The 72,089-nt window shown below is 37.6% G+C and overlaps 1 pseudogene; it reads right to left on the bottom strand.

The window, feature by feature from the left end:
* Positions 1-19,304: 19,304 nt before the first annotated feature.
* LOC128215980 (interference hedgehog-like) lies at positions 19,305-52,625 on the bottom strand (annotated as a pseudogene).
* Positions 52,626-72,089: the final 19,464 nt, after the last annotated feature.

Here is a 72,089-nt window from a genome sequence, read left to right as displayed (position 1 = left end):
AAACATCAGAGGAAGGCTCCTAAAGAGATAACTCGGCTGTGCAGATAACTGCATCCACAAGCTCTCAAAGGAGTCCTCCAAGATGAGGATTAACCAAAAGATCAGCAGCCCCTTAAATAATCAAAGTGATATTCCATCAGTGGCTCTAGCAATTAATATGTGCAATACCCTTTGGGCTCATGGAAATGAGCTGGTCCTGTCAATTATTGCAAACAAAATAATTGCCCTGTAGAAAGATAATTATGTTTCAAACATCAGAGGAAGGCTCCTAAAGAGATTACTCGGCTGTGCAGATAACTGCATCCACAAGCTCTCAAAGGAGTCCTCCAAGATGAGGATTACCCAAAAGATCAGCAGCCCCTTAAATAAACAAAGTGATATTCCATTAGTGGCTCTAGCAATTAATATGTGCAATACCCTTTGGGTTCATGGAAATGAGCTGGTACTGTCAATTATTGCAAACAAAATAATTGCCCTGTACAAAGATAATTATGTTTCAAACATCAGAGGAAGGCTCCTAAAGAGATAACTCGGCTGTGCAGATAACTGCATCCACAAGCTCTCAAAGGAGTCCTCCAAGATGAGGATTAACCAAAAGATCAGCAGCCCCTTAAATAAACAAAGTGATATTCCATCAGTGGCTCTAGCAATTAATATGTGCAATACCCTTTGGGTTCATGGAAATGAGCTGGTCCTGTCAATTATTGCAAACAAAATAATTGCCCTGTAGAAAGATAATTATGTTTCAAACATCAGAGGAAGGCTCCTAAAGAGATAACTTGGCTGTGCAGATAACTGCATCCACAAGCTTTTTATTTCTTTTGCCTTGAGTGTAGATGTTAAAATGTCAAAACAATATAAGAAAATAATGTATTATTAATTTATATTATGTATTATAAGATTTACAATTTCATACTCAAACATCAATATTCTTCGGTTAAGCACTGTCAACTGGCCAATTTTCAACCAGATAGCTGTAGAATTCCAAATTCCAAATGTCACTGGTATACGTTACATTCCCAAAATAAGAAAAAAAACGCTATGTATAGAATGATAATTATGTTTCAAACATCAGAGGAAGGCTCCTAAAGAGATAACTCGGCTGTGCAGATAACTGCATCCACAAGCTCTCAAAGGAGTCCTCCAAGATGAGGATTACCCAAAAGATCAGCAGCCCCTTAAATAATCAAAGTGATATTCCATCAGTGACTCTAGCAATTAATATGTGCAATACCCTTTGGGCTCATGGAAATGAGCTAGTCCTGTCAATTATTGCAAACAAAATAATTGCCCTGTAGAAAGATAATTATGTTTCAAACATCAGAGGAAGGCTCCTAAAGAGATAACTCGGCTGTGCAGATAACTGCATCCACAAGCTCTCAAAGGAGTCCTCCAAGATGAGGATTAACCAAAAGATCAGCAGCCCCTTAAATAATCAAAGTGATATTCCATCAGTGGCTCTAGCAATTAATATGTGCAATACCCTTTGGGCTCATGGAAATGAGCTGGTCCTGTCAATTATTGCAAACAAAATAATTGCCCTGTAGAAAGATAATTATGTTTCAAACATCAGAGGAAGGCTCCTAAAGAGATAACTCGGCTGTGCAGATAACTGCATCCACAAGCTCTCAAAGGAGTCCTCCAAGATGAGGATTAACCAAAAGATCAGCAGTCCCTTAAATAAACAAAGTAATATTCCATCAGTGGCTCTAGCAATTAATATGTGCAATACCCTTTGGGTTCATAGAAATGAGCTGGTCCTGTCAATTATTGCAAACAAAATAATTGCCCTGACATTCGTTGCAGAAGAAAACTTCTTTAGTGCCAATCTGGTGTACCGTCCCTTTAATGAAACCGACTCACTTTTTATTTCTTTTGCCTCGAGTGTAGATGTTAAAATGTCAAAACTATATAAGAAAATAATGTATTATTAATTTATATTATGTATTATTAGATTTACAATTTCATACCCAAACATCAATATTCTTCGGTTAAGCACTGTCAACTGGCCAAATTTCAACCAGATAGCTGTAGAATTCCAAAATCCAAATGTCACTGGTATACTTAACATTCCCGAAATAAGAAAAAAAAAACGCTATCTTTAGAAAGATAATAATGTTTCAAACATCAGAGGAAGGCTCCTAAAGAGATTACTCGGCTGTGCAGATAACTGCATCCACAAGCTCTCAAAGGAGTCCTCCAAGATGAGGATTAACCAAAAGATCAGCAGCCCCTTAAATAAACAAAGTGATATTCCATCAGTGGCTCTAGCAATTAATATGTGCAATACCCTTTGGGTTCATGGAAATGAGCTGGTACTGTCAATTATTGCAAACAAAATAATTGCCCTGTACAAAGATAATTATGTTTCAAACATCAGAGGAAGGCTCCTAAAGAGATAACTCGGCTGTGCAGATAACTGCATCCACAAGCTCTCAAAGGAGTCCTCCAAGATGAGGATTACCCAAAAGATCAGCAGCCCCTTAAATAATCAAAGTGATATTCCATCAGTGGCTCTAGCAATTAATATGTGCAATACCCTTTGGGTTCATGGAAATGAGCTGGTCCTGTCAATTATTGCAAACAAAATAATTGCCCTGTAGAAAGATAATTATGTTTCAAACATCAGAGGAAGGCTCCTAAAGAGATAACTTGGCTGTGCAGATAACTGCATCCACAAGCTTTTTATTTCTTTTGCCTTGAGTGTAGATGTTAAAATGTCAAAACAATATAAGAAAATAATGTATTATTAATTTATATTATGTATTATAAGATTTACAATTTCATACTCAAACATCAATATTCTTCGGTTAAGCACTGTCAACTGGCCAAATTTCAACCAGATAGCTGTAGAATTCCAAAATCCAAATGTCACTGGTATACGTTACATTCCCAAAATAAGAAAAAAAAACGCTATGTATAGAATGATAATTATGTTTCAATCATCAGAGGAAGGCTCCTAAAGAGATAACTCGGCTGTGCAGATAACTGCATCCACAAGCTCTCAAAGGAGTCCTCCAAGATGAGGATTACCCAAAAGATCAGCAGCCCCTTAAATAATCAAAGTGATATTCCATCAGTGGCTCTAGCAATTAATATGTGCAATACCCTTTCGGTTCATGGAAATGAGCTGGTCCTGTCAATTATTGCAAACAAAATAATTGCCCTGTACAAAGATAATTATGTTTCAAACATCAGAGGAAGGCTCCTAAAGAGATAACTCGGCTGTGCAGATAACTGCATCCACAAGCTCTCAAAGGAGTCCTGCAAGATGAGGATTAACCAAAAGATCAGCAGTCCCTTAAATAAACAAAGTAATATTCCATCAGTGGCTCTAGCAATTAATATGTGCAATACCCTTTGGGTTCATAGAAATGAGCTGGTCCTGTCAATTATTGCAAACAAAATAATTGCCCTGAGATTCGTTGCAGAAGAAAACTTCTTTAGTGCCAATCTGGTGTACAGTCCCTTTAATGAAACCGACTCACTTTTTATTTCTTTTGCCTTGAGTGTAGATGTTAAAATGTGAAAACAATATAAGAAAATAATGTATTATTAATTTATATTATGTATTATTAGATTTACAATTTCATACCCAAACATCAATATTCTTCGGTTAAGCACGGTCAACTGGCCAAATTTCAACCAGATAGCTGTAGAATTTCAAAATCCAAATGTCACTGGTATACGTTACATTCCCGAAATAAGAAAAAAACGCTATCTATAGAAAGATAGTTATGTTTCAAACATCAGAGGAAGGCTCCTAAAGAGATAACTCGTCTGTGCAGACAACTGCATCCACAAGCTCTCAAAGGAGTCCTCCAAGATGAGGATTAACCAAAAGATCAGCAGCCCCTTAAATAAACAAAGTAATATTCCATCAGTGGCTCTAGCAATTACATGTGCAATACCCTTTGGGTTCATGGAAATGAGCTGGTCCTGTCAATTATTGCAAACAAAATAATTGCCCTGAGATTCGTTGCAGAAGAAAACTTCTTTAGTGCCAATCTGGTGTACAGTCCCTTTAAAGAAAACGACACACTTTTTATTTCTTCTGCCTTGAGTGTAGATGTTAAAATGTCAAAACAATATAAGAAAATAATGTATTATTAATTTATATTATGTATTATTAGATTTACAATTTCATTCTCAAACATCAATATTCTTCGTTAAAGCACTGTCAACTGGGCAAATTTCAACCAGATAGCTGTAGAATTCCAAAATCCAAATGTCACTGGTATACTTAAAATTCCCGAAACAAGAAAAAAAAACGCTATCTATAGACAGATAATTATGTTTCAAACATCAGAGGAAGGCTCCTAAAGAGATAACTCGGCTGTGCAGATAACTGCATCCACAAGCTCTCAAAGGAGTCCTCCAAGATGAGGATTATCCAAAAGATCAGCAGCCCCTTAATAAACAATGTGATATTCCTTCAGTGGCTCTAGCAATTAATATGTGCAATACCCTTTGGGTTCATGGAAATGAGCTGTTCCTGTCAATTATTGCAAACAAAATAATTGCCCTGAGATTCGTTGCAGAAGAAAACTTCTTTAGTGCCAATCTGGTGTACAGTCCCTTTAATGAAACTGACACACTTTTTATTTATTTTGCCTTGAGTGTAGATGTTAAAATGTCAAAACAATAAAAGAAAATAATGTATTATTAATTTATATTATGTATTATTAGATTTACAATTTCATACTCAAACATCAATATTCTTCGGTTAAGCACGGTCAACTGGCCAAATTTCAACCAGATAGCTGTAGAATTTCAAAATCCAAATGTCACTGGTATACGTTACATTCCCGAAATAAGAAAAAAAACACTATCTATAGAAAGATAGTTATGTTTCAAACATCAGAGGAAGGCTCCTAAAGAGATAACTCGGCTGTGCAGATAACTGCATCCACAAGCTCTCAAAGGAGTCCTCCAAGATGAGGATTAACCAAAAGATCAGCAGCCCCTTAAATAAACAAAGCTCTAGCAATTAATATGTACAATACCCTTTGGGTTCATGGAAATGAGCTGGTCGTGTCAATTATTACAAACAAAATAATTGCCCTGTAGAAAGATAATTATGTTTCAAACATCAGAGGAAGGCTCCTAAAGAGATAACTCGGCTGTGCAGATAACTGCATCCACAAGCTCTCAAAGGAGTCCTCCAAGATGAGGATTAACCAAAAGATCAGCAGCCCCTTAAATAAACAAAGTGATATTCCATCAGTGGCTCTAGCAATTAATATGTGCAATACCCTTTGGGTTCATGGAAATGAGCTGGTCCTGTCAATTATTGCAAACAAAATAATTGCCCTGTTGAAAGAATTATGTTTCAAACATCAGAGGAAGGCTCCTAAAGAGATAACTCGGCTGTGCAGATAACTGCATCCACAAGCTCTCAAAGGAGTCCTCCAAGATGAGGATTAACCAAAAGATCAGTAGTCATAAAATAAATAAAGACATGAGGATTAAACAAAAGATCAGTAGCCTCTCAAATAAAGTGATATTCCATGAGTGGCTCCAGCAATTAATATGCGCAATACCCTTTGGGTTCATTCAAATGAGCTGGTCCTATCAATTATTGCAAACACCAGAGTTCGACCCCTCGAAAACCAACAAACACTGTTATCTTATTAAATGTGATACATGACTATTGATTGTTATACTCGCCAAGCCCTCAGTCACCCAACAGTCCTCTCAAATTCAGTCGGAACAGCAGCTGTAGATCAATTAGATATGGAGTCTCACTTTTTGTCACAGCCTCAGCAGAACAAGTCCTAGAAATGTAGATAAAAGTAAATTGAATAATAAATAGCTATATTTTCTAGGAATGGCAACAAGTACCCGAGTACTCGATTGATCGTCCGAGTACTCGAGTACCAAATCACTACTCGAGTACTCGAAAAAAAGTCTATAAAAATCACCAAATACATGATTTACAGACGAAGCAACGGATTTAGTTAGTTGCCAAGAGGACAATTTACCCTGAGATTGGTTACAGAAAAAAACTTCTTTAGTGTCAATCTGGTGTGTTGCAACACACATCACAACACAACTCGACGCCGTCATTTCTAAAGAAATGATCTCCTGCCTTAAAGTCGCAAGCAATCGCATCAGATGGACCCCCGAATGCAGCTATCGACCTCCCATATTTATTCGCGTCCGTTTGTGTTCGATCACTTTTTGCGTCGCTAGCAACCTACTTGAGGCGTTATTCATTATGTTTTTGAGTCTAAAAATTGACTCAAGACATATTTCTGACACAAGGTTTACCAATTAAGAGTTCTGACATGTATTCCTGACACAAGGTTTACCACATTAAGAGTTCTAACACATATTCCTGACATAAGGTTTACTACATTAAGAGTTCTGACACATATTCCTGACACAAGGTTTACTACATTAAGAGTTCTAAGACATATTCCTGACACAAGGTTTACTACATTAAGAGTTCTAAGACATATTCCTGACACAAGGTTTACAACATTAAGAGTTCTAAGACATATTCCTGACACAAGGTTTACAACATTAAGAGTTCTAAGACATATTCCTGACACAAGGTTTACTACATTAAGAGTTCTAAGACATATTCCTGACACAAGGTTTACAACATTAAGAGTTCTGACACATATTCCTGACAGAAGGTTTACAACATTAAGAGTTCTAACACATATTCCTGACACAAGGTTTACTACATTAAGAGTTCTAACACATATTCCTGACACAAGGTTTACTACATTAAGAGTTCTAACACATATTCCTGACAGAAGGTTTACTACATTAAGAGTTCTGACACATATTCCTGACATAAGGTTTACTACATTTAGAGTTCTGACACATATTCCTGACACAAGGTTTACTACATTAAGAGTTCTGACACATATTCCTGACACAAGGTTTACAACATTAAGAGTTCTGACACATATTCCTGACACAAGGTTTACAACATTAAGAGTTCTGACACATATTCCTGACACAAGGTTTACTACATTTAGAGTTCTGACACATATTCCTGACACAAGGTTTACTACATTAAGAGTTCTGACACGTATTCCTGACATAAGGTTTACTACATTAAGAGTTCTAAGACATATTCCTGACATAAGGTTTACAACATTAAGAGTTCTAAGACGTATTCCTGACATAAGGTTTACAACATTAAGAGTTCTAAGACGTATTCCTGACATAAGGTTTACAACATTAAGAGTTCTGGCACAAATTCCTGACACAAGGTTTACAACATTAAGAGTTCTGACACATATTCCTGACACAAGGTTTACAACATTAAGAGTACTGACACATATTCCTGACACAAGGTTTACAACATTAAGAGTACTGACACATATTCCTGACAGAATGTTTACAACATTAAGAGTTCTGACACATATTCCTGACATAAGGTTTACAACATTAAGAGTTCTGACACATATTCCTGACATAAGGTTTACTACATTAAGAGTTCTGACACAAATTCCTGACATAAGGTTTACTACATTAAGAGTTCTAAGACATATTCCTGACATAAGGTTTACTACATTAAGAGTTCTAAGACATATTCCTGACACAAGGTTTACAACATTAAGAGTTCTAACACATATTCCTGACATAAGGTTTACTACATTAAGAGTTCTAAGACATATTCCTGACACAAGGTTTACTACATTAAGAGTTCTAACACATTCCTGACACAAGGTTTACTACATTAAGAGTTCTGACACATATTCCTGACACAAGGTTTACTACATTAAGAGTTCTAACACATATTCCTGACAGAAGGTTTACAACATTAAGAGTTCTGACACATATTCCTGACATAAGGTTTACAACATTAAGAGTTCTGACACATATTCCTGACATAAGGTTTACAACATTAAGAGTTCTGACACATATTCCTGACATAAGGTTTACAACATTAAGAGTTCTGACACATATTCCTGACATAAGGTTTACAACATTAAGAGTTCTGACACATATTCCTGACATCAGGTTTACAACATTAAGAGTTCTGACACATATTCCTGACATGAGGTTTACTACATTAAGAGTTCTAAGACATATTCCTGACATGAGGTTTACTACATTAAGAGTTCTAAGACATATTCCTGACATAAGGTTTACTACATTAAGAGTTCTAAGACATATTCCTGACACAAGGTTTACTACATTAAGAGTTCTAAGACATATTCCTGACATAAGGTTTACTACATTAAGAGTTCTAAGACATATTCCTGACACAAGGTTTACTACATTAAGAGTTCTAAGACATATTCCTGACATAAGGTTTACTACATTAAGAGTTCTAAGACATATTCCTGACACAAGGTTTACTACATTAAGAGTTCTAACACATTCCTGACACAAGGTTTACTACATTAAGAGTTCTGACACATATTCCTGACAGAAGGTTTACAACATTAAGAGTTCTGACACATATTCCTGACATAAGGTTTACAACATTAAGAGTTCTGACACATATTCCTGACATAAGGTTTACAACATTAAGAGTTCTAACACATATTCCTGACATAAGGTTTACAACATTAAGAGTTCTGACACATATTCCTGACATAAGGTTTACTACATTAAGAGTTCTGACACATATTCCTGACATCAGGTTTACTTCATTAAGAGTTCTAAGACATATTCCTGACATGAGGTTTACTATATTAAGAGTTCTAAGACATATTCCTGACATAAGGTTTACTACATTAAGAGTTCTAAGACATATTCCTGACACAAGGTTTACTACATTAAGAGTTCTAAGACATATTCCTGACACAAGGTTTACAACATTAAGAGTTCTAACACATATTCCTGACACAAGGTTTACAACATTAAGAGTTCTAACACATATTCCTGACACAAGGTTTACAACATTAACAGTTCTAACACATATTCCTGACGCAAGGTTTACAACATTCGAGTTCTAAGACGTATTCCTGACGCAAGGTTTACCACATTAAGAGTTCTGACACGTATTCCTGACACAAGGTTTACCACATTAAGAGTTCTGACACGTATTCCTGACACAAGGTTTACCACATTAAGAGTTCTGACACGTATTCCTGACGCAAGGTTTACCACATTAAGAGTGCTGACACGTATTCCTGACGCAAGGTTTACCACATTAAGAGTGCTGACACGTATTCCTGACGCAAGGTTTACCACATTTAGAGTTCTGACACGTATTCCTGACGCAAGGTTTACCACATTAAGAGTTCTGACACGTATTCCTGACACAAGGTTTACCACATTTAAAGTTCTGACACGTATTCCTGACACAAGGTTTACCACATTAAGAGTTCTGACACGTATTCCTGACACAAGATTTACCACATTAAGAGTTCTAACAAGTATTCCTGACACAAGGTTAACTACATTTAGAGTTTCTGTGTGCAGCGCCACCACAGATCTGTGTTTATATGGGCCCAAGATGATGGATTAATTGCCTGGTGTAGCCGAAACTGTTCGTCATAAGCCCGCCATACTCTCTGAAGTTAAACATATAGTGTAGTAATTCATTGGCCTTACTTGGAAATCTTGTGAGCCTACACTGCCGAAAAAATAATAAAGGTGTCAGTCTATTTTTCGATGTAACTGATTTTTCCCTACACACATGGCTTTGACTCAATTTGCCCGGCGTCATTTAGTCAAGAAATGTTACTTCTAGTCTAATAGTCTTGCAATTCAATGAAACCCTTTAACAGAAGAGCCAAATTAATAAAACTTCCTTTTTGAATTTGTTCCCTCAATGGCTGTGGGACATGTGCAGCCAACTCGTCATCACTAAGACGAACAACTGAAATTGGCAAAGTGGTCTCTGGACCTTGACTTTGACTTGGTGAATCTGTGCCCTCACCAATAATGTGAAGAAAACAATGAAAATACTTCGATTTAATACGATTTTATGAAGCTGTAAATTTTTGTATGCTATCCTACAGACGACAAAAACTCAAAGGAAGAGTTATAAAAATCAATATCCTGCAGGAAAAAACTGTAATTTTTGCTAATTTCTTATTATACTTTAATGTGACTGAAGATATCCTGGAGAATTTTTTTTCGTAAAAGTCATGAAAATTTGAGATTTAATGAATTTTTATGGCCGTGGAATTCTTTCTCTTAAGATTTGGCCTTGTGACCTAGAATTTAACCCGGGATGACCCATATTCATATATATATTCAAAATAACATGCCGAAAAAATAGTCTGACCAAGTTTGATTACCATTGAATAAACACTCTTGATTTTATTACATAAAATGTAAACTTTAACGCAGAATTGTTTACGCCCGCCCAACCGGTTTTCGCCATTCTATAACCCGTAATTTTTCAATGAAAAATCCGGCTAATAAGCAATAGTATAAGCTTCAAATAGGTAACTTAAGAAAAGCAAAAACTCTATAAAACAGTATTAACATTCATATCTCTTCACCCCCCCCCCCCCCCCCCCACCCACTAGAGTTGGTATACATGATCAAGTGGACCAATCTCTGAGTCAAGAATTTGTTGATCAAACAAATGATTTCAGTGGAACCTGTTGGCCTAAGGCCACAGTTATTTTTACTATGTTTCATCTGGACACTAACCTGGCTTTTCACTTTCTTCTGTATTTACATCCGGATCTTGGTCAATGGGGGACGTGGGGCAAGCGTCGTGGGGGGTCTGGCTGAAAACTGTAGTCTTGAGCCTATTTAAATAAAAAATAAATAAAAAAACTCCTCTTGTTTAACTTCAGGCTATATGCAACACATACTTAAAGTTTGGCAACGACACTTAAGGAATGAGACCTGTATTAGAGAAGTATTGGCACCTGTGGTATTTTCATAAAAAGCAGAAAACCAACAAATGGTAAGACACAAACCTTTGAAGAGCCATTATTTTCTTATGCATTGGAATAATCTGACCAAGTAAAGATTTCCTTGTAGCTTTCAATGGTGTTTATAAAAAACAAAAAATGCCCTGCCTACTCTTTTTAAGATTTTTTCTAAGCAAAATAAGATTTTTCAACTTTATCAGCTTAGCATTTTATATAAACAAGAGCTGTCACAGAGTCAGCGCGCTCGACTATTCCACCGCTTTTCAGTGTAAGGATTGAAAAGTTTTGGCCAAACATGCATGGATCACTGTTAGATTAGATTTCAATGCAATTCATGATGTGCTGAGATAGTGACATAAATGTGGTTACATGGAAAATTCCAACCAGATTTTTTAAGACTAATAATAAAGGGCAATTATTTGCAAAATACAGTTATATATCTTGGTTATTCAATTACGTTGAGTGGTTGGATACCATTCTATAAAGTCTCAATTCAATACATCGAGTAGTTACTTAGAAATTAACCTATGTGTGCTTACATGCAAAACCTTAACCAGAATTTCTAAGTCGAATAGTAAAGGCCTATTATTGGCTTTAAATGCAAAGTAGAGTTATCTAACTTGGTTAATTAAGAAGGTTGGATGGTTGAGTACCATTGTATCAAGTCTAAATGCAATACCACAAGTTACATAGTTGCAGAGATATAAACCTAAGTGTGCTTGTACGCAAAACCTTAACCAGAATTTCTAAGTCGAATAATAAAGGCCTATTATTTGCATTAAATGCAAACTAGAGTTATCTAACATGGTTAATTAAGTAGGTTGGATGGTTGAGTACCATTGTATCAAGTCTCTATGCAATACCTCAACTAGTTGCTGAGATATTAACCTATGTGTGCTTGCAATCAAAACCTTCACCAGAATTTCTAAGTCAAATAATAAAGGCCTATTATTTGCATTAAATGCAAACTAGAGTTATCTACCTTGGTTAATTGAGTAGGTTGGATGGTTGAGTACCATTGTATCAAGTCTCAATGCAATACCTCAAGTAGTTGCTGAGATATAAACCTATGTGTGCTTGCACGCATAACCTTAACCAGAATTTCTAAGTCAAATAATAAAGGCCTATTATTGGCATTAAATGCAAAGTAGAGTTATCAAACTTGGTTAATTAAGTAGGTTGGATGGTTGAGTACCATTGTATCAAGTCTCAATGCAATACCTCAAGTAGTTGCTGAGATATAAACCTATGTGTGCTTGCACGCATAACCTTAACCAGAATTTCTAAGTCAAATAATAAAGGCCTATTATTGGCATTAAATGCAAAGTAGAGTTATCAAACTTGGTTAATTAAGTACGTTGGATGGTTGAGTACCAATGTATAAAGTCTCAATGCAATACCTCAAGTAGTTGCTGAGATATTAACCTATGTGCGCTTGCACGCAAAACCTTAACCAAGGGGTGACGCCGACGCTTGGGTGAGTAGTATAGCTCTCCATATTCTTCGAATAGTCAAGCTAAAAATTACATAGAGCCAAACTGAAATGCTTCAACTTGTCAAATTTATGCTTTTCTGGTCCACTTATATACAAAGATAACAGAACTGTTCAATTTAACAAAAGAAATTTAGTGATCATGTGTTTATAGACAGTCTAAACACCACTATATGCCAAATTGTTTGCTTCTGGGGAAAATGGTGCAACAAAGGAAATGGCAAAAACACCAACACTTAAAGATTCATGACAACTGCTAGTGTTTTCATTTATGATGTGGCCATATGATGTAGAAGATGCAGAGATAGACACCTGATATATTTTTTTGCTACAAATCACTCTCTTAATCCTTTACACACAAACAAGTACTACAGAGTTGACTTACATCTTTCTTCTGAAATATTGGAATCAGAGCTGTATCTCCTGGATTCAGATTGCAGGACTATTACTGCCAGGGGAAAAAGCTGCAGCTAACTGGAGCTTATTGGCACATCATAATCTGCAAGCAAGACATAAAGCAGTTACATTATAAAACTATCTGCTTCTACTGTTAAAGTATGAAAAATGCCTGTAAACACTCATTTGAGGCATACACAATCTTTTATACAAGCAATACACAGAAATATTATAGTGATTTTATGATTCTGTGTACAGATAATCTAATTTCATTCCCTAATATCACAAAATGACTAACATCACAGTTTAAGAAAAAACCTTCAGTATTCAAATTAAATCCACTTTAAAATTTCGTTTGAGCGGCCATTTTCCTGACAAGCACTCAGATGATTCTGACCAGCCTCCAAAAAAGAGTATTTGACCCAGCCTCGGTTATGCGGCTCCCATTCAAGCCGGTACAAAGATCTTAAATTGTACATGTCAAGGCCATCATCTGAGCGCTTCAGAAAAATGGCCGGCTGTCTACGAAGAGGATTTAATTTAAAGACTGATAAAGTTGTTTCTAACATTGTGATGTTAGTCTTTTTGTAATATAACGGAATGAAATTAATTTATCTGTACAAAGAAGCATAAAATCACTCCAATATTTATGTGTTTTAAGCTGTTTACAGGGGAACATTGAACATTGGAATTTGCTGTACAGTTTCAGACTAAAGAAGAATACGGACATTGAATTATGCTTGTTTGTCTAAAGAAAACATAGTTATACCAACATATCACATACCATTTTAAAGGAAATTGACTCTTCATTCCATGTCACATATATTAAAAATGGATTGTTTATATGTTGGTTAAGAAATTTTAATAAAACTGGACTCTACCGTGAAATCGGGTAAGTTTCGAGTTACATACCTCGTTTCTTATTTGTATATCAAAAACACTAAATATCTTCAGATATGTTGTTTATCTTATTGAATGTACCCAAAATGGTATTAATCAACATTTTAGTGACAAATAATGATTCAGACGCCTGTTATCTTACCTAGTCTAAAATAATGGACATGTTATACGGGATTCTTCCAATCCCTAATGTCTAAACGAGAATGTGCAAAAAATGGGAGTGTTTCAAAAATATTGAAATTGTTTTAAGTGAACTATTTTATGGTTGAAATTGATCATAAAGAGTTATATTCATATTTTACCATGAGAGTGAAATGTTATTTTGCACTAAACAAGCATTTAATGCATTAAAACAAGTTGTTTACCTTTCCAATAAAACGAAAGTTGACTGACACAGAAAACAATTATGCGAAGGGGAACAACTCGATACAATCGATGGCCGAAATGTTCCGAGCGATTTAAAACTGTGCCCTGAAGCCTTGCAGGTGCCCTTCATGTATTATATATCATTGTTTTGACAGAATGAAATGAAAAAAAGCCGTCAAACTCATAATTATAAGTTGGAAATTTATTTTTTTGTACAGAACTAATATAAAATAACATTATCTGGCAATATTTCTTGTTTTTATGATATTTTATAGACTCTATATGCTTTAACCCGGAATCCTGATGGGAACAACTACCCACTTTTGATACTAACCAATTTGTACGTGAAGGATTTGCCATATCAAAAATCTAAAAAATATCCGCCAACGTACAATTATTTGGACTATGATCATACCATGCAAAATGCGCCATTTTAAAATTGTCAAAAAATGTTCATGGTTAGACTGAAACAAACAAGAACCTATTCATACAAAAACATATTGTAAACGGACATACTTTATTCCATTTCACTCAGCGGTGACACATTGACAATGGATATTTCGGTAAAAAAAAAGACGAAGAAAAGTGAAGATCACGATGTTTACTGTTTTCTCTTCGCGCGCAATTTCATAAGGCAAAACGTATAGTCACAAACGGATAAATCCGGTACACGGCGAAACAGAAATTCGGTTTATTCACGTATTACAACAGGAATACAATCGGATTACAGAAATCCAATAATAATAATTCATTTATTATTGACAAATGATGTTTTTATTTTATGCATATTAGAATATACTTCATAAGGGGTTTAAAATTCAACTTAAGATAAAATTGACACCAAATCGACGTAGTAAAAGGAAAATAACCATTTATTATACAACAGGAATCCAATTGGATTACTCGAATCCAGTATGTCGATGCGAAGTCCAATTTAAAATGCAAATAAAGTTGTGTTTTTTTTTTCATAAACTTGTAAAAAAGGATTATGTAAATGATAATTAAATATATGCACTAAATACTCTTGATCTTTATATTTTCAAAAATAACAGATTCCATTGAATATTCCATGTATCACTTGTGATCGAATATTGGGACTTTGAGGCATGATTTTCTACATAACAAGTAATACCAAAAACAAGATTGTAAATGTAATGTCTTTACTCTTTTTCTTCGTTGTGAGTTGTTATATAGTTCACTTACTTCTCTGTCCAGTTGAATTGATCATTTCTCAAAAGGGTAAAACACCCGACTAAAGAAAACACAAAGTCAATATCAAGACGAAGACAATGATTTAGACAAAACAGCCAATGAACTAGACATCTCAACTGGCACCAACTGGTAAAGTTCCAAGTCTATCTTTTTCACTTATTTCAAGAAGACTGATTTATTTTCTAAGAGTTTCATTTTAGCCGCTCACACGCCGTGTATTACTGCCCATTCGCGTCATGGGTGACAGCTAGCTAGTGCACGGCAATTTCTTAGGTGTCTAGTGTTTGAAGTACACAAGCCAATAATTATTCAAGCCAAGCACGGGTGGCATTGCACATCCGCACTCAATACCACTCCAAAATGAATTTTCTTGTTATTTTTTCTTTGCACGGCAACTTCTTAGATGTCCGGTGTTGGCTGCACATAAGCCAAAACTATTACTATCTTAGCCCAACAGGGGTGACTGTGCACATTCTCACAAAATACCATTACAGTTTACTTCCAAATCCATATATACAAAAATTACAATGAGTACATGTATACATAACATAATTACAAAAAATGTTTCTAAACAGTCAAGTTATAATTTAAAACAGCAACTGATTAAAATTATAAACACCGCAAATCATGCGACCAAACAATATAGTATCAATATAGTTATATTTAAGGGTGAAGCCGTTAATGTTGACAATATTACCCCGAATTCAATAAATATCACTCTCTTATTTCCATTTTATTATCATAAAGATAAATGACAACCTTTATGTTTACAGTAGCATTTTGCAATTTAAATAATACAATAGAAATAGGTATGTTCGGTGCGGTATAATAATATGTTTTCAAGTATTTCTTTCTTAGTTCTTTATACAGTTGACATTCAACTGGGAGTAGGATATTGGTCCCAGCATTCAAGAATACAATTAAAATTATCTTCAAGTAAGTAGCATGCAAGCCATGTTCTATCACAATGCGCGGTATTGCTACATGTTTGTGCTATCTACCGGTTTTTATATATCTCTAATCTGTGTGTAGCCTATATTTTAACATATTTTAGCATTTTACAAACAAGACTAAAGTTTAAAATTTTCAAACAGTATATGTGATCTTGCTCTAGTAGAATCATTGAAATCGGATACCCACGGTTATATAAATATATCAGTTATTCGTTGTTTGAATACAGACATCAATAAGTTAACCTCTCCAACACGTTCGTACATACACACATGATTAAAGCCCATTGAATATGTTCGTGTTGGTGTCATTTGCTTTGAATGGCAGCTTATAGATTGTCCAGTGTTGATTGTGCACACGCCGAAACTGTACCATTGTAAACTTTCTTGTTGGTATTATCTTTCGCCGTCAACGTTATTTCATTTTGTATAAATGCTGTTTTTCGTTTTTGTAAACCAACATGTAAAATTGTCTGACAGTACAAGTTATACCTTTTCCTGGTATCCGGAAACTTACTGAATTTATTCTCTCTTTTTTGTATACATTTTTTATAGTTAACATGGTTAAATTTTCTGTCCGTCTGTATGTACTGTTTGTGTGTTTTGTTAAATAAACTGTATTATTATGCATGATCATAATTAAGTGTACAATGTAAATATAGCCAAGAACCAAAGTTAATAGAAATACAGACAAAGCAAACTTCATTGCAAAAAAACAAAACATTATGCATGTATATCGATGATATAACACTTTTCATGTTTTTGCCTTCTAAATTGTAATGCTATATAAAAAGGGCCATGAATGAGGGTGCCTCATCGTACTATGGCCTTGGTGTGTAGGGAAGTTATGGATTTCTGAAGTTAAGTGTTGTACCTTTTCTGCACACACAAAAACAAAAACAACTGTGTATACACAGAACGCCTAAATATTAATAAAATTCATCGTAAATACGAAACATATACATGTGCGTTATGCACCAGTCAATTGTAACCACGCCCCCTCCCCCAGGTCCAAAGGTATACCGGGGCCCTGCGGTGCCGGGTAAATGCGGTGGTTTTGCTTCGCTTTAAATATAGCGGGGAATGGTCCTCACCTAGAGTCCCTGGGGTGCGGGGGCATTTGGCGGGGATTTTACCATCTGTTTGTCTCCGAAGGGCGGGGATTTAAGCCGGGGTTGGTTTGACTAAAAGTCAATGTCCCCGCTTTTACTGGACCTGGGGGGGGGGCGTGGTTGCTATTGACTTTTGCCATATAAGTGGATTCATGTAATCCAAAACCTGATTTCCCTTGAATTTCCGTACATTTTATGTTCAAGTTTCTATAGCTTCGGCATTTTTGGATCAATTTTATCAGAGTTAAAATATAAACACCTTATCCTGTATATTCCAATATGCATACAATAAATATATGGTAGTAATAAGTGGGTTCCTAAATTCGATTGTATTTCGGTTTCGATACGTACCCGGATTACAACAATAAATAGATAAAACGTCTCATTCTACAAACGTTCTAGAGTTTTATAAATTTACTGTATCATTCAATACTTACATGTTACAATATTAACTTGAAAGATACGTTTTATTTTATTGTCTTGCTATATATATATAGTTCACCACCATTCAGGGCCAAGCAAGTTTGGTCTTGCTGTGGAGTGCGAACGATGCCACAAAGACGGGCTTGGAGTGTGCCCGCCCCACGGCACTGCCAAGGGCACAATGGACCAGGTTCCTGATTGTGCAAGTAGGGGGCAAACATGGGCATATCTTGCAGGTTTTCGAAATAAACCACAGTATCTAACTGCAGTATAAATTAAGTTAACATCGGATCATATATTGAGTTTCTCTTGATCTGAGTTTAGATCTCTACATTGCTTTTTAGGTCAAGGGAAACAGCAAAATGAAATGTTTGACCTTGAACAGAGATTATCCTATATTGTCTTTAAGGTCAATGTCAACAGTCTCCTGAAAACCTATGATTGCAGTTTAATTATATATTTTTGTCCTTGACGAGAGATTATCTCCTATTGACGGTCATATTTTTTTTTTTTACCCCACTGTGTTCATGGTCAATGTCAAGTCTCACGATTGCAGTACAACGATGAACTAACTCTATCCTTTTACAGAGCAAAAACATATTGTTTTTAAGGTCAAGGTTAACAGTCTCATGAAAATTATGTTTGCAGTAGAAAGATTAATTGTTTGCCATTGACAAGAGATGACCCCTTCTATTTTCAATGTCATGAAAACCGTTTTTTTGCGGTAAAAGATGAAATATTTGTCACTAAACAGGGATTATAATATTTATATCCTATTGCTTTTAAGGAAAGGTCCCTTTCTTGCAATAGAAAGAGGAAAGGTTTGACCGTTAAGTGGAAACTCGTACTGTTTTTAAGGCCAAGGTCAACATACTCAAGAAACGCATGTTTGAAGTAGAGAGATGAAATGTTTGTCCTTGACCAGAAATGACCACTTTTGTTTTAAAGATGAAATGTTTGTCTTCAATATCCTTAACCCTATGGACCAATCGCAATTTAGTATTTGATGCACATGATGGTTGATAAAGTCACCTTTTTCCAGTTTATGTACATACTTATTTAATGTCCTTAAATTCATTTACAAATAACTCATTCCAATTTTGAAAACTTCAAATTTCTTCGAGTTATCACATTTTTTTTTTGAAATCATGTGCATCGTTTATTTTTAATCTGTTTATAATTCCGTCAATTCAAATCCTGAATGAATTCAGTTAGGTTTAAATGAGTACCTTTCAGCACCCAACTTCTTGAAACTTCTTAAGTACCTTATTACAGGATTAAACAAATCTCACTGTTTTTGTTGTTCTATAAATGTGTTATATTTACTTCAAGAATTTTTAGAAATTATGTTGGAATTATCAGAATAAACCATTTTTTATTTATCAAAATCCTTTTTCAGTATCTATTTTGGCTGGGAATTAGATTACTGTATTATTGGTCCCAGATTTTGGCTAATTGAAATAAACGACTTAAGCCAGTTACGCTTACAAAGTTTCGAGAAATTGGGGCCAGATGCTTATGGACTGTTCTCAATAGTTTGTATAATATTAAGAGAAATTACATTTGTATGTATCATCTGGGACCAATAAAAATCTTACTTCAAGGTATCATGTCTTGCCGAGTAACACTAATTCTCAACTCATCTCAACTCAGTTTATTGCTTAAAAGTAAAAACATAATATATGCATTAAATAAATATGTTATTCTGTCTCCATAGCCAGTGCCTGCATGTCATTCCGTCTCAATGGCCAGCCTCTGCATGTCTTCTGTCTACATGGCAATACATTGCAAGCCTCTGCATGTCTTCTGTCTCCATGGGCAGTCTCTGCATGTACTTCTGTCTCCATGGCCAGTCTCTGCATGTCCTTCTATCACCATGGCCAGCCTCTGCATGTCTTCTGTCTACATGGCAAGCCTCGGTGTGTCCTTCTGTCTCCATGGTCCACTCTGCATGTCTTCTGTCACCATGGCAAGCCTCAGTGTGTCCTTCTGTCTCCATGACCAGCCTCTGCATGTCCTTCTGTCTCCATGGCCATGCTCTGCATGTCCTTCTGTCTCCATGGCCAGCCTCTGCATGTCCTTCTGTCTCCATGGCCAGCCTCTGCGTGTACTTCCGTCTTCACGGCCAGTCTCTGGGTGTACTTCTGTCTCCACGGCCAGTCTCTGGGTGTACTTCTGTCTCCATGGCCAGTCTCTGTGTGTACTTCCGTCTCCATGGCCTGCCTCTGCACATACCTCTGTCTCCATGGCTAGCCTCTGTGTGTACTTCCATCTCCATGGCCAGCCTCTGCACATACTTCTGTCTCCATGGCCAGCCTGTTTTTCCTTCCCTCCCAACAGCCAGTCTCTGTGTGTCCATCTCCATGGACAGTCTCTGCTAGTTCTTCTGTCTCCAAGGTCAGTCTCTGGTTGTCCTTCCATCTCCAGATCCAGTCTCTGTTTTTACTTCCCTCCCCACATCCAGTCTCTGTGTGTCCATCTTTATGGCCAGTATCTGCTAGTTCTTCCATCTCCATGGCCTGTCTCTGCTCGTTCTTCTGTCTCCAAGGTCAGTCTCTGCATTTCCCTCTATCTCCATGGCAAGTTTCCACTTGTCTTTCAGGCTCATCACCATGTATATAAAGAACTTTGCACAATCTCAATGGAAGTCCATTCTGCCTTCCCCTATAACCTGAAGAAAGAAACTTTAAAATTGGTAACATAGTATAAACAATTAACAATGTTCAGAGCTTAAAGCAGTTGTTTATCATATATATAAAATGAAACTTACGTCAGAAATATTTGATATTGGTGGTAATAATTTCTAAATTTGCAGTTATATAGTACATATATATTTCATTCAGGGGAACCTTTCTCAGCCTTTAAACAATTTTATTTACAAAAAACTTCCACTGCCCCACGTTTAAAATTATGTATTGGATCTTTTCCCAATACTGGATAATAACCTGCACAACAGACTTGTCCTGGACACAGTAAAATAATGAGTAATAAAATATTTCATCAAGGCAATTACTCTGATTAAGTTTCATGCAGATTGGATCAGATTTATTACAAAAATATAGTTTTTTCTCTGACTAGATCTATAGACCTAGTTTTTGAGCTCATATGACCTAGTTTCAAACTAATTTTTAGGATTTTATTTAAGACAAATATTATTATTAAGTTTAATGAAGATTGGAGCTGAGATTGCACTCTGTCAAACTTTAAACATAATGAAACCAATGTAACCAATATTTGGTCAAAGATATATAACTTTTTATCACATGTGACTTTTTTTCCAAGAAATTAACATTCTGATATCATTTAATAAATTGTCGGGAGATAATATTAAAGTAAGCTTTAGTTTAAAATATATCTAAATATATAAAATAACAATGACCTCTCAGACAGGTTGATTCACTGATAGTATTGTATAGTTCTGCAGCCTCAATCGCGCTGGATGGGGCTGTGATCAGGTAGAACTGCTAAGTTTCTGATGTTTTGTTTTCTGCAATGGCTTAAATTACAGGTCATCGGTGCTGAAATGTACAGTTATTTCTTGGATATAATCAAAAATGTCATACATACGATCAAACAGCATTTAGAAATGTATAAATCTAAACATCTAAACCTCAGAAATGTATAAATGGAGCTGTTCAAATGCATATTTGTATACCCAGTAATTTAATAAATCATAACTTTAATTTGATCAAAGGATACAGACATCTAAACCTTAGTGTAATTTAACTTCATACATACAAAGACTACAAGTAATAATTAAAGTAAGAACAAAAGGCGGCACACTATCATATCCCACACCAAATTATAAACTGTATCAACATCCCTTATCAACAATTTGATAAAGCAATAACTTAAAAAAATGCTGAAGCCAGGCTTATGGTTATTCAGTACTGCATTTCTTCTCATTGAGAAACATCTGTACATTTTTAAAAAATAAAAACCAAAATATTTTTTTGCTCTGGACATAACATAAGTATGACAATTAACAAGGGTCAAACACTTAACAAGGGTCAAACACTTAACAAGGGTCAAACACTTAACAAGGGTCAAACACTTAACAAGATACTTCACTCATGGCTCATGTGCTCGCACTTCACCTCATTGAGTTCTTTCTTTATGTGAGGTTTGAAGTAGGTACCTCAAAGACTTTTCAAGTTATGACCCAGAATAAAGATCAAAACGAAATTTAACAAACACCAAAAAAAACTGGAACAAGAATTATGTGGATTTAACTAATAGATAAACAAGAGATGTTTGTGAAACAATAACGCACCCCGCCCTGAGCGCCATGTTAGGCTCTGCCAGCAGTCTTTGCACAATAGCACATGTCCCCTTTACCAAAGGCTTGAAAGTGGTGTACACTGCATCTCTTTTCTGAAAATACACACTAGCAAACCAAATGATTATTCACTTGCATTCAATTAGCCTTTAATTTAACTTTTGAATGTGCCTTTAAACAAAATGTTATGACTCAGTCATCAGAAGATGTAGTTTTAATTATTCCTTTTTTCTCATTTATTTTTCAAATAGATATATACAGTCGAAACTCGTTGGCTCTATATCTCATGGCTCGATATCCTCGTTGGCTTGAACCAAATTAAAAGGACCGATTTTTATTTACTCTTTGTTCATATAAATTTTGATCGGATGGCTCGATATCTTGAGGGTCGATATTTCTCCACGCTCGAAGTGGTTTTCGCAGTCCCAAACAAGAATTTCACACTTTGATTTGGTTGCTTGGGTCGATGTCATTTTCGCGGGTTCAGTTAAGAATCTCACGCCTTGATTTGTTTGATTGGCTTCATTTAGCACAAGGCGCTAATCGATTAAAATTGCTTGACTGAAATTATAATTATTGTTGAATTTAAATGGTTTAACAGTTTGAATAAACATGCCATCACTTTAAGTTCTGTCTCTAATTGTTATCCATCCCTAAATTACTATGCATTTTGATATAACTTTAAGCTATGTTTGTGTTACCCACTGTTTACAATTGCTTGTTTTCGCATAAAAGTATTTTTATTATAAAAAAAAAATAAAATGATATTTTCTAATAATCGAATAAGTCATATTACGAAATTTAGGGTGCGTAACTATGCCCAATAAATACTCTTCCTTCTCTTGCGGAGATAGCGTGGCCAATAACAAACGAGGTAAATAAGACTTTATGTAACAAATGAAAAAAATAGCATTCTGTAAGCAATCCCGCTTGGCTCAATATTCTCGAGGCTCAAAGTACTTTGGCCGGTCCCTAGAATATTGAGCCATCGAGTTTCGACTGTATATATATATCAGTACAGTTTCCCAGAAATTCTCTCCATATACAACATATCTATGTTTTTTGATAGGATATACATATATTCAGAAACAACAAGCAAATTCTTTGAATTGATATCCCCACCTGATTGGGCTAAGTCAAGGAATGGAAATCAATTGTTGATGAAATACATATATGAGTTTGAGTTTGATTGCAACTGTTAAATATTGTACATATATAACATTTAGAATTGACCAAGAAACCTAGTTTATGACTCCATGCTACCCAGTTCCAAACTAATCTAAGCTTTCATCAAGGCAAACATTCTGATCAAGTTTCATGAAGATTGGTCCAGATATATATGCAAAACATACAGCCTCTAGAGTGTCCACAAGGTTTTTTTAAGATTTGACTCAGTGACCTCATTTTTGACCCCACATGACCTACTAGTTTCAAACTATTCCAAGATTTCATCAAGGCACTCTGATTAAGTTTAATGGAAATTAGAGCAGATGTATTGCCTCTAGGTTGTTCCAAAGATTTCTGTAAGATATGACCTCGTGACCTAGTTTTTGACTCATTAACCCACTTTTAAAACGCAGTCAAAATTCAACCTAAGAGAACATTCTGACCATGTTTGAACATAATCAGACCAATCACCACCATAAAATAGTTTCGGACAATATGTTGAAAGATTTGACCTAGTGACCTAATTTCTAATCACACATGACCCAGTTTAAAACATGTCCAAGAGTTCATCAAGGTAAACGGTCTGATCAAGTTTCATGAATATAAGACCATACTTATTGCCTCTAATGTGTTTCAAAGATTTTTCTAAAATTTGACCTAGTGACATAATTTTTTGACCCATGTGACCACTTTTACAAGCAGTCCATAAATCATCAAGGGGTATAACATGACCAAGTTTGAACATAATCAGACCAATCATTTCCATTCCAGACAAAAAATTCTAAGATTTGACCTTGTGACCTAATTTTCAATCACATGTGACCCAGTTTTAAATAAGTCCAAGATTTCATCAAGGAAAACATTCTGATTAAGTTTCTTGAATATTTGACCATGTATAATGCCTCTAGTATGTTCCAAAGATTTTTCTAAGATTTGACCTACTAACCTAGTTTTTGACCCATGTGACCAACTTTTTAAAGTGGTCCATATTTCTTAAAGGGGTACATCATGACCAATTTTGAACATAAATTGACCAATCATTACCATGATATGGTTCTGGACAAGATTTTTCGAAGATTTGACCTAGTGACCTAATTTTCGATCATATGTGACCCAGTTTTATTAACAACCAACAGTTCACCAAGGAAAACATTCTGATAAAGTTTCATGAATATTTGACCATGTATAATGCCTCTAGTATGTTCCAAAGATTTTTCTAAGATTTGACCTATTCACCTAGTTTTTGACCCCATGTAACCCACTTTTAAAATAGGTCGAGATATGATCAAGGGGAACATTCTGACCCAGTTTGAACATTTTCTGATCAATGCCTACAAAGATATGGTACCGGACGGACGGACAGACGGAAGGATGGAAGGACGTACGGACGGAATGACAGATGGACAACGCAAAAACAATATCCCCCCTCCCGAAATCTTTGATTCGGCTGGGGATAATAAATACTTCGTTCAAACTGGAAACAAAATTGAAATATTTACACAGTACTATTTTAAGGTTTATCCAACAATTTCATACATAATTGTTTTGTTATTTTGGCATTCTCAAAAATTATCACAGCTTACCTGATTACTGCTCAGGTTGGTATTCGTTGCTTGATCTTTAGTTGACTGCTCTTGACTCTCCGTCTCCGTTTCCGATGATGACTGCTATGTACACCACCCGTATCATCATAAGAACTGTCCCCAGTGTCACATGACCGGTCACATGACCTCTGGTCACATGATCTATTATGGTCACATGACCTTGCACTCGATAAAGAGCGTCCATCATGCGCTTCACCACTATTATTCCTCATTGGCACATTATGACACAAAGTCGATAAATAGCCCGTACAGGGCACTGTTGACTACTGCTTTGGTGGTTTATTTTCTGCAGAGAATTCTGTAGGCTTTTTTATTGGTTAATATTATTGCAGTTATTATCACTAGTCCTATGGTGAGAGGGTATAGTTCCATTAGGATGAAAGGTGACAGGCTGAAAAACAAAGCAAGACAAAAATTATGAAAAAGAAGCAATAATTATTTTGTTATCTGTCCAGTAACACTTGGTCATACAATAGCTATCTGTTACTGGCAGTCCATCTTTGTAATTTGCGAAAAGTTACTACTATTGAAAACTGTTTTCACTATTTAAAATTACACATAAAAGTGTCTTAACTACAAGAGATAAACACAAAACATTTGAACATTCATTGACAATCTGAAACATCAAGAACTGTGTTTGATTGATAGCAGGTATCATCCATTTCCATAGTGACACCAGAGTATTCCTTTAAACTTATTAGTCGGCTACAAGAGGCTTAAATATTAACACATCCAATAATTCTTAACAAAAATGAGCATAGTTAAGCATAAACTTAAGCTAAGTGCATGCACGATAATGAGATGATCCCTCGGAAGAGTGCAGCGTGTCCATCTCCGACATAGGATTCACATTGATGTTCATTTTATGGTAATTTCCCGGAGCATGGCCGTTCACTACTGTCCCGTTTATTCTGTTCATTCCCGATATTTCCGCCGTGCACCACTTTTATCCGTAAACTATCTGAGTAAATCCGCTGAGCAGCATCAGTGTACTTAGCTCTAGGGTCATTTTGTATGGCATCTAAAATAAAGGAAGTTTTTCATTAAACTTAAACTTGGACTCATTTCAGACTGATTAATCTAAAACTGTTGAGGTATTTCTCTCCACAAAATTAAATATAGATGACTATATAATGGAAATGGCCACACTGATGGAAAATAGTAAGGCACATATACACTGTATGATGACCATGTGTACCAAGTTTCAGAACAATCAATCAAAAAACTGTTTGCAGCCAACAGACAATATCTATGAGAGCTCTGCAAACCAATGCCAACGCTGGTTAGAGTAATATTAAAGTTAAACATTAGGGGCAGAATGAACAATTATTAAATAAAGAGTTAAGAGCCTTGCTACACATGCGCCATTTTTTGCTGGGCAACATATATACAAATTTGCTTTGAGGCATAAAGTATTTCATCCAATGAAAACAATTCTCTAGCTCCAACTTACCCATCATCCTTCGCTGCTGTTTTCGCTGCTGTCGCTGTTTCCATCAACACATGAACATGAACACAATCACCAGCAACATCATCACGCCAAGATCAATTCCGAGTATCATGTACAACATCTCGCTGCTTGGCTGACATGTCTGACGACTTTCATTCTCGTTGGATTCTCCATCATCATTGTCCTCGTCGTCAGGCGGGTATTTGATCGTGGTGATATGACGATGATATCAGGGTTCACAGAGCTCTCGCCTGAAATTAAATGAATGGGTTTGTCACTAAATGGTGTCTATGAGAAACTGTCAACACATTCTTACAGGCAAAAATTAAGATGGTCAAATAATGTGTCTGTTAACAAATGAGGTTTTATGGAAGTCTTAAAATGCTTTTGTTTTACTGGTATATCAAATATTATGAAAAGAATTCATTCTAATGGGGTAGATTACAAAAAGCAAATATCTCAAAAAAAGTGCTTAACTTATTTCTACCATTTCCTGCTTAACAGCGTTGACAATATTTTGCAAAATTTGAATGAAGAAAAGTGATTGTTTTACTAACCTTTTGTTTTCATAACTGCCTGATTACTAAAGGATCTATTCCCTGCCGCATTGAAAGACTGCATCTTAATGAGGTATTCGGTTCCCGGCAGTACATCCTGGAGTAAATGGGCCCACACGCTGGGCTCAAGTAGAGTCACGTTTTGGAAGGGCTCGCTACTGTGGTACGGCTTGTAGTAGATGTAGAAACCCTCAATGGGTGATGAGGCAAGGGCATCTTCTGATACGTGGTACATGATACATGTACATGATTGTATTTGAGCTGCCATTCAATGTGGGTATCTGGGGCATTTATCATATTATATCAAGATCTTTTTACATCATGTTTGAATTCAGCATTTGAACCCAGTATCATCAAGGAGGTTGCGAATTTTTTACCAAGTTGAATGAATTTAATCACAGCATACTTTTTAAAAGTTCACCATTTTGACAAAAGAATCCTGCTGTAATTTCAAGTAAGGCTACTGTTGTATTAAATATAGGCCGATTGGTCCGAACTTTGTTAAAGTTAACAATGATGTTGACTACATTGTTAACATCCAAATCTGTACTGCTCTGAAACTTAAATGGCTACACCCTTGGTCTGCAGAATTTCTTACAAGATGTAAGACATCTATTACAGCTGTACCTGTTGTTTTTAAAAATATCAGCACATCATAAAATATTTCAAGTTTTATTAAAGAACAAATTTAGAACAACCGTCCCATTATCATACAAATATTTTTACCTGCCACATAACATTCCGGCCATATTTGCCCTTAAAGTCGAGGGGTGTCAGTTCAACAATAGTGGGCTTGTTGGTGGGTGGTTTGGACTGCAGTGGTTGGCCCATCTTCATCTCAAATCGCTCCGAGTTACCTGAGTGGGCGTTATCATTATTAGAATACACTGCTGCGACGCAGAATTTGTACGTCCCACGTGATTTCAGTCCCGACACTTCAAATTGCCTAACATGAGAATTGATTTCAATGTCTGGAGTCTTCCATCGATTGTCATTGTCTTTCAACTTCGAATCCTCTGACTTGGATAAAAGCCACTTATACTGAACACAAAAGAAGGCGATTTCCGGTCCATTGTTTTCTGGCACAGTCCAATACAGCATCACAGACTGGTCAGATAGTTAGTTACTTGACCTCGGGAATGCTTGGTGGAACTAGCTAAACTAAAATTGAAACAAAAAAGTCTTGAGTTAAACTGAAAACTTACATGAAAAGCGTTTTCCTAAATATTTTATATTCTTTTAATTTCTGACACTCCCGTTTTGCCATGTTAAAAAATTATATATAAATATAAAAGTTTTCGAATGTATCCCTTAAAAAGATTAGTAGTTTTGTATCTTACCGGTATTTGATATTATATGATGTTGTAATGGTAATTATTTATGAATTTTGTACTTTTTCATTTTTAGTTCAATGAAATATGATATAATAGTATTAAGAAATGAAACTTGTTGCATTAGGGAGCTAAACTGTGCAAGTCTTTATATATTTGCAGTAACCTTTTAAATTAAATGTAAATGTGACATCTGTCTTCCAACTTTATCCAAGAACAGTAACTCCTATCTCACCTGGTGGTTCAAGATTGCGAGTGTTCTCTCCCTTGTGCCATTTAGTTTTCTTCTGTCTGTGTTTGCGTTTTTTGTGTCGTCTGTTTTTTGGCTTTGACTTTTGGCCCGCAGAAGTCTGGTTAGCCTCAATCAAGTTGTCCAGGGTCTTAGTGACGTTTTGGTAAGAATCAAATACTGAGGCTGAAAAAAAAAATGGACATCTTTACTCAACATATCTTCATTATTCTAAACTCTCTCGATTAAGTGGATTTGTACATTATGATATTAGTTAAAGATGAATTTGTTAATAATATGCATGTTATTTTTCAATTTAAATAAAAATAGGCTACAACTACAAATGTTGACGTATGCATGGTAAGAAAGTAATCATTTTCCCAATAGTTGTGTTAGTACGAGATTAATATATTGTTGTTATTGGGTTTTTTAATCTTACTGTAAGTTATAAATATATAAAGTAGAAGAATTTCATATTGACCAATTACAAACAAAGATGTAAATGCCAAACAAGCGAAAGCAATAAAAGAAAATGATAGTTATGCCATATGAGAATGAAAATGACTAGAAAAGTCAATACATTAAAAATAGAGCTGCAAGGCAGATGCATTTGAATAAAATCCTTGCAAAGGGATGCATTAAAAAATATTCAGATTTACCTTATCTGACCCACATTTTGAGGGGTGAGTATTATGGTTATGTATTATGGTTATTTTTAAACCTTTTGTTATGATCACCATCCGGGCTAAAAGACTTTTGAGTCACAGGTATTGTTGTGCAAGGACTAACAAACTATTTATTATCGGGGCCTTGAAGAGCATGTAATACAATTAATAAGAAGGATACAAGAGATTTAATCTAGCAAGGTTTTAAAGGGATTCAAGAACTTGAGTAAATACCAGAGATGTGTACGAAATAAAGAAAATTTTACCATTTGTCCCGCATTACTGCTGTATATTTCAGCAAAGGTTCAATTATGTTTACATTTGTTTGATGAGTAATATGTGAAAGCAAATGGTTTCTAACTTGTGTGTGCAAATTAAAATGTCATATATATATATATATATATATATATACAGTCATTGGCTTGAACTCAATTGGCTTGATTTCCTTGGTGGCTCGAACTAGTTGTAAGGACCAATTTTGTTCTACTCTTTGTGAGGATTCCCGCTTGGCTTGGTATTCACAAAGCTTGAAGTGTCTTTGCCGGTCCCTGGGATATCGAGCCAACAGGTTTTGACTGTACATATATATATATACATCTTCCCAAAGAGTGTGCAATCAAATGTCATAAGAACTCCTACTTAATTGAATACAAAGTGAGTATCAGCATTATAATTAATATTTTACCTCATAAATCTGAATAAGCTAGCTTAATATTTGCCGCAAAACAATTTGTTTGAAAATATATCTCATAACAGTTTGCTAGTTCAAGATAAAATGGCAATATTCTCAGCAAAACACTGGTAGAGGCCCTTGTGACGTGCCTCTGCATGGGCAATATACAACCGGTTTCCTGCAAGTGTAGTAGGTGTTTAATATAGTTGCATAAAACTGTTCCATCAAAAACAACTTCTCATTCTCAAGTTTACACAAAATATCTGCAATTGCATTATTTGGAATACAATAAAATGGAAACTTCACTAACAATGAGTTTGACAATACAAACCTAAGATTAAATAAACTCTTTAATATCACCAGGCCCCATTTTCTTGAACTTTTGCTTAAGTAGCAGTCTTAGGTAGCTTTATTTCTATTAGCCAATATACATACCTAAATTTAATTTTGGTAAATGAAAAATTGTTTATTGTGGTCATCCTAAAGATAATTCATATTTATAGTCTAACAACTCTTTATAAATGTCAATATAATAGAAATTAAAACTAAAGCAGTAGCTTAATCCTGTTATAAGGGCTCAAGAAATACCAGAAATTGCCCTCAGGTGGTCGGCTGAAAACTTATTTCTTTTTTTTCAAAAGTAAGACATATCAGTTTTTAACAGTACTTCTATTGTAACACAATGGGTCTACTTACGTCCAGCGAAATCTCGAAGAAATTTGCCATTGTGGTACCAAGTTACAACGGGCTCAGGTCTACCAGACACCGCACACACGAGCTTTATAAGACGGCCAAGGCTAACGTTGACCTCGCACTCCTTTACTACGATACTTGGAGGCTCTGTCAGAAAAGTATCAAATTCATACAAACAATTGAGAGTAGTTATTATTGCACACCCAATTATTTGACAATTATTTGACACACACCCAAACTAAATAATGGATTTTTCACTCCTTTACAGCAATCCTTGGAGGGTTTGGCAACAGCTGGTACATGTTATACAGACAAATAAACTAAGAATATGAACCATATAAAGACTTTAAAAAAATATTCATTACAGGGATGCGACGTGGGTCATGCAGCAAGCAAATACAAGAGTACCACAACCATGTGCCAAGGCTTGTCTGCTTTTCTCCATTGATCAGATTTCTTAAACTTGCCACACATGTTATTGTGAATAGGTGTACCAAGTTTCATATTCATATCTTTAAATAATGTTTTTTAAGATATGGCCAACATTAATTTAGTTATTGGCACAATAACAACAGCTGCAATCAAACTAAGGACAACAAGGCTGAGACAGCACATTGATATTTTTCTTTGAAAAACCAACAATCTACCCAGTAATAATAATAACAGTGCATATTAATAATGGTGTTTGAAAAACAGACCTGCCAATAACACTTTAGAAGAACATACCTGAGACCTTGAGCATAAGGACCTTGAGACCGTCAGGCTGCAGAGCGTTGAGGCCATTGTTAGCTTTACACATATACGTCCCCTCATCCTCGACAGTCACGTTGTCCAAGTACAAATTACCTTTAACATAACAGTACATGTTTCACACCAACAACAAGAGACTCATCTGTTCTTTATACAGTCGAACAAGGGGCTTTAAATCATTAAAGACAAGAGTTATGGGCCTTGCTATAGATCTGTGCATTGTCTCTTGCAAAATGTGTTCCAAGTACTGATTCAAAAATCTTTAACAAGTTATGTTGAAAGTTAGTTTCTTACTAGGACCTGCACTTTTTTCTTCCAAAAGCTTCAAGCATTAATTATTTAGAATTAATGTCTTTAATTGGATGTCCCTCAAAGTAAATCTAACCAAATATCATAGTTTAGACCTTCTCAGGGACAAACCTCCTGCAGCCTATATAATCATAGGGACCCAGTCAGTTGTCATGTTTAGTTGTGATGTTATTATCACTAAGTACTAAACAAGTGTGTCAGGAAAAAGTAGCCCTAATTTTTCCCAGAAAACAAATCTGAACATACACTGCATTACAGACAAGTTATTGCTCCTTGTAAACTTCATATATAGAGTTTATATAGACTTACTAGTTTAATTTTTTACCATATATTTGTCGGTATCGCCCGGGTAACAGAATGCCGCCATATTTCTCCCAGGTGATGACAGGTTGTGGATTTTTGATGGCGGAACATTCTAGAATGACATTTGTCTCTGACCGTTGCTTGGAACTCCATACGTGCATTATAACTGCTGGTTCTTGGTTCGGAACTGCAAAAGAGAACAATTTATAGCTGTAAACATTGTAAACTTTTATCACATTATTATTTTGAGCTTCGAAAATGTTTCTTCCTTATCCTGATTTAGAACCAGAAACATCAAAAGACAACTTGTATGATCATGACATGGCAACAATATTATTAAATATGTACAAGGATTCATTCTAGATTTCAGATGGCGGGAGTGGCATTGTGGCATAGGGCTATACCTCTCATGCAAGAGGTTGTGGGCCTGTGCTCAACCAGATTAACATATTCCCTTGGTCTCTCAAAAAACGACAACAATACTGGTTTCCACCAAATTAACAGACCAGGGGGTTAATCGTATTCACTAAATTTAGCTACAATAAACTAGCCTATATATGTGCATCCCCTTTTCTTATTCAAGCATGTTGCAGAAACATTTGTTTACCTATACATATAATGGTTACAGCTAGTATATAAATATCACTCTGCCGGTGAATACACTATGACAGTCACGAAACTCATTACGCCATCGTAATGATGTGTTGCCCACTAATATACCTTTGTTCAAAGCCATCATGTTAACTCATTTTTAAAGCTTTAGGTGCACCTTTTATGGCGTAAGATTTATGTAAGCACTATCTTACAGCAAAATTACAGGTTTTTATGAACATGCTTAGTTTTAAATTCAATATTTTTAACCCCAATGACAAGCTTACACGCAATAGTGTTGTTAAATGAAATCCAAACTCTGAAATCTAGTCGGCAGTGATAAATTTTTTTGGTTGTGATTTTTTTTACGAGTAGACATACAGGACCTTGTATTTTTAGGTTCATTTAGCAAACACATTAAAACTTTGGACAGGGGGTTTCAATTTATTATGAAGTTGAAAATAAGCTCGGTTTTTTACCCCATCTCTGACAAGAATGCATTAATAAACATTTATATGTTTTAAAAAGTTTAAAATGGTTGTTACTGTCTATTGTATACAGTATAATTATTACAGCAAATGGTTTTAATATATGACAAGATCAATTTCCTGGGCTTGACTATGAGATGTTGGGGGTTGGGGTTGGGGGGTGGTTACTTTAAAATATTATGCAAAGGAGAAAAAAAGTATTCAACAGGTCTTCAATATCCCCCTCCAAAAAAAATACAGGGAAGAAAACAAAGTATTGACTGACCTTATTTGCTAAAACTAATTTTTTACAGTAACCCTCATATTTGTCAAAGAGGGCACTTATAATATCATCGAGTTTAAGTCAAGATTTTCAATGATTTGTCATGTGACGTAGTACTAAGCACCCTTGACAGGCAAAATGGAATCAAGCCTACAGAAAACCACATTATCGCATCCCTGTTTCCAATTAAGAGGTCGGAAAAATGCATAATCTTTTATGTTCATCAGTATTCCACGAAAATGTGCAGTTTCTTCATCTATCATTTCAGGCCTAATATCCTTACTTATCATTCCTCCAAAGATTTAATTGGATATTAATGTTACCCTTGTTGTTTGATGTATATTTTTGGTGGAGAAAAACAAACATTAAGAAAAGTAATTTTCATTATAGGCAATGACAGCGCAACATTTTGGGAAAGCCATCTAAATGTTTGTGAGCGTATTGTTAAAACCTTGTGTATTAGTACACATCATTTAGGGATAAATAGGCCTGTTTTACTTAATGTATTTGAAGATTGGAAAATATTCCATAAACTCGACCATTAACAATAAAACACATCATAGTAGCATAAATTAGTTAAACACCCCAAAATCGGCACATTACAACAGATATTGTCTTTACAACCAGACAATTTAATCTAGCATGCGTGCAGAGGGCAAGTTCCTGCAGGAAATATCACAATGTTGGTGGTCTAAAGGTAAGTAAAGATAATTTCATAATTGATATATATCGGGGTGCCACCTGTCAAGTTATAGCTCCTGTCAATAATCTTGACATTAGAAACAGCAAGCTCCGAACATTATAGCCAGTCTAAATGTCAATGCTTCTGTTTTTCTATGTGGAATACATTTTGAGCTAAGTAACGTTTACTGAAATGTGTATCAATTTCTTGGCCAATCTTTAGATCAACATCAAATCCTTAAAAACACAAGATTTTTGAAAGACTTGACCTAGTGACCTAATTTCTTATCACATGTGACCCAGTTTAAAATATGTCAGAGTTCATCAAGGAAAACATTCTGATCAAGTTTAATGAATATAAGACCATACATATTGCCTCTAATGTGTTTCAAAGATTTTTTAAGATTTGACCTAGTGACAGTATTTTTGACCCCATGTGACCCACTTTTAAGGGGTACATCATGACTAATTTTGAACATAACTTGACCAATTATTACCATGGTATGATTCTGGACAATATTTTTCAAAGATTTGACCTAGTGACCTAATTTTTGATCATATGTCACCCAGTTTTATTTACGACCAAGAGTTCAACAAGGAAATCATTCTGATAAAGTTTCATAAATATTTGACTATGTATAATGCCTCTAGTATGTTCAAAAGATTTTTCTAAGATTTGACCTAGTGACCTAGTTTTAGACCCCATGTGACCGACTTTAAAAATAGGTCAAGATATGATCAAGGGGAACATTCTGACAAAGTTTGAGCATTTTCTGATCAATGCCTACCAAGATATGGTACCGGATGGACTGACGGACGGACGGAATGACAGATGGACTACGCCAAAACTGTATCCCCCTCTCGAAATCTTTGATTCGGCGGGGTATAATAATGCTCTTACACACACACACATGCACACGCACATACACTTGCTCCCAAAAGCGCACACACGCCAGCACACATGCACATTGCATACACACCCAATCATATGATGTTACAAGATCCATGTCCCCTGTATTAGCTTATATATTCTACTTAAAATTTTTAAGCTAAGATTTCTATGTATGGTAAATTGTGTCTTTTATTATTAAGTTATATTGTATGTTTAACTACTTATCATTTTTTGTTGTGGGTTTCAAGTTTGTCGTTGTTCAACGCAATTTATTCTATTTTAATCCTTAATTTCAAATACGTCAAGTATGCATCAATAGGTTGTGTTCTATTATTATACTTGGTTGAATGTTAATAAAATTACATTAGAATAATATTCTTGGCACAGTCATTCCTAATGGTATGAATTTAAAAATATTATTTTAATTCTGCAGAATTAAAAAAATCACAAAATTAATCTGGTTTATAACTGTTTTTAACCTATTTAATGTTGCATAGTTTATACTGGTTTATCGATGTTTGTTTATGCATTTATATTGCATTTTACCAGTATAATTGTATCTCTATAGATCCTATAAGACATTATTTTGCGCAAAAATGTATGCTATATTTTGACGTTATCAACGTTGACGTCATTTGATGTTGACGTCATTTCCTGTTCATTATATGCATACAACCTGATGAAGGCCGAATAGCCGAAACGTTGTTTCATAAATAAATAATTTGTGTTGAAGTTGGACTTCTTTAATTATCACCATATTAGAATAATAAGAAAGTTACATATTATGTTGTTGTATTTGTTTTTTGTCACTATTCCCAATAAAGCTCCACGTTTACCTATATTTATATTAATTGTTGTTGAAGGTATGAAAATGTTTAATTTATTCATTAATTGTTGTGTCGTGTTACACTCCCAGAATAATATATCAATAGATTCAATACCAGTGAATTACAGAATGTACATAAGCTACAATCGACAAGTTTTAATTTAAAAAGCAGTTGGTATTGACTTCTTAAAAGAAATTTGTAGTAAAACTACAAACATTTTAATAATTCTTAATGTTATAGATAATAAATAAATACACTAGGTTTGACCCAAGGCTTTAAAGCTGCACTCTCACAGATTGAACGTTCTGACAACTTTTTTTATTTTTTGTCTTGGAACAAGCCATGTTTTTCGAATTTCCATGGAAACAAGTTAAATAAGAAAGCTGACATAAAATTAGATCGCAGATATTTGTATTTAATTTCTGAAAAATAATGTTTTATGCATTTTTCTTAAACCGTTAGTAACAGTTTAGGCCATAAGACATTTATTTTTGGACGGAAATATGAAAATCTTTGATCTAATTTTTTTGTCAGGAATCGTATATTATTGGTTAAAAGATATTTACACAAAAATTTGCTCTTTCCAAGACAAAAAAATAAAAAGTTGAAAAAAATGGTAAATCTGTGAGAGTGCAGCTTTAAAGATGGCATACCTGCACATCAACAGACAGTTCTGCAGTGTTCCTGTGTGAAATTTGCTAGACCTGCTCTCACATCATTTTGTTTCCCAGCCTCCCTCTCCAGACTGGTGAAGACGGATGATAAAAACTTCATCAACGTAGTTGTTCAGCCCTCTCCTGCCACATCCATCGTACATCCTTCATCTCTAACAATTTGAGCTCCTTCAGCACATTCTGAAAAAAACAAAAATAATTTTGGGGTGCTAAATATGGGAAATAAAAGATCTCAAATAGCACTTACTTAGTTTTTCATCAGCAGAAATATGTTTGCCTGTCTGCTTCCTCGAACTGGAGTTTAAAATATGTCTTTATGTATACATACATTCTGGTCAATGTTATAAATGACACATGAGCAATTAAATTGTCTGTTTTTTTCAAAGAAAAATAGGAAAGGTTATTTGTAACTGTCAGTTTTATAGGCTTCGGCAGTGTCGTCTTTGTGCATAAACTTTTCCATGGTAATAACAAGAAAAATGGTGAAGGTATTCAAATGAAACTCGGTGGATATGTTCAGCAAGGCCCATTACTTTGGCTTTAATGCTTGTTGAGTTGTGCCCCTTTGTGGAATGTATATCAACAGGTGAATGATGGTGTTTGGTCCGTAGCGCTCTTGTTTTATGGACATTACAGCAGGTATAACTTAACAGACCTACTTATAATTACCACCTGGGAGGGAAACATTAGCAGCCCATTGCATAAAAAATGGATGAGTTGTCCACAGGTTATCTATAGGCTTGTTTGCACATCTATATGATTTCATTGGTTAATATTGATTTTTGGATAAATATTGACCAATCAACAAATATTTTGGCCAACTTGTACCAAACCAAAGACTTAGCCAGTTTTATACAATTCACTGCAGTTCTTTTATTGAAAGACACCAAACACAACATACTTGTAAAACCATTTTCATCGTTCATGTTTACATGTATGTGCATGGAAAAAATACTATGCAAGTTATACAGGGAGCTTGAGTGTTCATTAATCTGTTTAAGTACCAGGGAGTTCTGACTTAATTTTCACTTAAGTTTCACTAACAGTGCATAATGAAAGTCACCCCAACAGTCACCAATGACAATATTATAATAATGTTTCTTGTCTTGTAGCATTGTGTCTCTTGATTGGTGCTTGCTTGGCCTTAATTCTCATTTTTTAAACAGGATCTTGGTTAAATTTGAGGATTCTGGGCTGGTCCTTGTAATTTCCATTGTTTTATGAACAAATGGCTCCATGTACCTGTGACAGTGTCCTGACCTCCTCTTGTGACTGGGTCCAAGCATCTGTGTCCTGACCTCCTCCTCTTGTGATTGGGTCCCAGCATCTGTGTCCCGACCTCCTCCTCTTGTGACTGGGTCCCAGCATCTGTGTCCCGACCTCCTCCTCTTGTGACTGGGTCCCAGCACCTGTGTCCCGACCTCCTCCTCTTGTGACTGGGTCCCAGCACCTGTGTCCCGACCTCCTCCTCTTGTGACTGGGTCCCAGCATCTGTGTCCCGACCTCCTCCTCTTGTGACTGGGTCCCACCATCTGTGTCCCGACCTCATCCTCTTGTGACTGGGTCCCAGCATCTGTGTCCCGACCTCCTCCTCTTGTGACTGGGTCCCAGCACCTGTGTCCCGACCTCCTCCTCTTGTGACTGGGTCCCAGCATCTGTGTCCTGACCTCCTTCTCTTGTGACTGGGTCCCAGCATCTGTGTCCCGACCTCCTCTTGTGACTGGGGCCCAGCATCTGTGTCCCGACCTCCTCCTCTTGTGACTGGGTCCCAGCATCTGTGTCCCGACCTCCTCCTCTTGTGACTGGGTCCCAGCACCTGTGTCCCGACCTCCTCCTCTTGTGACTGGGTCCCAGCATCTGTGTCCCGACCTCCTCCTCTTGTGACTGGGTCCCAGCATCTGTGTCCCGACCTCCTCCTCTTGTGACTGGGTCCCAGCATCTGTGTCCCGACCTCCTCCTCTTGTGACTGGGTCCCAGCACCTGTGTCCCGACCTCCTCCTCTTGTGACTGGGTCCCAGCACCAGTGTCCCGACCTCCTTCTCTTGTGACTGGGTCCCAGCATCTGTGTCCCGACCTCCTCTTGTGACTGGGTCCCAGCATCTGTGTCCCGACCTCCTCCTCTTGTGACTGGGTCCCAGCATCTGTGTCCCGACCTCCTCCTCTTGTGACTGGGTCCCAGCATCTGTGTCCCGACCTCCTCCTCTTGTGACTGGGTCCCAGCATCTGTGTCCCGACCTCCACCTCTTGTGACTGGGTCCGAGCATCTGTGTCCCGACCTCCTCCTCTTGTGACTGGGTCCAAGCATCTGTGTCCCGACCTCCTCCTCCTCTTGTGACTGGGTCCCAGCATCTGTGTCCCGACCTCCTCTTGTGACTAGGTCCCAGCATCTGTGTCCCGACCTCCTCCTCTTGTGACTGGGTCCCAGCATCTGTGTCCCGACCTCCTTCTCTTGTGACTCTGTCCCAACATCTGTGTCCCAAGCCATTGCCCTCAACCAAGACTGTGAAGCCCTTAAGGTAGATGACTTTGTCAGTAATACATACAGAAATAGGTTACTAGGCAACCACCACATGTTTATCAACCAAGTTAACCAATAGGAAGCATAACCTTAATCTTCATTGCACCATTAAAAAATTCAAATACGACTTATATCAATTACATGTGTGTGTGTGTGTATAAGAAAACAGGCCTTCAAGGAGCCACTAACAAAAAAGTAGGAAAAAAGTAGGAGGTTTTCTGACAGAAAAGAAGGAAATAGTAGAATATTTTTTACAAAAAAAAGTAAATATGTAATTATTAATAGCTAATAACTTACCTAGAGGAGTTGTTTTTAATGCAAAATCATACCATTCTATATGCCACATTGAATATTTTAGTGAATGATGCTTGGCCGGTTTCTGTTGTTGAACTGTGTGGGTGAAAGGATGATGCACATCAAAGTGGAACATGTTGCCGCACCTTTCAACAACAGAAACCAGCCAGTTTGACATCTTTTGTTCATTTTCTGCAAATAAAACTAGCACAAAGATCAAACATTTATATTTTTCCGGAGTAGGAATAGTAGGAGTTTTTTAGAAAAAATTAGGAAAGAGTAGGAAGCTGTTAAAAAAGTAGGAATGCCAGAAGGCCTGAGAAAACTGCTCTATTATAACCGAGAAATTAAACATGAATTACATGATAAAAAAATGATTTTTTTAATATCATACATAACATCTTAATTTTTCCCCCATTTACCCATTAGCGCATGTATATGAGTTAATGTTGATTATCTACCTATTGCTGTTCAAGCCACCATTCTATAATCTGTATAGAGTCTTGGACTGGTTCAGGTGGTGGAAAGGAATGAAATTCCCTTCTTTGCTATATGTTAAATTACTCCAGTTTATCATCTATAACGTCCATATGACACAGTCATAGCCGCATCTCTGGGGTCATCTCTGGGGTCATCTCTGAATCCATCCATGAAAAATGTCCTGCAAAATATCATATAAGCCATGTAAATGTCTTCAAATGTTATATAATGAATGTGTAAACTTGAAAATACATACAAGAAGGCATGTGTTAACTTGAAAATACATACAAGAAGGCAATGTACACATCAAATGCTACATAAATAGGAAGAAAGATTGTTGATTAAGTCCCTTCACACCATTTTAAATGTGTTTTATAGACCTTTATGATAGAAACCTTTACAGGGATTTAATGCCAAGAAAAAACACTTTTCAATAGAAAATAAGGTATTTCAATATTTAAATAATGAAATACAATGCAAAATAACTTCATACAAATTGAATTATTTTTAGCATATAATTATTGTAGATATACAATTATTAGCTTCAAAATGGTGATTAAATTAAATCAAATTAACCTTATAAAATAGTGTTTATTTTCTTATCTGTTTCATCCAAAAGCTGTCACAGTTGTGATTCATTTGAGAAACTCTGGGTACTTTTTTGTAAAAATTAGAAAGGAAAGCATTTACATTCTCCATCTGCCCTTACCCCTGGGTGAAGAAATTGACAGATTCAGAAGGACTCTTATAACTAGGGATGGAAACCGGATACCAAATCGGTATCCAGATATTCGTATCAAGTATTCGAATACTATCCGGATACTCGTATAAAATTGTTTTCATAATAAGTAAATTTCCTATTATATGTCACCCACCTTCTGTTATTTGACATAATTGTCCACTTGATTTATAATTTGTCATATGGCAATTTCACTTTTTCATTCATTCTTTCTCAGTCTTTATAATTTATAATGTTATCATCAAAGCTAAACAACTCATTTTACGTCATAAAACTCATGATGAATACCACATAAACACCTCGCGAATTTGATAGTCACTTCGGCCGAGGTGGTTGCTTGGTTATATACTGCCACGTGCTTTCGAGTTTGTTATTTATCAGCATGTTTCATGTTAAATGACGCTTTGATTATTAATAGTCGATTGTAATTTTATTTCATTACATTGTTTGATTTAATGCAATACCTACAATTTCTGCGGTGCTTTGTAATGAAGGATATAATTGCGGAAAAGATAAGAAGACAACAAGAGCTGTCACAGTATGTGACGAATGCCCCCGAATGTGACATTGACCTACGAACAAGGTCAGTACATGAAAAGTTGATCTTGCCTTTACGTGTCAAATACATATGGCAAGTTATTTTAAATTGCCTCTGAACATAAAAAAATACCACCCATACTTGACAACCTACACTGTTATGTCCTTATATTTAGAATTCCCTTGTGAATAAACACTTAGTGTATCTTTCACCTAAGAGGTCGGGACATGGGTCTTGCACACGACACGTTGTCTTCGTATGTAGAACACATGTAGCAAGTGATTTTAAAATCTGTCCATAAAAGGGAAAGTAACAGCCCTGACACGACAACCTATACTCTATGTCCTTATATGCAGCACTCCATTGTGAATAAACACTAAGTGTGACCTTGACCTTTGAGGTAGGGACACGGGTCTTGCACGCGACACGTCGTCTTGGTATGTGGAACACATGTGGCAAGTTTTTTTTAAATCTGTCCATACAAGGGAAAGTTACAGCCCGGACACGACAACCTATACTCTATGTCCTTATATGCAGCACTCCATTGTGAATAAACACTATGTGTGACCTTGACCTTTGAGGTAGGGACACGGGTCTTGCACGCGACACGTCGTCTTGGTATGTGGAACACATGTGGCAAGTTATTTTAAAATCTGTCCATACAAGGGAAAGTTACAGCCCGGACACGACAACCTATACTCTATGTCCTTATATGCAGCACTCCATTGTAAATAAACTCCAAGTGTGACCTTGACCTTTGAGGTAGGGACACGGGTTTTGCACGCGACACATCTTCTTGGTATGTGGAACACATTTGGCAAGTTATTTTAAAATCTGTCCATACAAGAGAAAGTTACAGCCCGGACACGACAACCTATACTCTATGTCCTTATATGCAGCACTCCATTGTGAATAAACACTAAGTGTGACCTTGACCTTTGAGGTAGGGACACGGGTCTTGCACGCGACACGTCGTCTTGGTATGTGGAACACATATGGCAAGTTATTTTAAAATCTGTCCATACAAGGGAAAGTTATAGCCCGGACACGACAACCTGTACTCTATGTCCTTATATGCAGCACTTCATTGTGAATAAACACTAAGTGTGACCTTGACCTTTGAGGTAGGGACACGGGTCTTGCACGCGACACGTCGTCTTGGTATGTGGTACACATGTGGCAAGTTATTTTCAAATCTGTCCATACAAGAGAAAGTTACAGCCCGGACACGACAACCTATACTCTATGTCACAATATCACGCCTTGTGCAAACACCCAATTAGCAGACGATTTGTATCACATACCCGCTTCGCGACAGACACTGTTGATCACATGAAATATTTCATCTGAAAAGTTTTATGACAATTGCTATGTCTCTGCTAAGCTATTTCATTGAAATTTTAATTCTTAAACGAATATTCGAATACCCATTTTGGTATCCGAATACTTGCGTGATATTCGCTTCCATCCCTACTTATAACCCATAAGAATTCTGAAAATTCAAAAAGGCTTTCTAATCATTATGGTTCCTCAATTTGTATCTAGTCTGAAAAGCTGTCACCGCTGTGGATTCATTTTGGTACTTCTTGTAAAAATGATGTAAGGGAATCTAAGCTGCAAGAAGTCTGGCAGGGTTTACAGACTCCAGGGGCAGTATTCATAAAACATCTTAAGTCATTTCCTAACTTGAGTCAATTTCTTAAAGTTAAATAAAAAAACACATTTATTGTGTGATATCAAATTAAAGTTTCATTTTGAGTTAATTTTATGAAAATAAAGTATTTTTTTAAATTTTCATGATAAAACATCATATGACCAATGAGATACTTAAATTACAAAACTTACTTCAGATGTTTTATGAATACTGGCCCTGGAAATAAATACACAAAATGTCACCTTGCTGCTAAAGAGTCTGATATTTTTCCATGCCCTTGAGGTTCAGCTGGAGATGTTGATTCCACATAGTTGAAAAACTTGCCCAGTGCACCAGAACTACGGTATGCTCTTAATGGCAGTATCTGAAATAGGAGGGTGTTAATCTGGGAAACTGCATAGTGAAATTGAGAAAGTTCTTAACCACTAAAAAAGTGTCCATGTATGTAGTTTGAATGCAAAATGATAGTAAGTGCCAGAATCTGAATTGAAGTATTCTCAAAGAAACAAGGTTTGGTCTGGGATCTAAACTTGTATAAGTTTTGAAAAAAGTAAGCACTTTAGCAAGTGCAAAGGAGCTGTATTAAACATGTTGCTTGCTAATATTCAGGATATACCTGCTGGAATAACCAAGGAAAATGTGCATCTCACATATATGGATATTCCAGCTCCTGCAAGAAGTCATATGCAGAAACTTGTTGATAACACCTGTAGAAACACTATTAAACTCAATGACATGGCAGCCTAGTGCCAACTTGTCATTGAGCACAACCGAAAATCTAATTCACTGCAGACTTTAAGTGGATGGCTGCTATAATTCCAATCACATGGTTGCTTCATACAAATCTGGACAAGCTGCTTCTCAGGTCTATAGTGTGGCTATTGAAAATCATACAAGTCACAAGTATGTGGTGGCAATTGAACTCCAAAACAAGCTTTGCTGAGTGGTGCTTACCTGTGCAACACAAATTACGATGTTGAATGTCAAGGTGGCTATGCCCGCTGTACAGCAAAGAAAGATATACTGGTTCAAACACTGACAACTGACTGCGCTGCAAAAACTGTTAAAAAGCTGACCCTCAGTAATTCCTGGATCTAAGCAAATTAAAAAAGCCAGAGGCGCTAATTGGATCGCATAAATGTTTCCAAAATTTCGCATCCAAACTGTCTAAACAAAAAGCTGGTTTGGCACTTGCTTAGGACATATAAGCTGTTTTAGAATTATTAAAAGATTGCTAGAGATTGGTACCAGCAACATATGGGCCTGATTTACCGCTAACCTGAAGTTTGTAGAGCTTCAATCGAGTGCTACTCTGAAAACTGCAGTCACTGTCTGATAAGTCTCTCGTCCGTGATGAGAAAGGTGGCTTCAGTGACTGGCGGTACCATTCTGCATTTCTGCCCACACACGATATCAAGTTCCTGAAAATGACAGAGAATAAGAATGCACTCAAACTATACTGGAAATGCAACTCAGTGGACAGGCAGTTATGAGCATACAACTGGGCAGCCTTTATCACCCAGAGCATGACGTTACCTCATAAGGTCTTAACATCACGAAAAGTAAACTAGTTTAAGCCCCCAGTAGCCTCGTGTTCCAGAAAACTCGTGCTTGACTGACTGTTCATCTGCATCTGATAAATCTTGCAGTTCGGAAGCCGGTGCTGTCTTTACTGATATGTCCTGAACAGCAGCTGCAATAAGAATTTTTTTGCTTAAGATGTTTACAGTGTTTGACTCTAAATAAAGATGATTCACATTAAGACAAAGGTTATATTGCATAAATGTGAAGCCTGTTGAATGGGAGAGGGGTTGACCTCAATATCCCCTAAATGGGAGACATGATGTGCAATGTGTCTATCATAACATGCGAATTAAGGGTCCCCAAAAATCTCTGTAACAAAACTGACCATAGCCATGTTTGTTGATACAGCCAGTCTAAACAATACATTCTACTATATATTCTACCAACCCTTCTCTTCAAATTCATAATCACACATTTTGACTTACTCTATAAAAACCTATGGTATATCAATGCCAAAGAAATGCACAATGAAGCAAAGACGAAGGCTTGTCTGCTTTGTTAGTTGAATAAGGCACAACAATTATTAAAGACGTAATTATCGGCCATGCTTAACATGTGTGCATTGTCTCTGGCAACATGTGTACCAAGTTCCGTCTGAATATCTTGAACAGTTAACCAAGGATATGACAACTTATTTGCATCCCAACCTTTGTGGCAACACAACCTCGAACAATGTTGGCTATATTGTTACTTCTGGCCCCTATAGCCCATTTCTGTCCTGGCCTCACATCTCTGGGAAGATTCGAGTCCATGTTGTTACTTCTTCATTACGGGACAGTTACTAGAAATCATGCAGTTTTCCCCTGATGTTGATATTATCTTTTGAAGTTTTATCCTCCTGCAAGGTTTCATACATTACCTTTTTCTCCAACTAGAAAGCTAACTTTTACAAGCACAAACACATTAAAACTACACTTTCTCCACTAGCACGATTAGTATTCCCTGTAAGTCCGGAGTTTACATAAACACTACATTACAATACCTACCTGATAATCATTGCTATCTCTGTTTTTGTCCGAGATTTGACAAGATTCATACGCCCCTTGACTATGATATGCTCTTAAAACTCCTATATCAAAGCTTTATGACAAAGTACCCTACCTCTGTCATCATCACTATCCCTGCTCCACAAACCCGTCTTGTACAGTTCCCAAAGATCAGGGCAGAATCCCTTCAATCAACTTTGGCCTGTTTAGCTTTCAGCATACCATCTCTGACATACTCTCCTACCGGGTCTGAAGACAAATATTTGAATGCTCACAGTCAAAGTCATTGAAAGCAAGGACCTAATAACATACAAGTATGGTCCAGGCTGCTTTCAATACAACCTAGCTCTGAAATTATCTACTCTAAATCCATGGTGAAAATATCAAAATAATGTATCCCAACTAAATGTGTATGAAAAAGATAAAACCATGCGTTTACCACATGAATCACCACTTATGCTTGCTCACGAATCAGGAGTTAGAAATGAAGATGAAACAAAACATTGACTTATCCATGAATCAACAAGACAAAGCTTCAAGTATTACTGTACTATTAGCCAGGCAGTGTTTTTTATACAGTTCTTGAAGCATGCACAATTCTTTCTATTCTGTTTTATGGCCCAGTCACATAGCCCGGCCGATGTCCGGCATCGGTAGAGCTCGGTGGATTTTTTTGGTGCCACCGAGCTTTCCTCATCGGAAGCAGAGCTCGGTGACGTGAACGGACTCCGTCCGGACATCTTCAGGCGACCGACCGAACACCGGCCGGTGACCGTACGGAGTCTGTCTCAAAATGCGAGTTTTTTCTGCCGATGTGGCAGCAACTACCGGCCGGAGGTCGGCCGGACATCGGAAGGAATACGGCCGGTACCCGAGCAGGTAACAGGACACCGTGCGATCGCCGGCCGGGTTGTAAACGGGCTTTGAACAATGACCGGCCGATGCTCGTCCGATGTAACACGGACTTGGGTGCCGAGCTATTCCGTTCTTTCTACCTGACATTGTCAGTTCATCACTATGGCTGCACCGAGGAGACTTCGAATGGCACTGCTCGAACACGAACTGGCTCAAGTAAGGTTCCAGTACAACCTGGTCCTGGCGGCAATACTAGAAGCCGCCGAGAGGGAGCGACAGAGGACCCGCAGAAGAGAAAGACGCTGGTGGGTGCGAGAGTGGATCCTACGCAGAGCCCTTTTCGGCCAGTACGAGACTCTCATGAAGGAACTCGAGGCCGAGCACGCTGCCGACTTCAAAGCCTTCCTCCGCATGGAGCCACAGATGTACTATGAGTTGCTTAACCGAGTTGGCCCCCGCATTACCAAGAGTACAACGTAAGTTAATCCGTATTTTGCAAACAAAATTCCCTCCAAACATTGTATTCTTGCTAAGGTTTAATCATATTTCATCCTCTCCTGTTGCAGGCATCAAACCCCCTTGGACCCTGGGCTGAAGCTGGCAATCACCTTGAGGTTTTTGGCGACCGGAAGCAGGTACCACGATCTTGCGTTTGCGTTTCGTGTCCCACACAACACCATCGCCCTTTTCATCCCCGAGGTGTGTCTACGTATACGAGGATGAGATGTGGGCCACTCCCCAGACAGAAGATGAATGGCGCCCGGTGGCCGAGGGATTCGGAGACAGGTGGAACTTCCCCCACTGTTGTGGCGCGATCGATGGGAAGCACGTCACAATCAAGTAGCCCCCCAAGAGTGGCTCACTCTACTACAACTATAAAGGCTTCTTTTCTATCGTCATGCTTGCGGTGGTAGACTCGAACTACAAGTTCATCTGGGTGGATGTGGGGTCACCAGGGTCGTGTTCCGATGCCGGCATCTTTAACCGGTCGCGGCTAGAGCCAGGTCTTCGTGAGGGAACGATCGGACTCCCCCAACCGGATTCGCTGCCTAATGACGACCGGGACACACCCTACTACATGGTCGGAGACGACGCCTTCCCCCTTTGGCAATACATGTTAAAGCCCTACCCTCATCGTCACCTGGCAGGGGACGAGCGGTTCTTCAATTACCGGTGTTCCAGGGCATGCCGTGTGGTTGAAAATGCGTTTGGTATACTTGCCAATCGCTTCAGATGTCTTCTAACAACCCTGGAAATGAGACCGTCGACAGTTACTAAGACCGTCATGGCCTGCATGACCCTACACAACCTCATGAGGACTCGTTACCCCAACATCCAGAATGGCGATCTCGACCGGGAAGATGAACAGGGCCAGTTCATCGCGGGTGCATGGCGAGACCAAGCCGTGCTCGAAGATGTGCAAGCCGCAGGGAACGGACCATATATATATACTAGCAGAGATATCCGGCCGGGTTACGGCCGAGTTCCGGTCGAGTTCCGGCCGAGCATCGGCCGGTGTCCCTTACATCGGTCAGCCACCGGTACTATACTTTCCAAGGCTCTGTCCCACATCGGCTGGAGCTCGGTCGGAGCTCGGCCGGTGTCCGTTAAAAAAAACTCGTCCTCTGGTTGTCTCAGATGCACGGGACACCGGCCGATACTCGGCCGTGCACCGGCCGACGTGTTTTCCGATGTGGTTACGATGGGGCTGCGATGAGGGAGCTCGGTGAGAGCCCGGTGAAATTTAGCTCCGAAGTTAAAATTTCACCGAGCTGCCACCGATGCGGTTTTAAGCAACAAACGCCACGGATGTCCGGCCGGTGTCCGGCCGGTGTTCGGTGAAAATCGCATCGCTGGCTCATCGGAACCTCATCGGCCGGGCTATGTGACTGAGTCATTACTCATTACCTTAATGTCATCTTCCCCATGGCAGGTTGGCAGTCTCCTTCCCCGCGGCAGGTTGGCTCCTCCTCCCATGCTGTCTTCAGATACTTGGTAGGCCTTGCCCGGCTGTACCCCCTTCTATAGAGGCTTTACAGTTGTGTACACCTCATCTCTGAAAATACACACAAGGCAAACCGAGTGATTAATAATCAACTACATTCAATTAGCCTTAAATAGATCTTTTGAATATGCCTTTAAACAAAGAGTTATGACTAAGTCATCAGGGGGTGTAGTTGAAATAATTCTATAAATGTTATAGATAATAAATAAATTTACTAGGTCTGACTCGAGATGACATACCGGCACGGTAACAGACAGTTCTGCTAGGTGAGGCAAAACATCAGCCAGTCATGTGAAGGGACATCACATCATGGATGGCAGGCACTTCATCAACATAGTTGTTGTCTTGTCTTCACATCAATCTTACATCCTCCACCTCTAACAATTGCAGTATAGGTTCCTTCAGCACATTCTGAAATAACAAACATAATTTTGGGGTGCTAAATATGGGAAATAAAATATTTCAAATAGCACTTACCCGGTACTTAGTTTTTCATCACCAGAAATAGTTTAGGGATGACTTGCAAGCTTTAAACCTGCAAATTCACTAAGGGAATTAGCTATCAATTTACCTGTATTTCCCTCAAGCCACTTGTCCTGACAGGGCTCTTGTCATAAAAATCCTTAACTTGGGGAAGGTATGGTACAACTGGTCTGCTTTCTAGTTTACAAAAGGCAACATGGACAAGAACTCCCATCAGCCAGCCTCATCCTTCAGATACCCGAGTGTTAAATACAGAAAATGTAATACTGCATAATTAAGAAAACAACCATAGTATTTTTAAATGGTATTCATATACAAATATGATTGACAACATTTAGTAACTATGTACCTGATGTAGACAATCATCTCAATAATGACAGAGACATATGTTGTCTCATCCACCATAATGACAATATACCATGGGGATTTCCTGATATCTTCCAGGAGGGTGTCCCTCAGCAATCGCCCAATAATTAGCACTGCTTCCTGGATGAGCCTCTGCCATTCCCGTTGTCATTGGTGCCTTTGTGAAGGTTGGCTAGGATGTTGACTCCCTGCAGCTAGCCTGAAAAACATTCCATCACATTGTTGCAAACAAGATTTCATTGTCTAAGCTAATTACATGTACATGGTACGTGCTAATTCTTTGTGTAAAGAATAACAACTAATATTAATTTATTTATGACAGTTGTAATATATGTTCAATGTAAGTGCAAGAAATTAATTACTTCAATTATTCATGCCAAGAAATACCAGCCAATTTTTCCAAAAGTTTACACGAGAGTCAACTTCAGCTACACATTAACCCCTAATTGACCGAGAATCTAAGGTTCAAATTCTTGTGTTATCATGTCTTGGGAATTGCTGCGGTTTGGGTCAAGATTTGGAAAAATTATGTATTTAATTTTGCTAAGAAAAACATGAAGAAATATCAAGTGTTATACATAATTATTGACAAGTTAAACTTAATGTAAACTTATACATAAAATATGTTGTTGTTTTTTACTGAGAAACATTAAACTGTTTTAAACATGTGGCAGCTGTTAATTAAAATAGTACGCTTATTACAACTGTTTTATTTGGAATGTAAATGTAACCTAAATTGATTTATATGAATCTGGTCGTTTCATAGGTAGAATTGTATTTATTGATTTTACAATGGAAGCTTGATTGATTTCGCATTTTATAAAAGATATGAATACTCCTTTAATTATTCAGTTTAAAAGCTTTGTTGTTCACTGTATTATTTTTAATAAAATTTGTTAGTACATTTGAACCCAATTGACTCGAACTCATAGGGACCGGCGAACATACATCCAGCCTCGGATAATTCGAGCCAAGCGGAAATGCTTACCTTTAGTATCATGAAACATTTTCCGGCCAACAAGGAATTGGAGCAAAACGAGTTAGACCCAACAGAATTCTACTGTATATGTACACAACATGAATTATACAATCGAAACTTGAAAATATATCATATTGGTGAAACTGAACTCTGATCGAATGTCAAATCTACTTCAATTGTGTTTACATCATCAAGAACACATTCTGGGGCTGCCATTGTGAATTCATTTTCGTATTACCGTGAGATGCATCTTGCATTGTCTTCATACCTTGATCGGTGTAGGAACAATTATTTGGGCCGACATAAAATCATTATCCTTAAGTGACTCATTTCCTGAATAATATTGTGCCCCTCCCCCCCCACCTCTATAAATAATAAAATGACTCTCCACGATTGTGTCTGTAAAAAAGTATATAACCCCAAACAGAACTGATTATGTTTTATTGAAGTTTAAATAAATATATTAATTTAACATGTTTGGTCATTTAATGTGTGCGCTTCAAGTCTTAGTAATACAGTTGGTAATGCTGCAGTTTTTGCTGTTCATACTACCACTACTGTCATCACCACCGCCACAACACCACCGCCGCCACCCGGAGCACCGCAACCACCAATATGCTTCCCCTGAAACCACTGACACAGCTGATTATATTGTTGTTGCTGCCACTTCTACAGCTTCAGCTATGACTCCAACTACTAACTATCCAATTTACTACTTGTACTGCTGTTAATCTCACGATAATCAACTATGAAGTTGTGGATGAAGGGACTACATTTGTGTGTCAATGCGAAGGCCCTTCATTTATTTACTTATAATGATGAAGGCACGTAGTAAAAATAAGATTTTTTCCGAAGATTTTCGACATCCACTAAAAAAAGACTCCCCTGTATCATTTTATGTCATGCACATGGATCAAATATAAGTTTAAACATATTAATATATACATGTATTTTATAACGATTGTGAACAAAAACAATAAATCAATTGCTCTTGTTGGAACGATTTAACGCGAGAGTGTGATCTTGTTTAGTGGTGGAAATCGGAGAACGCGGTGATAAAACAAATGTCCCGCCCTATACCAAACTCACATGCGCCCACGACGGGAATCAAACTTGGGGTCGTCTTGGTGAGAAGTGAGCGCACTTACCAGTGCACTGACTGGACAACCAACCAAGTAGTCAATAAAGTGTGACCCATGGGCCATTTTTTCTAAAGAATAATGACTGGGTCATAATTCTATTAGGGTTTACAACCTTACACTGGCCAAATCCTAATAGCCTCTTATACAACAATACAGTAATGAATTTGATAAAACAATCGACACAATCTAAGCTAAAGGTGCTATTTCAATACATTTAGATGTTGTGGCGTTAAGAAATATAGAAAGATTTATCTGTACTTGATGTTTTCAATCTTTAAACATAACTTAAATGCCTAGATTAGAGAGTTAAACTCCATTGTCAATGAGACTCTTAAACTACATCAAATATTTAATACTTAGTTAATTACTGTATAGTTCAGAAAATCATGTCTATATTCAGTACTAAACCATTATTGAAATGTTTGTGTTATGCTTGACAAGTATGAAATATAAAGATTGAGATGAAGCGTAAAACCTGAGAATCATGCTCTATTCCAAAAACTGACCAGAGACATTTCTCCCATGCGATTCATACTGGGCGTAATGCACCAGTCACTTGTAACCACGGCACCCCCCATGTCCGGGGAATAGGCGGGACTTTGACTTTCGGTCAAGCCAACCGCGGGTAAAATCTCCGCCCTGCGGGAACGAACTGATGGTTAAACACCGGCCAAATGCCCCCGCACCCTAGTCCAAATAATTGTACGTTGACGGATTTTTTTTAGATTTTTGATATGGCAAATCCTTCACGTACAAATTGTTTAGTATCAAAAGTGGGTAGTTGTTCCGATCAGGATTCCGGGTTAAAGCATATAGCGTCTATAAAATATCATAAAAACAAGAAATATTACCAGATAATGTTATTTTATATTAGTTCCATACACAAAAAAATAAATATCCAACTTGTAATTATGAGTTTGACGACTTTTCTTCATTTCATTCTGTCAAAACATAACGATATATACATGAAGGGCACCTGCAAGGCTTTAGGGCACAGTTTTAAATCGCTCGGAACATTTCGGCCATGGCCGAGTTGTTACGATTGTATAACGAGGTCTATCACGAAGCTTTGTCGGAGGCGGCCGAGCTATTACGATTGTATCGAGTTGTTCCCCTTCGCATAATTGTTGTCTGTGTCAGTCGACTTTCGTTTTATTGGAAAGGTAAACAACTTGTTTTAATGAATTAAATGCTTGTTTAGTGCAAAATAACATTTCACTTACATGGTAAAGTATGAATATAACTCTTTATGATCAATTTCAACCATAAAATACTTCACTTAAAACAATTTCAATATTTTTAAAACACCCCCGTTTTTTGCACATTCCCGTTTAGACGTTAGGGATTGGAAGAATCCCGTATAACACGTCTATTATTTTAGACTACCCCGCACCCCAGAAACTCTATATGAGGCCCAATCTGGGCTTAATTTGGCGCTATGACAAAACCACCGCAGTCACCCAGCCCTGCGGGGCCACCTGGAAAGTCAAAACACAGCCCTTTTCCCCCGGCTATCCCCGGACCTGGGGGGACCATGGTTACAATTGACTGGTGCATAATGGCCATTAAATTTCGATGATTAAGCTATTAGCAGATAACGGAAAAAAGTTGTCTGGAAAATCACAAAACCATTCACTGGAACATTAAATATGACAGGGTAATGCAGGCTTAGCCCCTCAAAACACGGGTTTCCTTCTTAATCGAAAATTGGATAGGATTTCTTGGCATGGTAAATTACGCCCATAAAAGAACAGCCAATCAAAATTAAGTTTGAACGCAATAACCCATTATTATAAAATTGCAGCAAATACATACAGTACATAGAAATTGTCAAAGTACATTACGCCGTAAATAAGTATGTACATTGTATTTTAAAGCTGAAATCATGCGATGATGAGAAATCTCTACTTTTATGACAGGAAATGAATACCTTATAACTAGGGGAGGCAATCGTGGGGCGGTTATATTACACTTATCACACTGGGATCTGGTCATACTTACCTAACGCTATAATTAGATACTGCATATTTTGCTTTCTTTGAAATACAGATAAGTACGATCGAATATCAGAATGTTCAAATGAAGTTTCAATTAAATATTCACCTTCCATGATCGCCTTATTCATTTCAAAGTGCAACTTCGTTCGGATATTTTAGACAAATGCCATATACTGTAGACAGCAAAAAAAAAACACGAAAAAATAATATTTAAAAAAAATGTAAGCGTGATTTGAGTGTAGCGTATGATTTTTTTTATCGAAACGAGAATACATTTTTCTTTCGAAAAAGGCAAATACTCTCCTCCGGAAACTAGATTCCTGATTGGTGTACTCAACAGTGAGCGTGAGTCCCAGCCCTGTCATTGACTAACTTGTGTAATACTGATAGATAGATATATTGCAGTTCTCTCCGATATTGAAGCCCCTTATAGCCCAGTCAAAGCGTCACAATCTGACCGCACTATACAAGAACGTCGTGGCACGTGGTATACCGTGGTTGTGACACAATATGTAAACATAACGCGTCCTGACGGCTAGTACGTTTTTTTGTTTATTGACTCGTTGTGCTGCCGGTATGCTAGGTCGTGACCCCGCTGCACCCTCATTTCTTTGTCACGTTATGACACGCGGTGTCACTATGTTATACGTTGAAACACGTTGCATTACGTTATATGCTGCTGTTTGCTACGTTGTACGAGGTTGTGTTATGTTCCAGTCACATTCAGAGACTCATGATAGCACGTTATCTGACATTGCGTTATGCTCTATATGCATATATTCGTAGTTGACTCTGTTATGAGTGAAAACAAAGTAGAAGCACTTCAGTTTAATTTAAAAACCAAACACACATAGTTGCACTGTACATCCACTAAAAGACTTAAGAATCGTAGAAGAATTAACAGAGGCGGTAATCACGTGGTTCATTGTTTTGATACCAAGCACTAAAAAAATGCTGCGCCCCGTGAGACGGTATGCATTTTCTCTCCATAATTAAACAATTAAATTTCCTGAAATCGACCATGTTCCAGCGCCCAATTTTCCCTGTAATATAGTACCTTCATTTTGTCAGACAGTTCTGTAGTTTACTTGGAATGCATGTTAAATGTTATGTGTTAGTGGCAATGCGTTCCAAATGTAAAATAATGTGACAGCCATGTAACAATGGGCTAATTAATGTATGGTTCAAGATCCATCCAAGAACTTGAGGAAAAAACTTTCTGTTTTTCAGTGACACTAAACACATTCCAAATGATAAACCATTATAAGACCGGAAAGAACCGTACATGCAACATGCTCAAACAGTGCGTAATTACAGGTCATAACAGGTCTGACACAACGGTACGTTATTTCTCGAACGAAACGAGAGAAGAAACAAAATAAATATAATTACATGTACATGTATAATGTCATGAGAACAGTTTTGCACACTCATAACACAAATATATATGTTAACTCACCCGATATTTAAGTCACCCCCAGATAACGAGGAAGCCGTGATTCATCTATGACAGCCGTGATTCACCTACGATAGCTAGGAAGTCGTGATTCATCTGTAATCACGAGGAAGTTGTTATTCACCTCTGATAACAAGGAGTCGTGTTTCACCTGCGATAACGAGGAAGCCGTGATTCAGGTGTGATAACGAGGAAGCCATGTTTGACCAACGATAACGAGCAAGCTGTGATTCACCAACGATCGCGAGGGAGTCGTGATTTACCTGCGATAACGAAAAAGTCGTGATTCATCAACGATAACGAGGAAGCCATGATTCGCCAACGATCGCGAAGTGGTCGTGATTCACCAACATTAACGAGGAAGCCGTGATTCACCAACGATAACGAGGAAGCGGTGATCCACCAACGATAACGAGGAAGCCGTGATTCACCAACGATAATGAGGAAGTCGTGATTCACCAACGATCGCGAGGGAGTCGTGATTCACCTGCGATAACCAACGATAACGAGGAAGTCGTGATTCACCTACGATAACGAGGAAGCGGTGATTCACCAACGATAATGAGGAAGCGGTGATTCACCAACGATAATGAGGAAGCGGTGATTCACCAACGATAACGAGGAAGCGGTGATCCACCAACGATAACGAGGAAGCCGTGATTCACCAACGATAACAAGGAAGCCGTGATTCACCAACGATAATGAGGAAGTCGTGATTCACCAACGATCGCGAGGGAGTCGTGATTCACCTGCGATAACCAACGATAACGAGGAAGTCGTGATTCACCAACGATAACGAGGAAGCCGTGATTCACCAACGATAACAAGGAAGCCGTGATTCACCAACGATAATGAGGAAGTCGTGATTCACCTGCGATAACGAGGAAGTCGTGATTCACCAACGATAATGAGGAAGTCGTGATTCACCAACGATAATGAGGAAGCCGTGATTCACCTGCAATAGCGAGGAAGCGGTGATTCACCTGCGATAGCGATGAAGCCGTGATTCACCAACGATCGCGAGGAAGCCGTGATTCACCTCTGGTAACGAGGAAGCCATGATTCACCTCTGATAACGAGGAAGTCATGTTTCAGCTGCGATAACGAGGAAGCCGTGAATCTCCAGTGTTTTCAGGCAAGATCTTCACGAAAACCTTCCAATTCCGCGGTGTGTAGCCTCCATGTTGCACTGTATAGGGCACTGTTTCTTTCTTTCTTTTATTACGCTTAACACATTATACATGTGAATAGAGGTAGACATTATATTATAATATAATGTAATTATAATATAAAAAACAACAATTAATGAACCAGGTTTTGGGGTCAGATGTTAAAGCATAATATATTTGAATTTGAAAATACATTAGATACACTTAACCATAATAAGTTACAGCCAAACTACTCGTCTTTAAAATACTAGGTTATATTGCCAGGTGGGTTTTGCAATGTTTTAAACACAAAAGATATGAATTTGCTTGTGAGTATTAGCTTTTCACAATCATTCTCACACATTATCCTTTGGAAAGATATTATATTGACATTATTCTATGAATAGATGGTAAATATTTTCTTCTTTCTTTTGCAAAGTTGGTGCATTTCAGACGGACATAAAGTGCAATTGTTACAAATCACATGTGCATAACTAATGACAATGGAACAAGTAAAGTTTGAAAATATTTTATCAGTCGTGACAAACATCATTTCAAACGTTTTCGCAGAAAGATTGATTGGTTTGGTTCACATTTAAACTGTTCTTACTAAATCTTTCTCAGAACTTACGTCTCTAAACCTCTAGTTCAAAGCTTGATTAAATGGACACAAAAAACTAAGTCCGATCTTGATGAAACAACCGCTATTGTACTAGTATGTGTTTTAATTGTTTTATGCAGCGAAAGTGTGCCTTTTTGCCACATAATAAAGTCCTGTTTAATGCGTTGAAAATCACCGCATAAACGTGGTCGATTTCGTTTATGCGGCGATGCTATTATGCGGCGTTACACAGCACCGGCAACTGCTTAATCGCCTCCGCTCCCGTTTATCCCTCCAGGCGTACCGCCCGCACAAGAGTCATGTCTATATGTTCCCGGCTAAACTTCTCACGTTGGAATATAAGAAACGGTAATTGCTTCGTGCACATGTAATCACTTAAAATCACCGTATATAATGTTTGCCGGTATTAAAAGACCAAACACCAAGAAAAAAGTAAGCACAATATTCTTACACTTGTTTGAATTCTGTGCTCGGTCAAGCTTTTCCACACCATCCAGTATCGAAGTACATTTTCACAATATGTTCGTGTATTTCCTTCCGGCAACGAGCACATGTTTCACAATTGTGTCCGTCTGTTTCGTCAACGAGCACATGTTTCACAATTGTGTCAACCTGTCCCGTCAACGAGCACATATTTCACAATTGTGTTCGTCTGTTTCGTCAACGAGCACATATTTCACAATTGCGTCCGCATGTCCCGTCAACGAGCTCATATTTCACAATTGTGTCCGTCTGTTTCGTCAACGAGCTCATATTTCACAATTGTGTTCGTCCGTTTTGTCAACGAGCACAAATTATGCAATTGTGTCCGTCTGTCTCGTCAACGAGCAAATTGTCTCCGTCTTTTTCGTCAACGAGCTCACATTTCACAATTGTGTCCGTCTATCCCGCCAACGAGCACATATTTCACAATTGTGTCTGTCTGTCTCGTCAACGAGCACATATTTCACAATTGTGTCCGTATGTTATGTTTACGAGTACACATTTCACAATTGTGTCCGTCTGTCTCGTCAACGAGCACATATTTCGCAATTGTGTCCGTATGTTATATCAACGAGCACATATTTCACAATTATGTCCGTCTGTTTTGTCAACGAGCACATGTTTCACAAGTGTGTCCGTCTGTCTCGTCAACTCTCGAGCACATATTTCACAATTGTGTCCGTATGTTATGTCAACGAGCACATATTTCACAATTGTGTCCGTCTGTTTCGTCACAAGCATATATTTCACAATTGTGCACGTCTATCTCGTCAACGAGCACATATTTCACAATTGTGTCCGTCTGTTTTGTCAACGAGCAAATGTTTCACAATTGTGTCCGTTTGTCTCGACAACGAGCACATATTTCAAACTTGTGTTCGTCTGCCTCGTCAACGAGCACATATTTCCAAATTGTGCACGTATCGCAATTGTGGCCGTCTGTTTCGTCAACGAGCACATATTTCACAATTGTGTCCGTCTGTCTCGTCAACGAGCACATATTTCACAATTGTGTCCGTCTGTCTCGTCAACGAGCACGTATTTCACAATTGTGTCCATCTGTTTTGTCAACGAGCATATATTTCACAATTTTGCCCGTCGGTCTCATCAACGAGCACATATTTCACAATTGTGCACGTATTTAACAATTGTGCACTGTAGGACCTTATTATTCCCATATCATATTCTTCACAGGTCTGGGATAAATAGGATCCTATTCTTCACAGATTTTGTCGAAGACATTGCTGTTTGATAAATTTGATATTAAAAATGTAAGAATAAAAAGAAATAAAAATAAAATAATGATAATAATAATAATAATAGCATAATGAAAGTAAGAAGAAGAAGAAGAAGAAGAAGAAGAAGAAGAAGAAGAAGAAGAAGAAGAAGAACAACAACAACAACAACAACAACAACAACAACAATAACAACAGCAACATCAAAAACAGCAACAACAATGATAATAAGTAGTGGTGGTGGTGGTAGTAGTAGTATGAGGAGGTTTAGCAGTAGATTATTGTTGTGCTGGTGGCGACGGTGGAGGCAGTTATGGTAGCAGCAGCAGCTGCAGAAGTTGCAGTCGTAATAGTAGTAGTCGTATAACGGGCTGGTTCGATGAAAAGTTTGCGGGTGCATATTGAAGGGATATAATCAATACATGGCTTAACTGAGGTTAAAGTATGATTTGAAAATAACATTTTTTAATATATTGTTTGACTATGCTTCTCCCTGTTTCGGGAATTTCTGGTCGTGCGAAAGTCATTACCAACCTCCCTATCCCCAGTTTGAATACCCCAGACCCAAGCATTTACTAGTTACCTTCATACAAACTTATTCGGTCGGTGTGACATTGACCTTTGACCTGGTGACCCAAAACCATGCCAAGTTTGAGCATCATTAGCCCAAGCGTTCTTTAGTTATTAATCGGACAAGCTTTGGTATACCGATTGACCGACCGACGGGTCAACCTACCGACCGACTGATATGAACAAAACAATATAAAACTATATGTACTTCTTTGAAAGGGGCATACTTACTGTAATGAGCTATTTGGCTTAACGAAAGGCTTAGATTTGTTGTACGTTATATTTTTGGCAAGGTTCGAAGTTTATATGATATGTCCCCTACGCCGAACACCTACGATAACCACTTTCACGCGATTGAAACAAACAATTACAAAACAACAACAACAACACATATTCATAAAACAATGCTGTATACAAAACAATAAAACATATTCTTACAACAACACTAACAACTATAAACCACCAATTCTTAAAACTAAAATTTTCTCTATATTTATGTTGGTCGGATTGTGTGCCCGAGGGTGAATTGTTACACTATCGTAAATGCTCGACCAACTATCTTCAAATCAAAGCTCCTCTAGCACTGCGGTGTTCACTGCTTGCCCGAAATTTAGCCGTTGAAAGCGTTGGAAATACTTTTTCCAGTACATCTGTCTATGCTAACACAACTCAAGATAACAAACACAATGTCATCTACCTTTACAAGGCATACACCAACTATTATGGTGCCAACAAGAACCAATACTATTCCTACTAATACCATTAATACCCGTACAGGAACAACATAAAACAATAAAATAAAATAAAACAACTATCTATATAACAACCGCCATTGCGTCTACAACTGCAGCAAACTAACAGCAGCAACAACAACAGAAATGACAACAAGATAATCAACGATTCTTTATTACTATAATATATACGCATACATGTATACCAACAAAATATCTGCAATACTTGAAATAGCAATCTGTGACAAACGTGAATCAGTTGTAAAATTTACTTTTTTTGTTAAAAAATTGATGCAATTTTTGACCAGTGAAAAATGTGATTTCATGGTGCATAAAAAACCGGCTTCGATCACAAATTTCCCAGGAGCTGTGACATATCAGGGATGATAACAGAGCCAAGTTGCCAATCCTGAAAATGTCTGCGTGGGGTTCAGGGGGGCGCTTAAGGCCCCCGATGGGTGCAGGGCAAAGCCCTGGTGGGGGACAAGGGGGGCGAAGGCCCCCGTAGCTTTCCGTATTTCAGGGTTTCTAATACCCTTTTTGCCTTAGAATATTGTTAAAAAGTTAAATTTACTTTTATTTTACCTGAAGTCACAGGCATTAGACATGTACCTGACATTTTGGTTCAGTTGTCCACTTCCCATAAAACTCAACTGGCTATGATCAAATGCCTGTGTATGAACAGACTACACTGTGGGATGTTTGATTTGTAATAATGAACAACATATCAATTATATGATATGTGTTCGAAATGTGTGACAAATGAGATCTTGTTTTTCGCAGCTGTGAAGAATAGGATCCTATATTTCCCAGGTGGGAAGAATAGGATCCTATATTTCCCAGGTGGGAATAATATGATCTGGGAAAAATAAGATCTTACAGTGCACGTATTTCACAATTGTGTTCGCCTGTCTCGCCAACGAGCACGTATTTCACAATTATGTCCGCCTGTCTCGTCAACGCGCTGATATGCGGGGTAAAAGGCGTGCTTATTTCGCATATAGCTCATGTATGTCTAATTGTTGAATTCGTTATATCCAAGACTAGTGTTATACTTGTGAAAAGGAACCAGAACTCTGTTATACATAGATACAATATTGCTTCCCTTGTTTGAATTATCCATTTGTTTGTTATGAAGCCAGTGTGACTGAACGATTGCAGGATAATACTGATTTACATTTTCGTAGTTTGAACTCGTGCGCATTACAAAAACTAGAGTTTTGTCGCCCTTATTCTTTCACTAGAAATAAAGAGATTAAAGCAAATATTTGCTTTTCATTAGAACTTGATTTGTTTTGGATGGAAGTGAATGGATTTAAGCTTTATACATTTAAATGACTTTGTTGCCATAATTTGTCAAATAACTGTATTGGTAAATGGTATCAGGGATTTGTCCTAAGTTAAAGGTGCAAATGTCTTTTATTACCAAATAACCTTTATATATTAAAAAGATTGTTGTATAAAAGTATTCACGGAAGAGGGCGAACTTATGAAATTTGTTGATGGCAATTTGTAGTTGTCTAGTTTGTATAACCATAACTTTGTGCTCCACATTCCTTCAAAGTGACCTCCTTTGATATATGTTTCTTTTTTAAAACTAAAACTAGTTTTTGTTTCCTAATAGGCTCGTTTGAGACTCCAAGCCATTCGGAGCTCCTCGGCCATTTTATCGAAAACAACCTCGGATGTATTTGGACGGTTTACATACTCAAAAAGTGGTACGTTTAAGTCCGCTGCAAGTAGATCGCGTAGTAATTTTATTTAGCAGTTAAACTTTGTGACATTACTCTTGGGATTCTTAAATATGTTTGCAATAAAACAATTCAATGGCGATCAATTTAAACTTAGATCAATAAATACAACTCTAAAACACTACATTTAATTAATGATATAATTCAAAATTTTACGAACTACTTCAACTGATGTACCTGCATACATCCGAGGTTGTTTTTGAAAAAAATGGCCGAGGAGTTCCGAATGACTCCAAGCATTCGATATGTGATGTATTGAGGCAAAAACACCCTCATTTGAGTGAAGGCCCCTCATATTCTGCCTAAGTCTGAACCACGGTACGTCCCACGTACCTGTTTTCCAGAGAACCTGGACAGAGTCGACATTTGACCGCGACCAGCAGACCGACAGGTCGAAGTTCCTTAGCTACAGTAATTTAAGACTACTGACAAAAGATCAGATCGCAGATATTCATATTTTCGTTCGAAAATAATGTTTTATGGCTAAAAGCGTTACTAACGGATTAGGTGAAATGCATAATACATTAATTTTTTAACTTAAATATAAAAATCTGCAATCTGATTTTTGTCAGCAGTCTAAAAGCACTGGCTTCCATGCATTTTCGCATAAATCGACTCGTTCAAAGATAAAAAAATAAATAATGTGTTAAAACGATCAATCTGTGAGAGTGCAACTTTAAATGGTGCTTGTTGCGCCGCGAGTTGCTTTCATTATGCATTTAGATATTGGAGAGTGACGTCATCAGCTGTTCCGAAATGGGCTTTGTGACGTGCACCTGGTAAACTTCCGACAGAGACTGGAGCCGGTGGAGGATCGCCTCATCAGCGAGATGCTTTGAAACATTACCAACGGAACTCAATAATTAACTCGATGCAAATCTCAGTTACATACAAACAGTATTTTGATTTTAGATTATGACCTACATTTTCATCCCTAATAAGTATCACGCCCTTTCTACAACTAAACAGACCTTACGTCTTTATTTTGTTCCCAGTTTGCTAAAAATAGGTTCCCCTCTAACTCATATATATTTGTTTACTCTGCACTAAGAAGAAATCGCTTGCTCCACCCTTCTTAATAATTAAAACATGTTCTTCAACTCCTAAACACATTATCAACGCAAAATCTGACACAGGGGTTGTGTGTCGGATAAGTACGGAATGCCGTAAGGGCCATCGCCTATGAATGTGTTGATTTCAAACGCGATACTCGATAGTACGATGATGAAAACGCGACAGTACGATAACGCAAACGCAATAATACGACAGAAAGATGATGATAATGCGATAAACTATAGATATCGTGTTTTCACCATCGTAATGTCGCGTTTTCACCATCCTAGTTTCGTGTGTTCGCGTTGTCAACATCGTACTGTCGTGTTTTCTTTATCGTACTGTCGTGTGTTCACCATCGTACTATCGCGTTTCATCATCATACTTTCGAATATAGCGTTTTGGCATTCCGTAGATGAGTGGCAGGAGGTGGATCTTTAAACACCAACAAGATTGAAATTCTTTATGATTAATCCCAATTCATTGACTTAAAAAAGGTTGTATTCTAAAAGTGATTATTTTAAATTATTACTAATTTTATTGACATGTTAATGAGCGCAAAATTATCTTGACTTGCCTAAAAGGTTTACATGATTTGTATCTTTAAAAATGATTTGGACTTCTATTTTTACATGTTTTAAGTAATTCAAACTGTCAATAATTCAGCGTAAAAAAGCCTCGGAACGAAGTGCCTCGGACCGTTCTTTCTCTGACATTATGGACAGTTTCCGGCTTTTCCCCTCACATAAGGTTTTATATGTCAGAACATCCTGCCTCTGTCAATCGGAACACATCGGCCAGTATCGAACAGGAGATACTCTTGCCGGAACCATGGCCGAGTTGTTACGATTGTGCCCCTGTGTGGATATTTATCTCCTATACGTGTAGTTGATATGACAAATCACGTTACACCGATCGGATTTTATAAAAGAACTTCATCAATTCTTTGTAAAGGTGAATATATAGTAATCGGATTTTTGCAAATATTTACGAGTAGATGAATGATTTGGAAACAAATTGACAATCACCCTGCGTACCGAACACTCCATTAATATATACTCTTGCTTACCAAAAGCCTTACACGAATTGCAGATTCTGCATACCAAATTTTTCCAAGATCATTTGTACACCGGGTACTGCGTACCGCATTCTTGAGTAATAACTGTTCTTTTTAAGCTATTGAACACTGCATATTTAAAGCTGCACTCTCAAAGATTGAACGTTTTGACAACTTTTTTTATTTATTTTTTTGTCTTGGAAGGAGCGAATTAGCAAATTTTTGCATTAATATCTGCAACCCAATGATAAAAGGCTACTGACAAAAGATCAGATCGCAGATTTTCCTATTTCCGTTCAAAAATTAATGTTTTATGCATTTTTCTTAAACAGTAACGGTTTAAGCCATAAAACATAATATTTGGAACGGAAATATCAAAATCTGCGATCTGATCAGCAGTCTTTTATTACTGGTTTGCAGATATTTACGCAAAAATTTACTTATTCAAAAACAAAAAATAAAAAAAGTTGGAAAAGCGGTTAATCTGTGAGAGTGCAGTTTTAAAACTGCACACTCACAGGTCGATTTTTGACAATATTTTTGTTTTATTTTGTCTTGGAATGAGACATTTTTGCATAAATGTCTGAAAACAAGTGATATAAGACTGCTGACAAGAGCAGATCGCAGTGTTCATATTAACGTTTGAAAAGTGATGTGTTATATCTAAAATTTAAGCGTTACTAACGCTTTGGGGGAGATCATATTTTCTGCAGTTTACCAAACAATGGAGATCTGTTCTTTGCGAGTTATCTTATATGACTGAATGGAAGGCACTGGTGCAAAAATGAGCGGATTCTGAGACAAAAATAAAAAACAGATCAAATCTGTCAAATTGTGCATCATTAAGGTGGAACTTAGTTTCAGAGATCCCGATAGATTGAGAAATAAATTACTGAACATTTCAATATAATTTGAAACAATAAGCCCGAGTGTACAGCAAATGTGAAAACATTTATATTCATCTTGGTCATTTATCATTCATTTACTTCAATACATTCTCGGCACCCCATTGTATTATAACCTATATAGTAGTATAGATGTCTTCAATAAAACATGTACATTTTTGTATCAATAATTTCTTACTTTTGGAACTCTAAAAAAATAAAGCTTTTTTAAATTTTGCATCATTTACTGGTCCAGAAGTGATGTGTTTAGTTTTGATCAAGCGGATGTAACTACAATGTATTTTAAACGTTATTCTTAAAGTTGAATTTTCACTCTATTTTGTAGTGAAAATACTTCTTTTCACTGTTATTTAACTGATAAAACTACATATTTCTTCGAAAGCATGAAAGAAAAAGCGGTGCCACTATAACGTGAAGAGATTGCAAATGGCGTAACGCCTAAGGATCAAGTTTAGCACTTCCGGCAATTTTAGGCCAACTATTTCAGGATAAAGCCTTTACGCATTTCCATAACAAATAAATACTTTTGCCGGGGCAACACGTGCGTTAGTTTATTGCTTGAAACTTGGTGAAAGGAACAAGTCAAAAATACATATAATCATAGAGTGCTTATAAATCCGTTTGCATCACATTAAACAATTCAGGAAAATCATCAACATTTAGAAACATTTTATACTCGTGTCTGTTGCACTCAAATAATGAAAACACTGAAAACGTACCATTATATTCTCACAGATACGCTGGGGTCAGATTAAAAACCAGAGATAAAACATCGCCCCTAATTGAAGTGTAAAAAGCTCTGGAAAACTGTTCCCACCGTACGTGATCAGACTACATATAATTATATGCTTTCTAACAATCAACATGTAACTTATGTTACTTACATTACACTTAAGATATGGTGACCTATAGACCCAACGGGTCGAGTGCAAATGTTTGTATACATGTTATTACTACTTTGTTTTTATTGCACATGTCACAATAATAAACAATTTACTTACTTATTTATATGCTTTCTAACAATTTACATGTATAAGCCGATATAAATGATCGCTCAGTATGAATCAACAAAAATTTAAAATCTGCATTTTAATGGCATTTTTTATAACTGGAACGATTGCTGTGGGCCTCGAACTGACCAAATCAAAAATAGTCCCTACACTATCTGGAAATTACCCGCTTATAAATCCAATCTTTAAGAAAATATGAATAGTTTGTACATGAAACCAATAAAAACTGAAATGTTCAGTCAGTGATTCACTAAAGTTAGTCAAGCAGCAGAGTTAGTGTAAGTAAGTGTAGTAAGTGCGAATGTAGGTAAGCGATAACAACAACAAGTTGCAGTAACTCACTGACTGACTCTTATAATGCAACTTTCAAATAGAAACATGCGCATTGTTTCTTCAATGAAAGCACATTTGTTTCTTAAAGTAAACTATAAATTATTTTAATGTACAAACCATTTTGATTATTTTTTTTAAATATAAATGTTGTTGTGTTTTAAAAAGTTGCCAAAAAAAATTGAAAGTTTTTTGAAAATCTGTAGAGAAACAAGAAGTATTTGAAATGATAGGAAAAAGCCATTATTATTTAAATCTACATAAAACCCCAACATGTATAACAGAATCAAGACTTGCTGAAGACGCCAAGGCCACTACAATACAGACGATCTATAGAAATCAGAAACACTGAGAAAAGATAATGCATTGAAAGTTACGAGAAACAAACCTGTCACATAGAATGTAAATAAAACATAAGATTGAGATATCAAACACAGAAAGTTAACAATAACAACAACAACAACAACAAAAGAATGTCACATAACATAAGACAAAACAAAATTCATGAATGTCACGATCTTAGAAATCAGAAACACTGAGAGAAGATAATGCATTGAAAGTTACAAAAAAGAAACTGTCACATAGAATGTAAATAAAACATAAAATTGACAAATCAAAAACTGAAAGTTAACAACAACAACAACAACAACAACAGAATGGCACAAAAAATAGACAAAACAAAAATCATGAATGTCACATAAAAAATAGGTCAAAACAAAATTTAAGAATGTCACATCACTTATAAATGAACTAAGAATGTCGCACCAGGGCAGTGTGATAAAATAGTTTATAATGTCCAAATTTAGATGCATTCGAATTGTATTAAAGTATTCAACCTCATTTCAATATTCCTGCGAGATCTGTTAATGGGCCGAATGTTCAGAAGTTGTTAAAGCAAAGAATGTGTTGAACGACTTTGTTGTTAACTTTTAAACGTGAATTATTTGAAGATATGCTCATATATCTAACTGTAATGGGTCATGTTAACAGATGTCTAAATTCTTGTAAGAAATACTGCAGCTCACAAATGTATCAATTAAACTTCCACAGGAATAAAGATTTAAAAGTTAACAATGATGACGTTAACAACGTTGTTAACTTTAACAAACTACTGAATAGGCCCAATGTATATCTTTGTTTGCCTCTTGGTCAGTGTTATGGACATTCTTGTATTTAATGCACTAGTCGAAATCTCTCAAAATTCAAGTGTCTTCATTCCAAACATACGCAAAACAATTTTCCAAGACAAAATGTCCATATCCCTGATAACTATATAACTAAGCACTACACATCTAATTGCATATCTGTCTGCCGAAGAAAAGAGGAATGCTATGGGCTGGACCTTAATTCAAATATGTTTCAGTAAAAGGTGGATTTGGGTTAGAATGACAGTGGACAACAGGTCAGGGTGTGGGGCAGGACAGGGGGATTCAGGACAATAAAGGTGGGTCAAGAAAAGGATTTGGTTCGAAAATGGCTGGACAGTAGGCAGGGATGATTATGGGGAGGGGTGGGGCCCCTGATTTCAAACAAGGCATACATGATGGAGAGACGGCCAGGGAATAAGGCCAGATATAGGATGGACAGACAGATGTACAAATATATGCATTTCATATTCGATAAAAATAGAGTATGTTTACGTGCAAAAGTTACAAACGCACTGTTTTCTATCCAATAAAACTTAAGATAAGTGATATGACATCCAAATGTATTAACAATCACGCACATATGTATGGATAACCATTCGAAACTCCTCGGCCATCTTCCATCGAAAACAACCTCGGACGTATATGGCCAGTTTACAATGTCAGAAATAGGTACACTTTAACTACGCTGCATGTAGTAATTTCTTTTAGTTAAACTTAAACACTTTACTCTAGGAAATCTTAATTGTGTTTGCAATCATACACTTCACTGGCAATTAAATTAAACTGAGATATAAAAACACACCAAAACACTACATTTAATAAATAATATTACCTAAAATTTTACGAACTAATTCTTTTCATGAACTGGCAAACATGCGAGGTTGTTTTCAATAAGAAATGGCCGAGGAGTTCCAAATGATGGATAACACGTTTTTCCACTTGATAAGCGAGGCTAGTTCTTGAAGTGAAGGAATCATTTGCACTGAAATAACCACAAAATGTTCACTGTCTTGTAGTAGAATGGCTGCAGCAGTCAGAACAAGCATTGTGTTTGTCGTGTGACTGTTAATGCTGTTTTAAGTTCAAATGCATAATGATATTCATTTTATTTTTTCGATGGCGGGGATGGGTAGGCACTTCTCTGGTGTCTGTACTTGAATCGTTATCCTGGCCTTTTCTCCGTGATGCTGGAAATGTATGATAAAAAAAGTAAGCATATAGTTTACAACAAGAGGGTCGAAATAGCCCTATATTGCTCATTTGATTAAAATAAATAATATGTCAATGGTGAGTAAGGATGTTGCTGTTTGTCTAGGAAGTAAGTGGTTGCCAAGATATATGATGATTGCTAATGAAGGAGGTTGGTTATTGTAAAGGGAAATTAGTACTGTTCCTCAAGTCAAGTCAAGACATTGTAAGCCATTTGTTCACATGGACAATGGATGTGATGGCAATGGCAGCAGACTACTGCCTTGACAATGGTTGTTTATGAAGTCATTGGTAGATATGGATGTAGATAGTTGCTAAGGAATAAATTAGAATTTAGAAAACACTATGCTGGAAAAGGCAGTAATTGTAAAACAATGTGCTGGTAGTAGGTAAACGGTTTAGGAACGGATCCAGGAACTGACGTTAAAGCGAAAAAAATTATGCATGAAAGTATCAACTACCATTGACCTTGATCTAAAATTATTTTATACTCTTAAATTTGATTCGGAAAAAGGACAATTTCTTCCAGGAAAAAGGTAATTATCATTCCTAGAATCTCACCAGTAGAAGGTCTTTCTTGGCCATATTTTGTGATTGGCAGGGGATTTCAACAGACGTCCCGAAGGTTTTCATGTATTTTCGCCAAAATCGGCTCGTTTCAAGATAAAAAATAAAAAAAGTTGTTAAAACGTTCAGTATGTGAGAGTGCAGCTTTAAAGGCTATTCGCCAAGTTGTTTAAAGTTAATTATCGGAAACGCCAATAATTTGTATTCGCACAATGACCTTGACCATGGCCAATTGACCTAAAACTAGCCGTACAATGCAATCCCGATATGTCAGTAATGCCACGCAGGCAAAAAAGACACTAAAATATAAAAAAATGTATTTCAAAACATATTACCGGAGTTCTGCATTGTTGACGCTGTGATGTACAAATGGTCTGGGAGGAAGGTCTTGCAGGCTGGAACAGACTAGGATGATTGCGTTTCTTGAAGAGGACGCGTGTGACCTCGCGCCGTGATGTACAAATGGTCTGGGAGGAAGGTCTTGCAGGCTGGAACAGACTAGGATGATTGCGTTTCTTGAAGGGGACGCGTGTGACCTCGCGCCGTGATGTACAAATGGTCTGGGAGGAAGGTCTTGCAGGCTGGAACAGACTAGGATGATTGCGTTTCTTGAAGGGGACGCGTGTGACCTCGCGCCGTGATGTACAAATGGTCTGGGAGGAAGGTCTTGCAGGCTGGAACAGACTAGGATGATTGCGTTTCTTGAAGGGGACGCGTGTGACCTCGCGCCGTGATGTACAAATGGTCTGGGAGGAAGGTCTTGCAGGCTGGAACAGACTAGGATGATTGCGTTTCTTAAAGGGGACGCGTGTGACCTCGCGCCGTGATGTACAAATGGTCTGGGAGGAAGGTCTTGCAGGCTGGAACAGACTAGGATGATTGCGTTTCTTGAAGGGGACGCGTGTGACCTCGCGCCGTGATGTACAAATGGTCTGGGAGGAAGGTCTTGCAGGCTGGAACAGACTAGGATGATTGCGTTCCTTGAAGGGGACGCGTGTGACCTCGCGCCGTGATGTACAAATGGTCTGGGAGGAAGACCTTGCAGGCTGGAACAGACTAGGATGATTGCGTTTCTTGAAGGGGACGCGTGTGACCTCGCGCCGTGATGTACAAATGGTCTGGGAGGAAGGTCTTGCAGGCTGGAACAGACTAGGATGATTGCGTTTCTTGAAGGGGACGCGTGTGACCTCGCGCCGTAATGTACAAATGGTCTGGGAGGAAGGTCTTGCAGGCTGGAACAGACTAGGATGATTGCGTTTCTTGAAGGGGACGCGTGTGACCTCGCGCCGTGATGTACAAATGGTCTGGGAGGAAGGTCTTGCAGGCTGGAACAGACTAGGATGATTGCGTTTCTTGAAGGGGACGCGTGTGACCTCGCGCCGTGATGTACAAATGGTCTGGGAGGAAGGTCTTGCAGGCTGGAACAGACTAGGATGATTGCGTTTCTTGAAGGGGACGCGTGTGACCTCGCGCCGTGATGTACAAATGGTCTGGGAGGAAGGTCTTGCAGGCTGGAACAGACTAGGATGATTGCGTTTCTTGAAGGGGACGCGGGTGACCTCGCGCCGTGATGTACAAATGGTCAGGGAGGAAGGTCTTGCAGGCTGGAACAGACTAGGATGATTGCGTTTCTTGAAGGGGACGCGTGTGACCTCGCGCCGTGATGTACAAATGGTCTGGGAGGAAGGTCTTGCAGGCTGGAACAGACTAGGATGATTGCGTTTCTTGAAGGGGACGCGTGTGACCTCGCGCCGTGATGTACAAATGGTCTGGGAGGAAGGTCTTGCAGGCTGGAACAGACTAGGATGATTGCGTTTCTTGAAGGGGACGCGTGTGACCTCGCGCCGTGATGTACAAATGGTCTGGGAGGAAGGTCTTGCAGGCTGGAACAGACTAGGATGATTGCGTTTCTTGAAGGGGACGCGTGTGACCTCGCGCCGTGATGTACAAATGGTCTGGGAGGAAGGTCTTGCAGGCTGGAACAGACTAGGATGATTGCGTTTCTTGAAGGGGACGCGTGTGACCTCGCGCCGTGATGTACAAATGGTCTGGGAGGAAGGTCTTGCAGGCTGGAACAGACTAGGATGATTGCGTTTCTTGAAGGGGACGCGTGTGAACTCGCGCCGTGATGTACAAATGGTCTGGGAGGAAGGTCTTGCAGGCTGGAACAGACTTAGATGATTGCGTTTCTTGAAGGGGACGCGTGTGACCTCGCGCCGTGATGTACAAATGGTCTGGGAGGAAGGTCTTGCAGGCTGGAACAGACTAGGATGATTGCGTTTCTTGAAGGGGACGCGTGTGACCTCGCGCCGTGATGTACAAATGGTCTGGGAGGAAGGTCTTGCAGGCTGGAACAGACTAAGATGATTGCGTTTCTTGAAGGAGACGCGTGTGACCTCGCGCCGTGATGTACAAATGGTCTGGGAGGAAGGTCTTGCAGGCTGGAACAGACTAAGATGATAGCGTTTCTTGAAGGGGACGCGTGTGACCTCGCGCCGTGATGTACAAATGGTCTGGGAGGAAGGTCTTGCAGGCTGGAACAGACTAGGATGATTGCGTTTCTTGAAGGGGACGCGTGTGACCTCGCGCCGTGATGTACAAATGGTCTGGGAGGAAGGTCTTGCAGGCTGGAACAGACTAGGATGATTGCGTTTCTTGAAGGGGACGCGTGTGACCTCGCGCCGTGATGTACAAATGGTCTGGGAGGAAGGTCTTGCAGGCTGGAACAGACTAAGATGATTGCGTTTCTTGAAGGGGACTTGAGCACGCAGGATGATGGCTGATATATAATGGCCGACTGAAATAAGATCTTGAAAAGAATAAATATCTGAATAAAACAATAAAGAAGGCAAGGATTGAATAAATAAACTAATAGATTGATGAACCGGTCATTTAATCTATTAATCTAATAATGATTAGTCAAAATAAAAGGGCCCCATATCGGTCAGCTAATTTAAATGATCAAACAGTCCAGTGGGTGGCCCCGATGGAAATAATTTTTCATAATCTTAGTTAAGGGTCACGACAAGAGACTACATACGAAATATGAAGGTCGTGGCCATGCAGGTTTAGAGAATATAACTATAGAAATTAATAGAAATTCGGGGACCGCCATGACTGGACCAGGGATATTTTAGCATTTTAAAGTATATTGAAAACTTGTGACCGCTGGGCTGTGCAACCTTTTATTCCAGGGACATTAGTTGGTCAATTTTGGTAAAGGGCCACTACATGAAGCTGAATACCAAATATCATAAATCTTGCCCATGAGGTTTAAGAGCAGATGTTTAATTGAGCCTTCATAATATTAAATTTCTACATACCAAATATTAAAGATTTTCAATGATTACCCTGAAGTATGTAAGCTACTTGTGAACCCCAGAACAAAATGTGTTCATACATGTTAGAAACCACTTTATGATGCAACATACACATTATCAAAGGTCTGATGTCGGCCTATGGTTTGGGATAAGATTATTTTCAAAGTAATTTTTATATAAATTGTTATATAGAAAACTTGTGACCGCCATGGTGGGGCCAGTTTTGACCCATTTTAATAAACATGGTAGAGTTCCATCATATTATACAAACCAAATAACAAGAGTATAAGTATAATGGTTTCAAAGAAAGGGTTAGGAGGTACATAAGAAACTGGTGATACACGGGTCCGGACAAGTTTTGACCCCTGGGGCATAGTATGAGCACACTTGGGTGAGGACGACTATATGTTGCTACAAACAAATTATCAAGGGTCAGGCCCAGCTGATTTAGGCAAAAGATTTTCAAAGTTTTCTATGTATTTTTTAAACAAGCAACACCAAGGGCATGGTAGATTTTGACCCCAGAGCTTCAAATGTTTTCTTTGTAGAAAACCACTAGACAATCTTACACAACAAAATTTTAAGTTCTAGGCATACGGTTTTTGTCAAGAATACTTTCTTAGTAATATGAGCTCCGAATGGAAAGCATTTCTGTGATCAAATTTGACCGTCAAAAAATATATCTGTGAAGTTTTATCAAAATTGTCGAAGTGGTTTAGGACGAGATGTCCTTACAGCACAGATTAATGCGGAATTTTAATTCACGCAACATTTTTCATGTGAC

This window comes from Mya arenaria, chromosome 14 (genome assembly GCF_026914265.1).
Source record: "Mya arenaria isolate MELC-2E11 chromosome 14, ASM2691426v1".
In the NCBI taxonomy this organism is placed as follows: Eukaryota; Metazoa; Mollusca; class Bivalvia; order Myida; family Myidae; genus Mya; species Mya arenaria.
Note: the sequence above shows the minus strand (reverse complement) of the source record. Positions and strands in the feature narration are given on the sequence as shown.